The sequence below is a fragment of the Rhinichthys klamathensis genome, unplaced genomic scaffold (genome assembly GCF_029890125.1).
Source record: "Rhinichthys klamathensis goyatoka isolate OS25496 unplaced genomic scaffold, OSU_Roscu_1.1 h1tg000180l_1, whole genome shotgun sequence".
In the NCBI taxonomy this organism is placed as follows: Eukaryota; Metazoa; Chordata; class Actinopteri; order Cypriniformes; family Leuciscidae; genus Rhinichthys; species Rhinichthys klamathensis.
The window spans coordinates 3,323,550-3,384,386 of record NW_026606708.1 but is presented as its reverse complement, the minus strand read 5'-3'; the positions used below and the strand labels follow the sequence as shown (position 1 = coordinate 3,384,386).

General features: G+C 37.3%; 1 protein-coding gene and 1 non-coding gene across 4 annotated transcripts; one reads left to right on the top strand and one right to left on the bottom strand.

Moving 5' to 3' along the window:
* The first annotated feature begins 3,162 nt into the window (after positions 1 to 3,162).
* cacna1fb (calcium channel, voltage-dependent, L type, alpha 1F subunit) lies at positions 3,163 to 53,556 on the top strand. 3 transcript variants are annotated; one of them, XM_056261086.1, is made up of 48 exons: positions 3,163 to 3,672; positions 8,115 to 8,436; positions 8,592 to 8,697; positions 16,719 to 16,858; positions 18,792 to 18,937; positions 21,934 to 22,086; positions 22,174 to 22,370; positions 22,490 to 22,593; positions 23,823 to 23,974; positions 26,364 to 26,438; positions 26,747 to 26,828; positions 27,196 to 27,222; positions 27,830 to 27,990; positions 28,207 to 28,432; positions 28,835 to 29,042; positions 29,784 to 29,904; positions 30,293 to 30,362; positions 30,761 to 30,821; positions 30,901 to 30,991; positions 31,223 to 31,325; positions 32,395 to 32,524; positions 33,134 to 33,193; positions 33,323 to 33,429; positions 33,812 to 33,899; positions 34,775 to 34,882; positions 35,006 to 35,058; positions 35,241 to 35,387; positions 35,486 to 35,687; positions 39,546 to 39,704; positions 40,479 to 40,589; positions 40,789 to 40,872; positions 41,150 to 41,278; positions 41,404 to 41,469; positions 41,580 to 41,671; positions 41,844 to 42,003; positions 42,594 to 42,721; positions 42,808 to 42,904; positions 42,986 to 43,088; positions 43,346 to 43,447; positions 44,428 to 44,555; positions 47,758 to 47,877; positions 48,845 to 49,104; positions 49,197 to 49,220; positions 49,331 to 49,453; positions 50,357 to 50,514; positions 50,629 to 50,741; positions 51,821 to 52,168; positions 52,910 to 53,556. In XM_056261086.1, the coding sequence occupies exons 1-48, from the start codon at positions 3,651 to 3,653 to the stop codon at positions 53,174 to 53,176; spliced, it is 6,234 nt and encodes a 2,077-aa protein (XP_056117061.1). In that variant the 5' UTR covers positions 3,163 to 3,650; the 3' UTR covers positions 53,177 to 53,556. The 3 variants fall into 3 exon arrangements, with proteins under 3 accessions (XP_056117061.1, XP_056117063.1, XP_056117062.1); XM_056261088.1 differs by lacking the exon at positions 27,196 to 27,222; XM_056261087.1 differs by lacking the exon at positions 49,197 to 49,220.
* On the bottom strand, positions 48,393 to 48,465 carry trnar-ccg (transfer RNA arginine (anticodon CCG)). Its single transcript has one exon. It is a non-coding gene; the product is annotated as a tRNA-Arg (tRNA).
* Positions 53,557 to 60,837: the final 7,281 nt, after the last annotated feature.

The window sequence follows — 60,837 nt, the reverse complement described above, 5'->3', positions numbered from 1 at the left end:
TTTCTTTTTTTTTTCTTTTTTTTCTTTGATACTGGTTTTGACTACTCCCGTTCAAAGCTGTTCTTAACTTTGCTGTACTTTTCTATGATGTGCTGCTATGCATGGTATTACTGTCTTTTAATTCTATAGTTCTGTAAAGCACTTTGGTCAGTCAGTGGCTGCTATAAAACGTGCTATATAAATAAAATGAACTTGAACTTAATACAATAAAAGAGATTGGTTTAATAAATAGAAACTCAAAATATTATGTTATCTGAACCATATTAATTATCTAAGTTGAGAAAAGAATTTGAGAAAAGATAAAAAGTTGTGATAACAAATCATGAATATAATAAAATATAGTTTATTATTCACAATGTACTTTTTACTGTTAAAAATGAATGATTAGTATAGCCATATTTTGAAATCTGGATACAATAATTATGGTCGGGGACTCGGGGTCAAAGTGACCCTTATTGGATTCAATGCAATTCAACAAGAATCACAATATGAAAAGAAAATCTGGTAAAATCAGTAAGTCTTTTACAATAATACTTTTCGCACATTAAAAAAGTAAATATGCAAACATATGATTTTTAAAGCTGTATTAAACAGCAATTTTCTTAAACTTTTTTTTTCATAAACTGAAATTATAAACAGTATTTGTAATATAAATTTTTTTTACATTTCGAATATAAGTGTGGAAATGCACTATGTTTGTTTTCCTGAAGTTTAAACAGTAGAGCATGGCACTACTTCAAATTTCCAGCTAACTGAACATGCATGAAAAAGCCGCAAACATCATGGAAATTTTGTACGTACGAACATGTTGACACATTGCAGGCATGTTCAACCTGGTTAAACAGTATTTCCGACAACCCACATATCGAAAAACGAACCTGCAGCATAATATAAGGGCTAGGGGCTAGGGCAAGGTCAGGGAATCTATCCTAACTCTGTTCTGTTTTTACCCCTATCCAAACACATCAGATTTGCTGTTTGTGAAGAACATGTTAAAATAAGCAGGTGAAATCGGTGACATAAAAATGCAAAACCAAACCCCCTTGCCTTTTTTTCTTCTTCTTTTTTTTTTTTTTTTTACCAGAGTTACACACATTCATCTCTGCTAAGCTCTAATCTAACAGAGCACACCATGGCACTCACTGAAGAGAGAAAGAGAAAGTGAGGGAGAAATAAAAGAGAAAGAGAGAGAGCAAGAGAGAGGGAGGGCTGAGTGAAGACAGTGAGATAAATCAAAGTAATTCATCTCTCCAGAACAAGATAGCAGATAAATAGGCGAGAGCATGTGAAGGAGGGTTTCAAATGAGAGAGATGAGGAAAATAAAAAATTCATCACTTTCTTCAGTGTTATCATATATTATATGATATCACATGAGAATAAAAATCAGTAAAGATCTAAACCTCATTAAAACGAGGTGATTTGAGAGAATATTTTCTGAAAGCTGAATACATATTATAATTATAAGAATCTCTGCGTTTAAACGGTTCAATAGAAATATTTACTTTAGTTTAAAATGGCATTCCGCAGATAATGAGATAATCTTTCAAATGCCACATGCACTTTGTTTCATTAACATATTTTATGATGTCATCCTGCCGAGAACTGAGAGTGTAACCACTAGAGGGCAATAACTGTCCATTTTTATGTGCCCATTTTAACAAGCACTTGTTTAATGAATTCTATACAGCAGTCTATAGTGGACTGGGTTGTACCTCTGTTCATTTTAGTACTTTGTTTAATAGTAAGTATAGGCAAAATATAGTAAGAGCTAAGATCATTAAAAAAATTATGGAACAGCCACTTTCTCAACCATAATCAGACAGAGAAAGTTTGTTTTCCATTCAGGTGTATTTTGTTAGTGTTATGAAGGAGTGACCTTGACTAGCTGAATAAACATAAGACTTAAGTAATAAGATCATTTGCATTCGGACATCAATTGTAGTGAAGCAAAAAGGACATGGTGTGTTCAAAAGAGGGCATTGCCCTTAAGCAGTGCACTTAACCCACTGTCACTCCAGGGAGACTGTCTCTGCAATTACTGTACTGTACATCCCTCTGGGTGACCAGTGTCTGATGAAGGATGAATAAATGATAGCACTGTCTGAGATTTAGACCATCAGACAATAAGATGGAAAATATTCAAAACCATGGCTTCCTCTTTTTGTAATTTTAAACTGTATTGTGGTTGTTTGCATGCACAGTCACATGTATCGTGATTGTATAAGCTCCTCCTAAAAGGTGAGTTAGATGACACAACTCTATTTCTACAGGGATTTATGCACAATTATTCATTATGTTTGAAGTTAAGACCTCAGCACTTTTGAGTTCATTTTAACATGGCAGTATATGTCTTTCTTTTTTTTAAGGTGCATTAACTTTCATTGAATCAAAGTTCAAAGCAGTACATGCATGCAGGGATTACAGCGACTTAGACTAGAGTATGTCATGGGAATGTCAGGAGGAATTCATTTGCTGACAAAAGCTTCAAGCTGATTTTAAAGTACACAAGTGCAGGTAACCTCTTTCCTATAGGGATAAGGCTTGATAAGCTGACCTCTATTCCCACATGCCTTTTTAAAACATGCAGAAGGTTCTATAATCTTTTTACAGGTCCAATATGTGCTTAGGTTTAGTATTTCCAAATTCACAATTGAGAATTCTCAGTTTTAGTACAAAAGCTTATTAGTAATGTACATTGGATTGTTTTATGATGCATTTTATGTTATTTAGTTATTGTGGATTGTGATATATTTCAATGTCAGATTACAGAACAGAACTGTATAATATATAGTTGGCAAAATTCCATCCCATAGTGCTTGTAATCACTTTATTTTGTACAATGTAGCAACCACAGCTGCAGTTTGGGCTGAGAAGCTCAACATTGTTTTTTTCTAAAGAAATTTCTTTCTTTCTTTCTTTTAATTCCTCCCCAAATATTTTCTCTTGTATTATTAAGGTCGTTCCTCTCTGTAAACATTTAAATAAAAGAAAGATGGAAATAGTACAACTGAATTTCGATCAGCCATTCGCACATCCTAAATGCAACAGCGCACAAGAGCGCGAGGACACGCGCAGAGGCAGCGCGAGTGCGCTCACGCGCTCGTGTGTGTGTGTGTGTGTGTGTAGATTGATCCGTTGCGTTGGAAAATGAGCAAAGACTCGCCCACATTTTCTGTCGACGCTCCATAAAATCGTTTGCCCAATATCCCTGCCTTTAATAAGTTTCTAGGCTGCCTGTCCCTTTAAACGAGTCATTTTTTTCTTTAATCCTGAATTGATGGCTTAAATGCGGAGAATAGACTATAGATAACCGACTGTGCGCTACAATCATCAACGGCTATATTACTTTTTTTAATTTATTTTTGTCCCTAACGCTCTCAAAGTTAATTTTCTTAGAAGACGGTAAATAATTGAACGCTTCTGCTTTTTTTTAAACCATCTGATTCCAACTCCATAGATTCAAAATGAAAAGCCTTTAGAAGGTGACTGACAGCATCTTTGGACCACTCTAGGATTTTTACTACTGGAAAACTCGCCGCTTTTATAGAAAAAGCACATTTTTGGAAATATGTCTCATAAATGTGTGTGAAGGAACTGTCGTGAGGATCATGCATTCTGCTCCAATGAGGTCAAAGTGACAATCTCCGACATGTATGAGGAGAACCGAAAAAGTAAGTTTTGTTTTATCGTTTTCTATTTTTAGTTTAGTTTTTATAGGCCTATAGGCTACCCATATGTCGTGTAGTCGCTGTTTAAGCTGTCAAATGTCAACTTAATTTTCGAATCGCTGTTTAAATTTGTGTTCGTATTATACGAAATGTACTCAGCCATTTTATTTCAGTTCCGTTTAGATGTTGACGTATAGCTACAGTTCATCAAACTAGCCACCTCAATAAATTAGTCTTTGGTATATTATTATATAGGCTATATAACATCACAGTTTTACCCATACAAAAATAAAACACCTGACATGACACAAAAACAATTCAGTAGGCTAAACATGAACTAAACGACAGAAATTAATATAAAACACCAATTGATCATAACTAAACAAATAATAAGAAAATAAGTTTTTAAAAAAAAAAATCCAAACAAATATGATGGTTTATGCAGGGAATTTTGGGAATACCTCTTCTCAAACTAAATGTAAAAAGTATGTTTACTTTTGGATGGTATAACAACAAAGTTAAAAAACATAATTTAATAAAATTTTCTGTAAAGGTATTTCTTTTATATATATATATATATACATTTTTTTTTTTTTAAATTGTCTTTGAAAATATAATTTATGTTTTTTATATGGTAAGAAGGTAACTTACAGTTAACTAATTAACATGTTTTTATTGCTGTTTTGAATTTTAGTTCAAATTGCTTAGTTTAACAATGTGAAATACTTGAAATTAGGTAAGTGCATTTGTCAGGATAATTGACAATTGTATATGAACAAGAAATGTTCTACATGCTAATTATAATGAAAGATGAAGGTTTTGAGCCCTGAGCTCTGTTGCGATTAAATTATGAATTTATTTTTCCAATTTATTTTCTTGTTTGCAGCACCAGATGTTTAACTGCCACAGGGTTATATTCAGAGCACAACCTGCACATGCGCTTTATGATGAATTTCTGATTACAGGCAACCTGCATTTACAGATATCATTTGACTTCCATCATTGCCAAGTAACCCCAGCACTGCAGGTTAATGCACATAGAGTGTAATGAAGGCCTCTGGAGACAGCAAATGAATATTCTGCTGGTAATAAGTTTGATTAAATGGGCCTCTAATCTTTGATCCCTAACTAGCTCAAGAACCAAATCCTTCTGCTTTAGAAACAAGCCGGCACATGAGAGTAGTCGTATGTCTCTTTGCACAGGTTTGTACCCAGCTAACAAAAAAGATGTTCTAAGAACATTTTGCTAATGTAAAACATCATTACAGAATGTTCTTGCAAACGTTCAAAATTAAAAATGTTTTTTTTTTCTTGGTTATGCGAACGTTAAGCAAGCATTCCATTTTATCATTTTGCAAAAATTACTTTTGAATGTTCTCTGAACGTTCTGAAACAAGTAACATTTAAAAAAATGCTTGATCAATGTCCAAGTAAAACATATCAGGAAAAAAAAAATCCATGAACGATGTATAAATAATGTTCTTGTGCTGACATTTTGAGAACATTTTTAGAGACCAGATAACTTTAAACAAACATCCTATTAATGTTACTAAGAACGTTTGTTCAAAACTTTGACAGAACATTAGCCAAAGTTCTGAGAACATTCCTTGTTAGCTGGGTAGACCCCTTTAGGTCACTATCAAGGTAAATAAATCAACCTATAATATAGCAATATGCCTTAAACTGAAAAATAATGCCATACTGAAAGGCACTGATAATAATAAAGTTCTCTATTTATGCTTGTTTGATCGTCATCTATCAGTGAGAATCCAAACATTTTCTCAGTATCCACATTTGCAACTCACAGTCAGTATTATGCTAGTGAATTATGGATGCCATTAATGCAGTTATATTATGTACATTTCATACATTTAAATTTCAAACTCATTCCTTTGTGAAATTATGGACGCTCAATTAAATATGATACCATGACTGAAAACCAAATGAACTTGTCTTTAAAGTAGAAAAGTCACAGTGAGGGTTACACAGAGCAGTAGCCTAAACAATAACTTATTTTCCACAATACCTTATTTTAATGACGTGCTACATTGACCCCTCAATTTCTATTTGGAGCTTGTCTTTATCAGCGCAGTGCAGCAGTCATGATAGCTCATTTTACTAACCTCACACAGGAGTTTATTTCACTCTCCTGCCTCCCCATTTTAAATGTTCAATGAAAGTACTGATTGCTGTTATCTCTGACTGATAGGATTCCCTTCAGTCTCACTGAGGTCTTATGCATAAATTTAAGTTATAATTTGTTATCAGCGCAGTGTCCTCTCTCTCTCTCTCTCTCTCTCTCTCCCTCCCCCTACCCATGACTCTCTCTATTAGCTGTCAGCTAGCTGTGCTAGAGGCTAACATCATGAATCCACAGGTACTCGCATATGAAACCGCTGGCCCAGAATCCCGCTCTGCACCCCCTCTCACAGTGGGAAGTAGGTCACAGCTGTTACTGTGTGGTTCTCCTTACCTAGTGCAGAGCCCTCCTGTTCATCAGAGACTGTGGCAGATTAGAAAGCTTTGTCTTCCTTACCCTCTTTAATATGACCGGAGTAAGTTTCGTAGTTTTCAGTTGCTTCAGTCACTAGCACTCCATGCCTGTGTCCAGATGACCAGGAACACATGCTGTAGCAACTATTGATAAGATTAGGTGGTAAGACTTTAGAATAATGGTCTGTCATTAATAGGTAACTATGCAGGAAGAAATGCAGGACAAATGATTAGTGCTACATTAACACCTCATCTACTACTATTAACTAATATGGAAACAAGATTAGCTAATCAGTAAGTAATGGGAAATTTAGAACTGAGATAGTTTCTTATTAGGTAAATCAATAATTACTGAATGAGATTAGCCATATAAGAACTATTCATAGAAAGAATAACCAATGAATTACTAATCACAACATTACCTGTCTTGAGGCGTGAGCAATTGTCTTTTTTTACTCTGAACGTGGTCATAAAATGCAATGCATAGCATTTTAGCTTGTTATTGTTGCTTTTGGGTGCCTTAGCCTCCTGCTAATACATTAACATTCAAATGTGTGTGATTGGTAAGATTTTGTCATATTTTAAAATATGTAATGCTCACCAAGGCTGCATTTATTTTAAAGCTCCAGTCCGTAACATTTTTTGGGTTAAAAATTATCCAAAATACATTTTTGAGCAAGTACATAACCAGCCAGTGTTCAAAACTATCTGCTTGCCGTAGCTCGATTCAAAACGGTAAGCTTGTAATAATGTTTTTAATTCCAGTGGTACTGGTGGATTTCCACAGGAAATTCGAGCATGTCTTTGCGTCATTACGTCACATCTGTAAAACATAAACATAAAGAAGTCTATATTGCGAGTGAGGATGTTGGAGGTGGAGATTTATAGCCTTTTCTCACAGCACTTGATATAATTAAACTTATTAATTTGATGGCGGATCCAGAAAGGTTCAAATGACAATCACCAGTGACAACTGGAGACTCCGATGTAAAATGCAAAAGACTTTGGAGAGTTTGGAAAAAGAGACTGCAACCGGCCCATGTGAAAACAAGGATAAATATCTGAAGGGCTTTAAATGTAGTCACGCAATGCTGATGTTGTTAACATTAACAATTTGAGAACACAGTATAATTTGCACGGTTTGACGTGATATGATAAACGATCGTTAGGTTTAATCAGCGCGATTTACTGATTTTTTTCAGTTAGTTGGTCAGAAGAACAAAAGTGGATGTTACTTACCTGTTCAGATGACATTTTCCGGTGAAAATTCTTATGTTGGTCATACTTCCAAAAAGTAGAATCTGTGATTCTGAATGACAGTATCCACACCGGCGAGGTGACTGACAGCTGCTTCTCCTCAAAACATTGTGTTCATCCGCGCTGTGCCGTGTCGAGGGTGTCGAACTACAACTCACGTAAAGTTGATAATTCCGCGAATGACTGCAATTGCAGATTTCGAACAGAGATGGCGACAAAGAGGAAAAACTGCGGACTGCAGCTTTAATAAAAAATACAGTAAAGACTGTCATATTGTCAAATATTAGATTAAAATAACTTCTACAAATTAAATAAAAAAACTTCCTGTTTATTCCTGTGATGGAAAAGCTTTTTTGTTTATAAGAACATATTTAAAATGTGATGTTACAAATGTATTTTCTCCTTTACTTTTGATCAATTGAATGCATCCTTGTTTAATAAAAGTATTAATTTCTTTTTAAAAAATTAAAAAAGTCTTACTGACCCCAAGCTTTTGATCTGTCCAGTCTTTGACAGGTTTTCTCTGATGTCAAAAGAAACCAACAAAATGGCTTATGGTTTATTTTGATGTAACAACCTTATAAAAAGAGTGCCTGTGTCAACAAGCATTTGTTAATTTTAGTTCTTAGACTGGTGGTTTGCTGTGTCATCCACACAAATTACCCTTTATTAAGTGACTAAACCTCTCTTTTTAGGGAATGGGTACTCCAATGAGGAAGAGGAGGGTGGTGGCGAAGCGGAAGAGGAGGAGGAGGAGGAGGGGGGTGGAGGAGGAGAGGGCGATGAGTGCGACGAGGAAGAAAAGGAGGATTGGGAGGAGAACGGACGGCCTAAGATGAACCGTACGGAAACGCTCAACTCCACCTGCAGCTCCACTGGAACGCAGAAGAAGAGGAGTCAACATATGAAGAAGCAGGTCCAGGGCTCCAATCAGGTCCAGCGCGCCCCCAGAGCTCTTTACTGCCTTAAACTGAACAACCCCATCCGCAGGGCCGCCCTCCACCTTGTGGAATGGAAGTATCCATTTACAAGCTTAAACTTCTACTGATATTGATCAATGTAAAGCTTTCCAATCATTTACTGCTATAACAACTTCTAATTCACAAAAAACTGCCTGTTGAATGTAATGCCACTTCTAATAAGATCATGTTTACCTTAACATGTGACTCCAGACCATTTGATATCTTTATTCTCCTGGCCATCTTTGCTAACTGTGTTGCTTTGGGAGTCTCCAAGCCTTTTCCCGAAGATGACTCGAATGCCACCAACCATGACCTAGTAAGTACTGCTCTGTGTCTCTTGAGAGAGAGTGAGTGTGAAATTAGGGTGGTATGAATATAATTTCAGCTCAGAGAACTGAAAAAAGATTGAAGAACATGTATGGTTAACATTTATGGAACAAGCTTCTTGGTTGCAAACCTTAATGGTCAGTTACTGTAGTTGTAGTCCATCAATTCAAACTGGCTGTAATGTATTGGCTCTTAATTGAGATACAGTATGTATTGTAAAATTGTATGTTGTGGGGTAAACATGTGCAATAGCCACCAGAGAGCGCGAAAAGGTGTTTCCCTTCCCAGGTGTTGTTTCATAATCAGATGTATTGGGATGGTGCCTAAAACAGAGTGTTGACCGAATTCCTGCTGACCCATTTTGGAGGTTATAGATCAGGTGCAGTCAGAAGCATCCATGTGTTTATGTATTATGTAATATACATTCCTTTTCCTATGGCATATTCTATCAGGTCTTTTCTGGTTTCAGTCTGGAGCGTATTTTAGTTGCTAACTAGCTATATATATATAATTTAAACAGAAAGTGGAGATATTTCAAAGAAAGACATTTGTTGGCACTTGGACAGACAGAAATCATAAATCAAATCTATAACAATTTACAGTAATTTCCATGTTATTTAGAATATACTAAATATACAATTTTGAATAATTAATACTTTTGAATGTTTTTGAAATGTCTCTTATGCTCATCAACGCTGCATTTATTAAAAAATACAGTAAAAGTAAAATTATTACAATTTACAATTAAGGGCCTTGCACACTGTCCGAAATGCTCGTCCGAAATTTCGCACGTTAAAAAATAAATGACCTCACGTCAGGGTCCGAAATTAACACCCGCCAAGCGCCAAATGCGGGTAGATTTTCCGTTTGGCGAGTAAATCTCAAAAGGCTATCCGCCCCACTGGCGGGTGAATGTACATACCAAAATCGTAATGTAACGAGTTAACGTTAACGAGTCCTCTTATCGATGCTCCTGTTCCAAAGCTAATTTTTGTCCCGCCATAGTCTTAATTGATCTGTGAGTAATGTAGACGACAGTTAGTGCGTGTGACATAAACAGGGCGCAACTGAAGAACGAGCAGAGAGAGAGAGCGAGCTCCGGTCGCGCGCACGCACTCTTTCTCTTCGGAGCCAGGCGAAAGTATATAAACAAGGCTTTACCGTCTCCTAAGCGCTGTCTTGCTCTCTCTCCTTGTCACATATTAATCAAAATAAATCGATACGATAGTAAAAGGTCGGAAGACCATAGTTTCATGTGGAGCATTCGGATATATTTTTTCCTGATTTACCGCTGGGTGTGAATTGTGCTAAAATACCTTATCTTCTCTGAAGCGTTCCGCACATTCAGCTGACATAAACCACACTTTAAATAAACGAAAAAAACCTATCCAGTGATTAAATGTTTTCTGTGTTGACACAAATCTTGTGGGATGTCCTAGCTGCCGGCATAATCACACAACGCGAACACATCCGATAATGACACGTCCGATTCGCGAACTAATGACTCCTTTGAACCGATTCATTTTAATGAATGGTTAAAACAACTGATATTTCCAGTCCTTCAGTTACTGATCGGATCAGTCAGAGTGAATGGAGAAAAAAAAAAATAGGCAGAGTAAAACTAAATATTTTTTTTAAAATAATTATAATATATTAGGCTATTATTGCATATATTTTATTAAATATACAATTAATACATTTAATTTGTACAGAACTATTTTCATATAGGCACCACCACAAAAATATAATTTTAATGTGTGTAAATTGTGTAATATGTGTGTAAATAATAGACCAGAAATATGACAAAATGTTTAAATATAGCCTATATATAAATTAATGTAAATGTGACACAAAAGGCTGTTTTTGGCCGGTAAAAAATATGCTTGGCTGGTGGATTTTTTCATCTACCAGTCCCTGTGGCAGGTGAGCCAAAAAGTTCATTTCGGACCCTGCCTCACGTTGCGTCAATCATGTTTACACACTGCCTCCGAAACTTTTGTCCGTTCTGCGTTTTTCGCATCCGTAGCAAGCGTTTTGAGAGGTGTTTTGACAATTCAGATCCACCAAATGACGAATATGAAAATTTCGGACTCAGTGTGCAAGGACCTTAACTGTTTTCTATTCTAATATATTTTAAAATCTAGGTTATTCCTGCGATGGTAAAGCAGAAATGTCAGCAGCCATTACTCAATCTTACAACAATCTTCTCATTATTATCAATGTTGAAAACAGTTGTGCTGCTTAATTTTTTGGGGAAACTGTTATACATTTTTTTCTGATTTCTTTGAGATATGCAAATTTTAAGCATTTTAACATTTTTAATATCTTTACTGTCACTTTTGATCAATTTAATGCATCCTTGCTGATCAAATGAAAAATGAATTAAATCTTCCTGACCCCAAACTTTTAAACAGTAGTGTGCATCCCTCTGAAAATACACACAAATCCCAGAGAAACATAAAAGGGGCATTCGCCTCAAGCAAGAGAGTTTTGTCATGTGACTCAATTCAGCCACACTATTTCGAGTCCTACTGCTGTTCCAGTGTCAGAAATTTCTGGAAGCTTTGTACTTTGAACTTAACAATTTGAAAATCAGGTGCCATTTTGATGTGAAAATCCTTTTTTTTTTTTTGCTGTTTGATGATGCTATATCACTCTGTAATCCTCCTCATCTCCCACAACCTCTCATTGTAACCCATCAGAGAGCGTCACATTTGATCCACTCAGTAGCCATTCTTAAAGGAATAGTTCACCTAAAAAAGAAAATTCTGTCATTATTTACTCATGTCATTCCAAATCTGTATTACTTACTTTCTTCTATATTTTGAAAGAAACATTTTTTTTTTCTTGACAAGAGGATGAGTAAATGATGACATCATTTTCATTTTTGGGTCAACTTTCCCTTTAAACACTTTTACCAGCATCCTGCGTTACTGTGATGCTTATCTCGGCACCTGTGTCTGAGACTACAGGGCTTTAATTTGCTTGCAAGTTAGTGGCATTAAGGAAACAAATCTGCGTTTTTCTCCACGGCTGCAGTGAGGCATGCAACAATGCGAGGCTGCATGAGCTTGTGCACATTACAGCTTCACCTCGGCATGCAAAGGTCACTGAGATGAGAGAGAAATCATAAATGAAAGAGAAGCGCCGCTAGCTATTGTTTCTTAGTAGGGATTGGACCAAATAAAAACACCTTTCGTTTAAGTCCAGAAATCCTTTCTCCGCATCGCGGCACAACAGCACTTTCACTGGACTTTACCGAATTATCCATGTGAGCTTCATAGTTTGTCCCGCTGTCATCTCGAGTGTACAGGCGTGTGTGACTGTGCCCCATTCGTACTGAAATGCTCGACGTGTTGTGAAGTTCTGTAGTGGAGGGGATCTTCCCTAAGGCTTGTGTGAGAGAAACAGGAAGAGAAAGAGAGGAAATGAGAGAGAGGAGACCAAATGCGATCAGGACTCTAGACACGACCCCCCCTCGGGCACTGCCTCATGTCTGTCCCATCAGAGAATCACTTTCTTTTTATAGAGGAAGAATTTGCATTCAAATGTAAGAGAAGTGACACTGAAGTGACAAAAGGGGAACAACAGGGCAGAATGTGCAACCCGGATGAGAGATCACAGTGTAGCACGGACTAATTAACGAATGACAGTGTTTTCTTCCAGAGTCAGCCTTTTTTTTTGTGGGGTTGTAATATTCACTTGCTGGGTTGCATGCAGACTAGATTTGCATTTCCAGAGGAAAATACCAGTGCTTTCTAGGCAGCAAAATATTAGTGCTGATGTGTAAAGTAAGCTTTGGTTCTGTGTAAATGATATGGTGTGTTGTCGCCTTCATGTTTGCCAGTCATGACACTCACTATGCGCTTTAACTATCAAAGGAAACCTACAAATTAGACAAACTCTTTTGTGTTACTGTACTGAGGAAACATACACTTACGACACAAACTCAAAGCTGAACGACGAGAGAACGGCAGAGGTGAACATCAGAGCTGAAACATTTGAATTCTCCGCCGTAATGCTATCTCGTAAATAATAAAGAGCAGTGATTGATTGGATTAAAAGAGTTGATTCTCATGAATAATGTGGAGAAAAGCTCAGAAACTGATGATGTAGATACGCGTACTCTCTGTCTCTGGCCATGGCAGCCAATCACCACTCACCACAGCCAATTAACGCATGTACTGTACATCACGTTTCGTGAAATTGGTTCAAGAAATGATGAAAAAAAAACACTTTTCCTTTAATAATAAACATGAGTGCTATAGTTGTTTTCATTGCAACCTGTACATATTTGTTAACACCTCAAAAAATATTTTAGGCTTTCATGACCCTTTAGGGGCTTTATTAAGAGTTAATAAAGAGTTTATTCAGTGCCAGGGAAAATTACTTACCAACTTAAAAAAATAAAGTTGGCCTGTGCTTTTTAGTAACTTTATATAATAAGTAAAAAACAAAACAAAAAAAATTAGTCATTTTTGCATGCATTTATTTTGACAGCTCATATTTTGAAGTTAAAAGAAAAAACTGCATATTCCTGAGATCATAAATTTTGAGTGCAGTTGGCAAGGTTTAGTTTTTGCCTTGCCTTAGAACCATTTAGTTTAATGGATCAAAAACAAACCAACAAAGGGAACAATTTTAATTTTAACATAGGGAACAATAATGACCCTAATAGTGACTTAAAGATAACAAACAATTAAAAAATCAAATAAAACATCATAAAATCAATAAATAGAATCTTTTAATTCTAAATAATATGTCCTCATTAGTCCCATGACCAAACAAACAAACAAACATAATGAAATTATTCAAGTGCAAGGGCTTATGGGTATTCCCCCAGTCACAGTGCTTCTCAATGGGCATGCTCAGTAGCAGATGCAGTGATATGAAGTTTATAGTCCATTGCACTTATTATATTTGACGTTCCTTGATGGTTCAAGAAGGAAACATGACAGCTTACAGATGATACATGTATGCCCACTGTTGGACATTGTTATTGGACTAATCAACTGAACTAGTGAGTTTAAAGAGAAAAAGTGTGTTAAAAGTGTGTTCACAGGAATTTAAATGGATAGAAGAAAATTCTGTCATCATTTACTCATCTTCATTTTGTTCCAAATTTGTATGACTTTCTTCAGCGGAACAAAAAAGATGTTTTGAAGAATGTGTCCAAACAGCATTGACTTCCATCGTATAAACAAAACACTGAGACATTTCTCAAATTTTCTTTGTCTATGTTACACAGAAAAAAAGACAAGATGGTGAGTAAATTATGATATCATTTTCAAATTGGGGTGAACTTAAAGTTCACTGTACCAAAAGTGCCCACAGCAGAACCAAGCTTACAACGAAATTAGATAAAAGGATAATGCATAATGTGAATTTAATATTAAGCTCAGCCTTTTAAAGATGCTCTCACAATGCAAGCTCAATCAAATCCACCTGCACTGTCTTCTTAGGACAACAAGACAACAAAATGATGTGAAAGTGAAAGAGACAGGGAGGGTTCTAAAGACAGCGAGAGCAGAAAGAGTGGTGGTCAGGAGAGATTGTGGCTGCCTGTTCGTTTGGCTGCTCTAAATGCTCTTGGTCCTGATAAGCAGCTTACTCTTCCTCCCCTGTCTCTCATCACCCTTCCCCCATCACCCCATCCCTCTCTCTCTCTCTCTCTCTCTCTCTCTCTCTCTCTCTCTCTCTCTCTCTCTCTCTCTCTCTCTCTCTCTCTCTCTCTCTCTCTCTCTCTCTCTCTCTCTCTCTCTCTCTCTCTCTCTCTCTCTCTCTCTCTCTCTCTCTCTTTCGCTCTCCATCTTTGTTCTGATGCTTAAAGCCACATCCTGGATTCCAGGTGCAAAGGAGGGGGCATGTATTTAATGAGTGTGTGTGTTTGCTGTCAGTCTCTCTCAAAAAGCCGGTTGGTCTTTCCTATGCCATATTGTTTGTTATATTTTACTGTCCATCATCTTGGTTTCAGTTGTCTTCGGTTCATTACTCAAAGGCATTCAGCACTCTGAGCTTGCATGTCTAATAACTAGGGCTGACAGTTGATTGCAAATTTTAATTGAAATAATTACACGAGTTGCAGATGAATTAATTGCACTTATCAATATATGTTTAGAAAATCCCCTTGGGAAAGATAATTAAAAGATGTCAAACTATTGTGGGAGTCAAGTAAAGCATTGAATCAACAGAAAGTGACTTTAGAAGTCAAAATATAACTTATTTACATATCATTGACCAAAACCCTATCACTGGCCTTGTATACGGCAAGAAAAAGAAATGCATATTTGATCAAATATATAAATTAAAACTTGTTTTTAATATATATATATATAAATATAAACTACTAAAATTCTTTAAAATTATTATTACTATTATTATCATCACTGGCCTACAGAAATCCAAAAATATATATTTATATATATTATTATTATGATTATTATATATGCCAATTATTTGCATTTGTTTGCCTGGTATTCTTTTTTTTCATCTTAATTATACTATTACAAATGTTTTAATTCAGAGCCCTACTAATTTCATCCATCATTATTTTACAAAATTATGCAAAAGATATGTTTTGAATGTTGCCATGGTCTTTCTGCTCATCTAAGGGAATATGCAGTTGAGAGCTTTAGAAATAGTTCATGGACATTCTGTTCCTGTCAGTGTGCAAAAACCTTCTGCATACTTCCGACAGAGACATACGGTCCAGCAAATGGAAGTTTATGCTGTATGCCACTTTACATCAAATCAAGTACAGCAGTGTGTGCATGTGGGGTTATTATTCTCCATATGGTATTGTTCTTCCACCTCTGTCACAGTCTTACACAGATGGTGTGGTTTTTTTGTGGTTAGTTTGTTGTTTTGTCTGTATATGTTTGTTTAAATGGAGGGAGTGTGTATGCGCACAAGTGTGCCGCACAGTGCATAGACTGCCGGCAAAAGAGAGGGAGGAAGAGAAAGAGAGGCTGACAGATTAGTAATCTTTTTGAAACGCTTGCAGATTCCCCATTTTGAAGTCCAGCTCCAGCTCTAGACCGACCCTCTTTGTCTTTCTCGCTTACTGTATTGTGAACAGGGGTCATGGGGTCATACCAGTGCACACATTTACATACACCTAAATATACCGCCTAATTTTTTACTGTAAACAATTTAATATGATTGTTTATTATTTGCTTAGAATATTGATTTGATCATATGATTTGTGTGACTCAGGTTTTCTTGCAGGTTTGTGACCATTTTTGGACCAAAACTGTATATATATATATATATAGATATAGATATAGATAGATAGTTTTATTATAGTTATATCTATTATAGTATAGATAGTTTTTAGTTTAATTATAAAGTTTTTAAAACTATAATTTTTTATAAGACATTTTGTGTAAAAGTTTTTAAAACTGTATTAAAAGTTTTAATTTATATAAAGCTGTTTATATAAAGTTTTTTAAATATCTAACCAATGAAAATAACGATTTAACATCGTCTTTAATAACATGAGATTTTGGCCGAACGACAGAAAAAAACGGAGCGCCCACATTGCTACAGTAAACTGTATAACCTGTCAGTTGCTGAAACCATAATGTGATGCACTTAATGCTTCAGATGCAGCCATTCTAATGACGGACAAATTATGTATATCCGAAATTCGCTGGTCAGAAACCTTGTAAGTCCATTTGAGCTTGATTTTGGTCAAATGTTAATAACATAATGACACATGTGCGTGTCTGACCACATATAAAGCCACAATATTAACTTTGACAAAACAGTGTATTAATTATATTAAAAAAAATGCGTTTTTGGAGATTTGAGGTTTCTGCCCGATGGCGACAATAATCTAAATTATTGGTCAACTAATCATGCCAATATTATCCTGTAAAATTATTGTTTCCTATTATTGCTAATATCATTTCATTATTAGACTTTATCAAATTTTTCTATTCTAAGTTTAATATAAATATTCTATAATGTATCTATAAATGTATATCTCTTCCCTCTGTGTCTTCTCAGGAGCAAGTTGAATATGTGTTTCTGATCATCTTCACCATCGAGACATTTCTGAAGATCCTGGCGTACGGCCTCGTCATGCACCCGAGCTCCTACATCCGCAATGGTTGGAATTTGCTGGACTTTGTCATCGTCATTGTAGGGTACGGCACCATTTTCGCCACTCTACTCATCCATCCCACTTGTTTATTTACTGTCTTTTTCATTTAAAAATGAGTCATAATAACCCGGAGTGACATCACTGCCTTTCCTCCCATGATTCACTTGCATATTAATTTTCATGGCTGATTTTTATTCAGGTTGTGTTATGGCCAACAGCTCTCTTATTCACAATTCTCCTCTTGTCCTGCTGTTCTCTTTAACCCCTTTCCCCTCATTTCTCCTTTTTCTCAACCTCTCCCTTTTGCTCTCTCTCTCGGATTATCTGGTCAGATCTGGCTGTCAATCCTCTCTCCCGCTCGCTCTCTCTTTGTGTCTTAATCTGACCTACAGAGACTAGGCGCTACCCTTAATTTCACACACCAGGCTTTACGGCACTGTGGTGAATGTGTGTATGTGAAAAGAGTAAATACACATTTCATGCACTAAAAAAGAATCAATCTTTCATAGTATGCCACTGCTTAAACTCATTTTCTTCCTGTGCACATAGAGTGTATTTAAAGAGCGACAATCCCCAGAGCTCTGTCTGTCCTCCTAAAATGGGACTAAACAGCTGTTCTGGGGTCATTAATGGCCAGTTGGTCAGAGTGATGGTTAATTATCTAAAAGAAGATGACTGTCCCAGTCATTTAGCATCTTTTTGAGTATAATTTTGAGAGCTTTTTTTAGTATTGATTAGAGATTTCATTAAGCTCACAGGCAGAACCGCTAATGGGCAGGTGGATCTGTTCCAAGCACACAGTATTACACATCATATTATTTCTGCTTATAATACTGATGATGCCATCCTAAGAGTATTTGTGCGTACATGTGTATGCATGAAAGCACACATAGCTGGGATGGGTGCCACGAATGTTATGGCCCAGCCAGCTTCCACAACACTTCACTCCATTCGTTGGAGAATCAAATTACGCTAGTCATGCGGTATGTTTCCAATCCACTAAAAAGAACTTCACCAGCTCATAAGAGTCATTTGTTTGGGAATCGGGCTACAATGGTCACTCTGTATGTTTCTAAATCACTAAAAAGAACAAGCTCATAAGAGTCATTCATTTGGGAATCCGGCTACAGTGGTCATGCTGTATGTTTTGATTCGCTAACCAGAACCAGCTCATAAGAGTCATTCATACGGGAATCAGGCTTCACTCGTCATTGTTACTAGAAAAAACAGCTCATAAGTAATTTTTTGGGGAATCAGGCCTACTAAAAAGAACCAGCTCATAATTGTGGTTAGTTTGGGAATCAGGCTTTACTGGTCAATGTTTAAAAAAATAAAAAAATAAAAACCCAGCTCATAAGAGTCATTCGTTCGGGAATCGAGCTACACTGGTCTCGCTGTATGTTTTTGATTCACTAAAAAGAACAAGCTCAAAAGAATCATTCGTTCGGGAATCAGCCTATACTGATTCACTGGCTGTCATTTCAGAACTGGACTATGCTGATTACGCTGTATGTTTCATTTTAACATAAGCTCTAAGGCCAGTTCCAGTGTTCATCTTTACAGTTTTTATTTAGTTTTAGTCATAGTTGTTCTTTCTTCTGATAAGCGTTTCCTTTTTTTGTCAATAATTTGTCATGTCATAATCAATAGCTTAAGTCAGTTTTAGTACTTGACTAAATGCCATCTAATTTTGGTGTAAAGTGTAAAATTAAACCAAATATTCATACTCTACATATTAATTTAATAATGTAATGTATCAACATTTAACATATGACCTTGTTGTAAAAACCTGAATTCCTGTATTCAAATTAAGTTCAAATTTGAAAGTGACAACTCTAAAGATCATCATTTTAAATGTAATATTAATTGTTTAAAGTCAACTACACATTTTAGATTTTAGTATTTTAGAAATATTTATTCAACCACAATTATGTTGTTGTTTTTTGTTTTTTTTATGTTATTTTTTGTTGTTGTAGGTTGTTCAGTGTGGTATTAGAGACCGTTACTCATAAGTCTGGTGAAACAACATCCCATACGCCGGGGAAACCTGGAGGTCTAGATGTCAAAGCCCTCCGAGCCTTCAGAGTCCTACGACCCCTCAGACTGGTTTCAGGAGTGCCCAGTGAGTTTGTGTTTGTGATGGAAACAAGTTAGTAAAATCTGGTGTAAATTGCTATGAACTATTCAGCAGTGGTGTATCACCCATACAAGAGTGTTACTGACTGTGCTATTGTAATGTGTTCTGAGAGAGAAAACAGTCTCTATGGATCTTTGTATGGAGTGGTGTTTTGTGCAGTTATGATATTTGTACAGCGATCATCATGGGGGCTGGTGTAGCTTGACCTCTCTAATGTCATGAAAATTTAGGCCTCACCAGATGAGCTTGACTCATCGTTGCACCCAGAGGCTGTTCTGTTTCGAGTAATTTCAAAATCAGATCCACGGCTACACACCCCTGAATCACTGACCATCTAACCAAAGGGCCATTATTGATTGTGTCTTTACAATACTAAGATGATAAGAGGACAGTTTCAAAGAACACTGTCCGTGGTGCTGAAAACACAATTCCATTAGCTACTTTACTGGTGAGGATAGCAGAAAACAGGGTTGTGTATCCTGGAACATGGAATGGTCAATGACTTATTCCACCACAGTACTTTTAGAAGCTCTGATGTGGAACTTTCCTGCCTACCGGCATGTACGATGGTATCTCCCCCTCATGTGCTCACCCCCACAGTTATCCTGGCAGGTCTCCCAGTGAGGCAAGATGACATTGAATGAGGACACTTTTACCCATTACATTTACAGGAAAACACACATAAAAAATTCCTCACTGTGTGCAGTGTGCACCTGTAATGCTATTAGGTGGCACGGCGACTCAGTGGGTAGCACTGTCGCCTCACAGCAAGAAGGTCCCTGGTTCGAGCCCCAGCTGAGCCAGGAGTCATTTCTGTGTGTAGTTTTTATTTTCTCCCCATGTCAGCGTGGATTTCATCTGGGTGCTCCGGTTTCCGGAGACTTTAATACGGAACACAACCACATTGAATAAGGCAATAACTGACAAAGGACTAAACAGAACAGGGAGTATATATGCAGGGGATAGTCAGGAACTAAGATACAGCTTTGGATAATTAACCACGGAAACAAACAAGACTTAAACCGAAACTAAACAGAGTAGGGAAAGAGGAATTAAAGGAAACAGAACAGAGTATAAAAATAAGAGTCCATAACTGTGACAAAATGAACATGATTTAACAAAATTTTGACTAATTTAAAGGTACACTATGTAAGTCCCCCCCCCCCCAAAAAAAATTTACAAAATTTTAATAACGAGTCAATACGTCATCAATCCATCTTCCAAAACGTATAAGTGTTTATATTTTTTCACAGAAAATTGCATACATACGTCACTCACCCTTTAGTGTCTTGTCATAGCCGTAAATAGAGAAAAGATGCTCTAGATACTTTGACGCGTGTATGATGTGGGAGTGGCATAGGTTAATTGTCACAACGAGCAATAAAGTTTGACATTGAGCACTCTAAATCTTGAACCTCCAGGGAATGACCCATTTTAAAGGGATAGTTCGGCCAAAAATGATATTTAACACATGCATTACTCACCCTCAAGCCGTTCGAGATGCATATGTCAATCTTGTTTCAGACGAACACATTTTCAGTTATTTTAGAAAATGTCTTAGACCCTTCAGTGGATAGAATGTGAAGCAATGGGGTCCACCTCTTTCAAGTCCCAAAATGTGCATACATCCTTCACAAAAGTAATCCATCCGGCTCCAGGGGCATAAACGAAGGCCTTCTGAGGGTAATCCGTGCGGTTTTGTCGTAAAAATATACATATTTAAAACTTTATAAATTAAAATATCTCACTTCCGGCAACTATCGACGCGCGTTCACGGGTGATGGAAGTCGGCATACGAGGTAGGACGTAGCGTAGGAACCGTCGTGACGTAGAACGAACGCGCCCGCGCAGCCAGAGAGCAGAGCAAAACAACGTCTACGTCACGACGGTTCCTACGCTACGTCCTACCTCGTACGCCGACTTCCAACACCCGTGAACGCGCGTCGATCGTTGCCGGAAGTCAGATATTTTCATTTATAAAATTTTAAATGTGTATATTTTTACGACAAAACCGCACGGATTACCCTCAGAAGGACTTCGTTTATCCCCCTGGAGCCGGATGGATAACTTTTGTGAAGGATGTATGCACATTTTTGGACTTGAAGGAGGTGGACCCCATTGCTTCACATTATATCCACTGAAGGGTCTAAGACATTTTCTAAAATAACTGAAAATGTGTTCGTCTGAAACAAGATTGACATATGCATCTCGAACGGCTTGAGGGTGAGTAATGCATGTGTTAAATATCATTTTTGGCCGAACTATCCCTTTAAATAAACGTAGAATTGAGTAGAGTCTGCTGGCAAAAAGAGAACACGATAGAGAATCAAACAAGAATCAAAATTGGCTTGGCTTTTCAGAGATGGCAAGAACTGAGGGATTTGAAATGTTGAAAAAGTGACACAGAGATGGTGGTTTTATTACTCAACAGATGAGTAATGTATTTTATTATACAGATAAATTGTATATGTATTGCATATGTAGCTCTCTAACAGAGTTCATTGTAAAGCATTTACAATCGTGAAGGGCCATTTCATTAAAGTTGTTGTGCTGTGCTGGAATTTATTTTTAAGGAAGTACCGTGTCTTATTAATAGCTAGGGTATAGCTAGAGTAACTTCTTCAGCTAGTCAGCCTGAGATCCTTTCCATCTAAACTAGTTATATCTCTTAAGCCTAGTAGATAATGTTTTATGAGCAGTAAGATAACCATATTCATCTGCAGTCACACAGAGCCGAAGCACAACCAAAACAATGTTCTTCTGCAAAATGCATGCAGTTTTGTTGTTTAACCGCTAGAGGGCCAAAACTTACATAGTGTACATTTAAATTACTTTTTTGCCAAAAGACCAAATACTAAATTGATATAATGGACATAAACAGACAGAATGGGAATTCTTTTCTTATGCACAAAATATAGGTTTCGGGTTGCAGATTGTACTGTGAAGGCTATGATCTCTCTGCTCTGTGTGTGCGTGTGCAGGCCTGCAGATTGTGTTAAACTCCATCATGAAGGCAATGGTTCCCCTGTTGCACATCTCTCTGCTTGTCCTCTTTGTCATCATCATTTACGCCATCATTGGACTGGAGCTCTTCATCGGACGAATGCATCGCACCTGCTTTTATATAGGCGCAGGTATCCACACATACTCACATAAAATATTTATGAGCATTTTCTGTCACTCTCTGTCTTCCTCCATCTGTCTCTCTCTTATTTTTTCAGAAAATTATGCAGATGATGAACCACTCCCATGTGCGTTTGCGGGTCATGGACGCCAGTGCACTGTCAATGGCTCTGAGTGCAGGGGAAAGTGGGAAGGACCTAACGGTGGCATCACAAACTTTGATAACTTCTTCTTTGCCATGTTAACAGTTTTTCAGTGCATCACAATGGAAGGCTGGACAGACGTCCTGTACTGGGTAACTAAGCCATATGCATTGTCTTCAGCTTGACTGTAATGTGTCATAGATATATTTTAAGCAAGTGATTGTGTATGACATTAATATTGTTGCTTTTGCTTGCCTGTTCATCTCTGTAGATGAATGATGCTATTGGGTTTGAGCTGCCGTGGGTTTACTTTGTTAGCCTGGTCATCTTTGGATCCTTCTTTGTTCTCAACCTTGTGTTGGGTGTGTTGAGCGGGTGAGTTTATAGGACAGATAATTACGTGAATGTTTGGGGGCAAGTGTCTATGGGTGATTTTGCCATGGCTGATTTTGTCCCTATCACTTCATTTAATATCCAAAGCATTGATTCAGAATATACAATTTAGCAGTTTATGCATTTTCTGGCCAAACTCACGTCCTTTGGCGTTGCCACTGTCATGCTCTTCTGTTTGAGCTACAGGAGCAGTTTTACCACTGCTGATATATCAAGGGTTATGGTTGGGATTCTAACCAGGAACCCTTTGTACTCAAAGTGAAAATGTTCCAGCTAAACTATTGCATCATCATACTTGACACATACACTATTGTTCAAAAGATTGGGAGCAACAATATTTTTTTAATGTTTTTAAAGAATTTTTTTTGCTACTCAATTTATTTGATCAAAAATATGGTAGAAGCAGTAATGATATATTATTACAATTAAAAAAAATGTTTTCTATTTTAATATATAAATGTAATTTATTCCTGTGATGGCAAAGCTGAATTTTCAGCAGTCGTTACTTCAGTCTTTAGTGTCACATGATCCTTCTGAAATAATTGTAAATCATTTGGTTCTCAAGAAAAATATTGAATTATGTTGAAAACAGCTGTGTTGCATAATATTTTTGTGGAAACCATGATACATTTTCTTCTGGAATTTTTCATGAATAGATGCATAGCATCGGTATGCAGTTGTTTTTTTGTTTTGTTTTTACATATGTTTAATAATAATGTTTCTACATTTCAATTTTGACTTTGGAAACAGCAAATACTTTTACCTTATCTCTGGATCAATACATCACATGTGACAATTTAATGATTAAAACAGTTTGTCCGTATCCCAATTAATTCATGTGCTAAGCCTTCATCATTTCATGACATCATACCATCATACCTGTGCATCATAACCTGTTTGCATGTCTGTGTGAGTGATTATTTAACAGAGGACCGCACGAGATGAGCAGATATCAGATGTTAATGTTTTTACTCACCTGAATGGAACAATCCCCAGATGCTGAGAGCAGCAGATTTGCGGAGTCTGATTTCCTGCAGACTGTTCCAAAGTGCACAGAATTCCCCAAAGATTCCGCCTCGTGCAGCTTCCCCTTCGTTAAACAGAGTGTGAAAGTCCACAGTGTGTTTTTGCCTCTGCATAGTGTGTTTTTGTGTGTGTGTGTGTGTGTGTGTGTTTGTTTTGCTTGTCTAACAAGCCATACTTGTGTGTAGAGAATTCTCTAAGGAGAGAGAGAAGGCGAAAGCTCGCGGAGATTTTCAGAAGCTCCGTGAGAAACAGCAGATGGAGGAGGATCTGTCTGGATATATGGACTGGATCACTCAGGCTGAGGACATAGATGAGTTTGACGAAGACGGAAACAGACGTGAGATCTCTTCCTCTGTTCCACCCTCTAGAACCCTTTGTCCTCGATATCAATTGTTCATTGTAGAAACATGATTGATATACACACTCAAGCACATTTAAAGATGAATTGTGTAATGTATGTATTTTTATATGATAATAGTTTTCCCTATCCCAGTTTACCATACAGAGACAATTTTAAGTCAAGTAAGACAGGGTTTTTTCAAACTTCTTGATCCCAAGGGCCCCAAATATTTTTATCCCTTTGTGAGAGCCCCCTACATAAAATATAATCGCAGCTATATAATTTAATGTATGAAGATTAATTAACATGGAATGAGAGACATAGTAAGCATAATATAATACAGACTAAGGCCAAAGTAATATATATACTATTAATGTTAGATGTATTTTTTTTTCTTTCTGTTTAAAATTATGGTTGTCAATAGAATATTGAAAAAAGAAGAAGTGCTAAAACACTTTTAATTCAAATCTTAAGTAAAAATGTTAACTCTGACTTCCCTTCAAAAATACATTTGATATTTTTAGCATCCGTAAACACCCGCTTATGGCCCCATGGGGTCCTTGGACCAGTGTTGTTTTTTGTTAAAATATATATTAAATGAAACTTGACAACTAACTGTAAATTAAATAAGTAAATTAGTTAAAGTAGTACTAAATTACCCAAAGTAAAACTGAAATTAAAATAAATGATATCCATATAGAATAAAAAAAAACTTAAACTAAAATTAAAATGAAAACCAGAAAATATACAAATAAAATCTATTTCAAAATATTAAAGCTGCAGTCTGCAGTTTTTCTCGCCATCTCTGTTCGAAATCTGCAATTGCAGTCATTCGCGGAATTATCAACTTTACGTGAGTTGCACTTCGACACCGCACAGCGCGGATGAACACAATGTTTTAAGGAGAGTGTGCAGCTGTCAGTCGCCGTGCGTTGTGGATACTGTCATTCAGAATCACAGATTATTATTTTTGGAAGTATGACCAACATAATAATTTTCACTGGAAAATGTCATCTGAACAAGTAAGTAACATCCACTTTTGTTCTGGTTCTGACATTGCAGTAAATCGCGCTGATTAAATCTAACAATCGCTTATCGTATCACGTAAAACCGTGCAAATTATACTTTGTTCTCAAATTGTTAATGTTAACAACGTCGGCATTGCGTGACTACATTTAATGCCCTTCCGATATTTATTCTTGTTTTCGCATGGGTCCGGATGTAGTCTCTTTTTTTTTCTGTAGCCACTCCGAAGTCCGAACGAAGTCTTTTGCATTTTACACCGGGTGAATCTCTGTCACTGGTGATTGTCGTTTGAACCTTTCTGGATCCGCCATCAAATTGATAAGTTTAATTATATCAAGTGCTGTGAGGAAAGGCTATAAATCTCCACCTCCAACATCCTCACACGCAATATAGTCTACTAGCCGAGACTCCTTCTTGATGTGTGTGTACAGATGTGACGTAATGACGCAAAGACATGCTCGAATCTCCCGCGGAAATCCACCAGTACCACTGGAATTAAAAACATTATTACAAGCTTATTTTGAATCGAGCTACGGCAAGCAGATAGTTTTGAACACTGGCTGGTTATGTATTTTCTCAAAAATGTATTTTGGATCATTTTTAACCCCAAAAAAGCTACGGACTGCAGCTTTAATAAATACTATAATTATCAGGGTTACGTCTAAGTCTGTTTAGTTTCATTGTGTTTTGATTTTGTTTTCCCTGTTCCCGTTTTGACTGTGTTCCTGGTCGTTATTAGTTTCTAATTTATCACGCACCTGTTTCTGTTCCAGTTAATAACCTCACTCTGTGTATTTAAGCACTTAGTTCCTCTAAGTTCTACCAGAAAGACTCGGGAGACAAGAGAACGTATGAGTACAATTTTTATTTATCAGTTTGAATGCAAAATGAAATGTTAAAGTTCTGTGGCGTAGGCCCCGTCCGTAATCCAAATCCGGAGGGTAGAAGACACTTGCAGTTCCTGCCTGAAGATGAAGGCCTACCCCCGATGGATGGACAGGGACCTTGTTGATTTTCTCCTGGTTTTTTAAAAAGACTTAATTCAGATTTTCGTGCGTGTTCATCTACACATTACAATAATAGTACTTGAATAATACTAAAATATCACTGCCCTGGACCCCATTCATACTCAAAAGTATGAATCATTATTCTTGCAGATCAGTTTAGAGTCACTATTGCCAGAAATAACACATTTCACCTTTTAAATGAGTTCCCGATATACTGTTAATGAATTAAACATTTCATCTCACCATTGATGTTTGAGGTAAAAATTTTCCCCTCCCCACCTGCCACACTTTTGCCATTTTTCCATGTCTCTCACTCTTTTCTCTCTCTCTCTCGATCTTTCAATCTCCCTCAGGTGTGACCTTGCGTGACCTAGCTGATAAGAAAAGGGGGAAATTTGGCTGGTTCAGCCACTCAAACGAAACCCACGGTACGGCCAATCAGAATGAGACGCATGACCTCTTCACTGTTCACTGCCCCCCTGTGCTATATATAGCCCCCCTCAACTTTGTCTGGTCTAATTGTATGATTTACATCTGGGGCTAGAAATCACATCTCTCGGTTGGACCCATATTAAGTGCTTTGACCCTATTTCAGAGAGATTGCTTTTCTCCAAAACTGTGCCAATGTGTGGCCGACATTATTTTTTCTCTTTGTCTCTCTTATACCTCTCTTTTTTACGGTCCTTTTCTGTCTCTGTGTATCTTTCACTTTCTTCCTGTTTTTCATTCGCTATAGCAAGTCTTCCAGCCAGTGAAACAGCTTCCGAAAACACTGAAAACATAGATGAGGAACACACAGATTGTTGTGCTGCTTGCTGGTAATGCATATATACTCACACATACATACCCATTATAATTAGAAACAACATGACACATTGAAACTACATTTGTCATTGTGTTGTCACGCTGGCTTGCTAATGGAAGTTGTTATCAGCCATAATGGAGTGTCATCTCTAAATTTCTCAATTGAGGCTCATTATGTTCTCTTTTCTTTGTATTCTTTGTGCTCTTGCAAGTCAGTTCATTACTGTGGGCTTCTTCGGCTGTCTTTGATTCAGTATCTGAACTGGATCCTTGTTAAACGCAATGCATCAGTGTTTATATTTTTCCAATTGCTCTGTGTTGTGATTGTCTGTGATCTCATTGTCGTTTCATTTTGTTTTGTCCACTGTTTTTTGACTTCAGTGCTCGCATTATGAAGATACCCTGCTGGTGAGTCGTTGTGAGGACAAACTCGTGGTTCAGTGTTTACCTACTAGATGTATAGTAAACTTTACTTTGGAAATACACTAGCAGAGAGTTTTTATTTCTTAGTTACAGCATAAATTATCTCAATTTAGTGAGATTTATGCTCAAAACAAGAAGAAACGGTTTATCAATGGGGGGAAAAGTATTTTCATGATTTGTTATTTGAACCTTTTTTCTTTTGTCAAATCAACTTGAATGTGGTTCAGATAACGTAATATTTTGAGTTTATATTTATTAAACCAATCTCCTTCATTGTATTAACTTCAATGAACTCAAAATTTTAAGGCAACAAGGTAACTTACTTTTTAAAGTTAAACCAACTATACTTTTGTATAATTATTACATGCCCTCTAAAACTGCTCAGATCACATGGTTCATGACTTATTGTTATGATTTACATAAAATCCAAACAATATGTATATGTTGGTAAAATAATAAACATGTATATCATAATATGCATATATATATATATGCATATTATGATATATATCATAATATGCATATTTTTTATATAATAAAAAATGTATATAGTGATTATATCCACATGCATTTTTTGTGTGTGTTCGCTTAGTCGTGCCCTGCGCCGCTGGAACCGCTGCATTCGGAGAAACTGTCGTACAGCAGTGAAATCTGTGACATTCTATTGGGTGGTGCTGATCCTGGTCTTCCTCAACACAGCTCTCAGTGCCTCAGAACATTATAACCAACCAGAGTGGCTCACTGAAATTCAGGGTATGTAGCTGTTGCCAAACATCACCTTGCTGACATAACGTGTACTGTCCCACAGCACTAGCCACACTTTTATTCGTAGACTTCTATTAGCAGATGTTTTTTTTTGTTGCTGAGTCTGGTGTTACCAATGAATGAACTTACATGTTGACAAAAATGATTGAGCTGAGATCACATCTAATTTATCCGCCTCTCTTTCTTTTTGTGTCTCTCTCATAGACATTGCCAATAAGGTTCTCCTGTCATTGTTCACAGTGGAGATGTTGTTGAAAATGTACAGTCTGGGGTTGCGGGTATATTTTGTGGCATTTTTCAACCGTTTTGACTGTTTTGTCGTGTGCGGTGGGATTCTGGAGACAGTTCTGGTGGAGCTGGAGATCATGCCACCTCTCGGCATCTCAGTGTTGCGCTGCGTCCGCCTGCTTCGGATCTTCAAAGTCACACGGTACTCAGGCCTCTTAAACTTGCTTCTTACATGAATGGGTACAAAATAGGAAACACTTTTAAAATACTTTTTTTAAAGAAACTATTTTATATGAGGTTTCTAATGTTTGTCACTGTCACTCAAATTCGGAACATGTCTAAAAACAATTTGTTATTTATGTTATTTTCTAAAAATTACATAGACAACTTTAACGTCGAATTTTAAAAATGACAAAAAAACAAAAACGTTTATTGGATTTCTTTTAATAATTTCAAAATCGTGCTGGTTGGCCTCCAAGTGTATTCTCTGTCCCCTGCAAATTCTTTGTTTTCTCAGTCTGGTCCTTTCTGTTTCTCCTCATGTTTCTGTCTTTCCTCATCACATTTCTACCCTGTTAATTCTTGCCCCACTTGTCCTCTTCAGCCATTGGACGGCTCTGTCCAATCTGGTGGCCTCGCTACTGAATTCAATGAAGTCCATTGCCTCCCTGCTGCTGTTGCTCTTCCTCTTCCTCATCATCTTCGCTCTGCTTGGCATGCAGCTATTCGGAGGGAAGTTCAACTTTGATGAGACGCAGACCAAAAGGAGCACCTTTGATGCCTTCCCTCAGGCCATGCTCACCTGCTTTCAGGTAATAAACTCTCGTACAACAATGAAAACATAATGTTAGGTTACTCAACTCTTTCCCCGCTTTTGACGGAATTTTACGGCAATCCATGTTTTCAGTGTTACGGCAGGGGTCGCTATAACGTGACTTCTGAAAGAGTATTGAATCTCCGGATCAAAACATAGGCTAAGAAGAAGCAGAAACAAGTGATAGAAGCATTGCTTATGTTATGCACATGTAAAATAACATGATCATCAAACATTAAACTGTCTATAAATCAAAAATGTCTAACATTACCAAATGAAATGGTCTCGATTTACTCCATCTACCTTTTTTGATCATATTTCTGAATCCAATGTAGGTTTAGTCAAAAATGCAATTTTCTCAGGTTTTTGTTCAAAATATTGCTTTTTTATTAAACATCCACATTCAAGTGTTGATTAAAAAAATGTATGAAGCTAGAATAAGTTGTGTGTGTGTGGGGGGTTTCAGAGTTTTTATAAAAAAATATTTTTGTTTTGTGAAAAAATGCACCCGCTGGCTGGCAACTTTTTCAAAAACGCTGGCAGGGAAAGAGTTAATAAGCAGAAATTCTCGTTTTCACTAAATATTCATCAATAAAGAAAAACAGTACACAGATAAAAACAGACATTATTGTTAAAGAAACACAATGGTTTTAAAGTATAAAATAAAGTTAGTCAATGTTTCAATTTTTTGATATCTGAGGTATTTTTGTGTTACATTTAGTTTCCCCCCCCTCTACAGATATTAACAGGTGAAGACTGGAATGTAGTGATGTATGATGGTATCATGGCGTACGGCGGCCCGGTTTTCCCTGGAATGATCGTCTGTCTTTACTTTGTGATTTTGTTCATCTGTGGTAACTGTATCCTTTCCCTCTAAAACCAGTTTCACTGGCTTATTTATTATGCATTAAGTCTGTGTATGTGATCACTTTACAGCAAAAGTTTAAATCATTTACATTTATGCATTGTAAATACTTTGATCCAAAGCGTCATAAGTTGCATTGTATGTATACATGCTTTCCCTGGGATTTGAACCTATGTCCTTTGCATTGCTAATGCCATACACTACTGTTTGAGTTACAGTAATGCAGTTATTTCCAACCAGTAACAGATGTCATTGCTCACTGATTAAAAACGAACCATATCTCACCATCCTTCAGAAATCCTCATTTCTGTGTTTTGTTGTTGCTGTTGGATGTGGTTTGTCATATTTTTGTGTTTGTTGGGTCTTGACCTCTGCTCTCTCAGATATCTTGCTGAACGTCTTCTTGGCCATCGCTGTCGACAACTTAGCAGGAGGCGATGGAGACAAGAAGGAGTGCGTTTTTAAATCATCTCAGATCATATAATCTCAACTAATCTCTCTCTTTCTAACTGCCATAAATATTACATCATTAATGAATACATTTACCGTTCTTTAACATGTACTGTGGGGTTCAAAAGTCCACATTGAAAGTATGGGATTGAAATTTAAGCCTGAAAACAAAAAGTAAAACATTCTGATGAATAAGAAAGATTTAAAAATCTTTCATTAAAGCAAAATTGAGACAAAGCAAATACAAAGACATTCTTTGTGTTATTTTTTTAAATCAACGTTTTACTATAATTGTTATTTTCAAATTGTTAAATTAGAAAAAAAATGCAAAATAGACATTTGGGACCCTACTGTATATGCAAAAACAAAGATTGTGATATGTGATCTATTGATCCTGACAGAGAAATAAAAGAGGGAGAGGGAGAAAAGGTTGATGGTGAAGGAGAGAATGGAGAGGTTAAGGTATGGAAATCCAACTCTTCTGCCGTTGTTGTTGAATAATCATCACATTGAGGTCAATCTTTCATTTTGTTTTCAACAGGTGGACGTGGATGATGAAAACGAGCAGGAGGAGGAGGAGGAGGAGGAAGAAGAAGAGGAGGAGGAGGAGCACGTGGAGGGAGATGATGAAGGTGAAGTCCATGAATGCTAGATGCCATATTGCGTTTGAATAGATTGTTAATTCTAAAAAAATGTGTAGTTATTTAGCAGACGTTTGTGACCGTAATTACTCATCCTAGGATGCACTAAGAGTCCCTCTGGAGTGTCCTGAGGTTTAGTGTTGGCTGCTGCTAGATTGTGATCTCATTAACTCAGTTTCTTTCTGTCTATATCTCTTTCCTTCTGTCCTTCTCCGCTGGAAGAAGGGAAAGCTCAGCTCAATGTTGCTGACTTTGCTCCTCCTAAAGAGAAAGTTCTACCAATCCCAGAGGGCAGTGCGTTCTTCTGCCTCAGCAAGACCAACCCGTGAGTGTGCAGTTTTAATCACAAACTCAATGCTTGACCATTTAAAGAGATAGTTCACTCCAAAAATGAAATTCTTTCATTATGTACGCATGTTATTCGAACGTGTACTGTATGAATTTCTTTCTTCTGTGGAACAAAAAAGAAGAGAAATTTCTCAGTGTTTTTGTTTTTGTTCATGCTGTCTGGTTACCAACATTCTTCAAAATATCTTCTTTTGTGTTCTGCAAAAAAAAAAAAAATTAGTCATGCAGGTTCGGAATGACATGAGGGTGAATAAATGATGACAAAATTTAAATTTGTAACTATCCCTTTAAAATTAGAAATGTATTTATATAAATATTTTCATTGTGTAATTTTTTTTCATATATAAACAATTTCTTTCTTTTTTTTTACAGCATGACAGTCAAATGTAGACAACCATGGTCCAAAATACTAGCCATATTTATATATTTTATTTATTTTTAGATGGCTTAACACCGTGAATGTGTCAGTTCTGGAGGTGTTCGTCAATAAAATAAAACATTTGGCTTCCTAGATTCTTATAGTTCTTATAGTAAAGTTCTTCTAGTGCATTTTCCTCAGAAGTAACAGTCAGTCATCTTGTCTTCAGTAAATGATTATAATCTCTTTGGCTTTATTAAGATAAACAGCAAAAATCATATTTGACCTTAAATATGTTTTTTTTTTATTGTTAACAGCAAAAACAAGTCAAAATCCAGTGTTTACGAACACAATCACATTTTTGGAATGTCAAATCAGATTTCAAGTAGTTTTTATTGTCATTTGAGATGCATTACATATTTAACATCATGCAAAATGCACAATATTGTCTGGAAATGCATCCAAATGCAGTCATTTTCACTCACTCAGATAGTGAACTATGTGACACTCATTATGTATTGAATAGTGAATGAGTAGTTTCAAACAAGCATATTCATGACCATATAAATGCCTCTGTTTTCTCAAGCAGCGTGGCAAATAAATTTAATTAAAATAAAGTCATATTGAATTTTGGACCATGTAGAGACAACACATAGTTGACCACATTTCTCTTTGTGTCTCTCTCCAGGATAAGAGTGGGCTGCCATATCCTGATCCATCACCACATCTTCACTAATCTCATCCTGCTTTTCATCATTCTCAGCAGCATTTCTCTGGCTGCGGAGGATCCTATCAGAGCTCACTCCTTCAGGAACAATGTGAGATTCCTGCTTGCTTGCACACACATGCAGGATCATTAATAGTTATTTGCTGCAGCTGACCTTATTGGCATGTTGGACAAGCTCTTCAGTCCCAGCTGAGGAATGGCATCCTTCAATCAGCTGACCATCAAACACACACACACACACACACACACACACACACACACACACACACACACACACACACACACACACACACACACACACACACACACACACACACACACACACACACACACACACGCACACGCATAGCTTAACATGATTTAGCTAAGTAGGACATGTTCCTGGATCAGAATCCTTGTTAGCTCTGGAACAACATTTGGTATCAACCAATCAGATTTGAGGTTTGGGGTCAAGACTGGAGTCAAAGGCTCGAACAACATGCTTATCAACCTATTATTTCCCTGAGGGTTTCGGAAAACATTATGGTGAGGGCTCGGATTGTTTGTTGGAAATCTTCAAGAACAAAGGATGTTGATCCAGGACTGTGTCCTACTTGTCTAAATCATGTATACTGTACACAAATAAACATGTCACATACGTCCTACTGTACATACAGTACCATCATTTTTCATATTAGGAGAACTGAATTTCTCTCTACAGGTTCTGGGTTATGCTGACTATGCTTTCACTTCCATATTCACTGTGGAGATCTTACTGAAGGTACCGGTCAATCAATCAATCAATCAATCAATAGTTTTTGTTATGATTTCAAACCAATAAGATAACAGCAACAGAAGTGTTGCTACACTGAAATGCCCTCATCTTTTTTGTTCCGTTATCTCTCTGTAGATGACAGTGCACGGCGCATTCCTCCATCAGGGTTCCTTCTGTAGAAACTGGTTTAATCTGTTGGATCTTTTGGTGGTCAGTGTGTCTCTGGTCTCCTTCTTTTTACAGTAAGTCCATAACACTCATACAGACATCAAAAGTTTCCTGTTCATAATTTGTGTAAACAGGTGAGCTGTGATATCTGATGAATGCATCAATGTATGTATCGCCCTCTGGTGGAAAAAAGTGCTTTATCACGCTTTGAATGCAAATGTAAAAAAAGAAAGGGGAAAAAAAAGAAATTTTAGAGACAATGAAGAAAAAGTCCACATATAAAGTTAAACCTCTCACCTCTCTCGCTCTCTCTCTCTCTCTCTCTCTCTCTCTCTCTCTCTCTCTCTCTCTCTCTCTCTCTCTCTCTCTCTCTCTCTCTCTCTCTCTCTCTCTCTCTCTCTCTCTCTCTCTCTCTCTCTCTCTCTCTCTCTCTCTCTCTCTCTCTCTCTCTCATAGTTCAAGTGCCATCTCTGTAGTGAAGATCCTAAGGGTGCTCAGAGTACTAAGGCCTCTTCGAGCAATCAACAGAGCCAAAGGACTCAAGGTACAGCTTTTAGTGTTTTTGTGTGTATGCCCTGTGGTGAAAATCAAGTTTTTAATGTTGTGTATTATGTCTATGTTGTGTTTTTAATATGCTTTAAGACAAACCATGTGAAAATGCATGTCAACACCAATGCTGAGTATTTTCTCCTTAAAACTGAAGTGAACCAAAGACAGTCTCAAAAACGCAGGTTTAAACTGTTTCCTACTGTCACAAACAAGTAACCAATCAAAGTTCTTGGCAAAAGTCTCAGAGGAATTTTTATGTGTAATTCCAATGACCAATTTTGACAATATTTCTGTTAATTATAACCTTCCTCATTCTTTCCAGGAACCCTCATCTTCCCGAATAACCTCCTTTCTCTTCATATTTACATCCTCTAAGCTTTTAAGATTTTAAGTATATACAAAAGTTTGGGGTCCGTATGATTTTTTAAATGTTGAAAGAAGTCTCTTACAAAGAGAAATATTGTAAAATACTATTTTAATTTTATTTTAAAATGCAATTTATTTCTGTGATGTCAAAGCTGAATTTTCAGTCTTCAGTGTCACATGATCCTTCAGAAATCATTTTAATATGATGATTTTCTGAACAAGATACATCACTTATTATTATCAATGTTGTGCTGCTTATTATTTTTGTGGAAAACATGATGAATTTTATTTCAGGATGCTATGATGAACAGAAATAAATTTCATTCATAATGTAATCAAGTAAAACTGTCAAATTTGATCAATCCATCCTTGCTGAATAAAAGTAACTCACGCTAGTGCTGACCCCAAGTTTTTGAATGCCCATGTAATTAATTTTCATTTTCAACGTCAGTGTTATGGTGTTAAGTCCATTTCTCTGATGACTGTGTGTTTGTGTGTGTGTAGCATGTGGTACAGTGCGTGTTTGTGGCTATAAAGACCATCGGGAACATCATGATCGTCACCACTCTACTTCAGTTCATGTTTGCCTGCATTGGTGTTCAGCTTTTCAAGGTAAAACACACACACACACACACAAAAGGCTGTGTACCTCCTGTGCTCTCAGAAATTTAACATCAGCATAAATATTATGTGTGAATGTACTTTTTAATGCGTCATTACTGATGTATTTTGTAGGGTAAATTTTATCGTTGCACAGATGAAGCTAAAAACACTCCAGAACAGTGCAAGTATGTCATTACATTTTAATTCTGTTCTTACGTTAACCACATGTGTGTGCCTTTGGGCAACATGCATGCTTATGTGTCATGAGTGTTTGTGCATCCATTTGTGCCTACAAATTGTTTATGTGTGTGTGTGTGTGTGTGTGTGTGTGTGTGTGTGTGTGTGTGTGTGTGTGTGTGACACACAGGGGCACATTTGTGGTGTATAAAGACGGAGATGTGAGTCATCCAATGGTGAAAGAGAGGATCTGGCTTAACAGCGACTTCAACTTCGATAATGTACTGATGGGAATGATGGCCCTGTTCACGGTCTCCACTTTCGAGGGCTGGCCAGCGTGAGTCTGCCCCTCTGTCATCTTCCTCCATATGTCACTGAAGGTCACCATAGCCATGTTTATACAATATGCTCCACATCCTGTTTTTCCTCGTTCAGGCTGCTCTACAAAGCCATTGATGCCAACGCAGAGAATCACGGCCCCATTTACAACTACCGCGTGGAGATCTCTATATTCTTCATCATCTACATCATCATCATCGCCTTCTTTATGATGAACATCTTTGTGGGTTTTGTCATCATCACTTTCCGTGAACAGGGAGAGGCTGAGTTCAAGAACTGCGAGCTGGACAAAAATCAGGTTTGAAGAAAGCATTACTGAGAGAAAATTCACAACCAATTTTACTTCCGTAATGTAAAATACACCATTGTTCAAAAACCTGGGCTAAGTAAGAATTTTAGGATTGAATACTTGTATTCATTAAAGGAGAACTCCGGCGAAAAATTAACCTTTGGTCTAATTACACATTGTTACCTAGTCAACCGTTATCTGAGATTTGTTTTCATGATTATCGAATGTAAATAGTTTTATCTCTAAAAACAGTTTAGCCTATAAAGCTAGTATAACGCTAGTATATTGGGCATCGAGTAATGACAAATAAAAATCGCTTGTTAATACCACTAACAAGGCTCAAAATAGCCCCACACTAACACGGTAGCATAATGAGGGTCCCTACCTTCAAACCGAAGCATTGAGAACTTTGTCAGTGTCCAGACAGTTTAATAAGAAGATATTTAATACATACAGTCAACTTCGCGTATACAGGCAGGAGCCATCTTTGAAAAGCAGTCTCTACCAGTCGATCTACGAACGCCGATCCAAGTGCGCTGGTGAGATGTGAACGAGCTATAAGTTGTGATAAGGTGAGCGCGAACAGCAGGCTTGGATCGGCGTTCGTAGATCGACTGGTAAAGACTGCTTTTCAAAGATGGCTTCTGCCTGTATACGCGAAGTTGACTGTATGTATTAAATATCTTCTTATTAAACTGTCTGGACACTGACAAAGTTCTCAATGCTTCGGTTTGAAGGTAGGGACCCTCATTATGCTACCGTGTTAGTGTGGGGCTATTTTGAGCCTTGTTAGTGGTATTAACAAGCGATTTTTATTTGTCATTACTCGATGCCCAATATACTAGCGTTATACTAGCTTTATAGGCTAAACTGTTTTTAGAGATAAAACTATTTACATTCGATAATCATGAAAACAAATCTCAGATAACGGTTGACTAGGTAACAATGTGTAATTAGACCAAAGGTTTATTTTGCGCCGGAGTTCTCCTTTAATTTGATCTTGAACTTTCTTTTCTTTAAATAATCCTAATATATATATATATATATATATATATATATGGCTGACCAAATGTCCTCTTTTGCCCGGACATGTCCACTTTTTATGTACTCTCGGGGTCCGGGGGGGGTTTATAAATTCATGAAAATGTCCGGTTTTCACTGTTTTTCATGGCTCCATTAAGCGTGTACTTTAAATTGACTGGTGCTTGCCTTTGCACACAAAACATATGAAACCGGCTTCGGCTTCGCCCCGTCTTGTTATAATCAGCGCGTTCCTCAATCCGCAGCGGTTCCAAGCAGAGAGCACGTCAGAATGAAAACAGAGGCCTCTGTGTGTGTGTGTGTGTGTGTGTGTGTGTGTGTTCATTTCAGCCTCATTGGTCTGTCACTGCTCGTCAATGTCAGAATATTTTAAATGACCAATCAAATCAAAGTAGGCGGACTTTATGTTCACAGAATTTTAGCAGCGTGACTCGACGCTTCAGTTTACGGTCAAGTGCGAGATAAGATGAAAGTAGCTAACAGCGTTAAAAAAAAAAAGCCCAAATGTAAATTCACAGATGATTTACAGAGAAAATTCCCGTGTTTTCGTTTCGGTCGAGATCCGTGTAAAGCAGAATGCATGACCTGCAAAGCTGGCACGTACGTGTCAGTGTCAAATAAAGGTGCTAGCGACCTAGAAGCCCACATAATGAAAGTATAGGCTACAAGAGAACATCAGGAGGATTGAAACGTTTTTTTACTGAAATAGTGTAGTAGATTTTTTTATTTTATTTTAACCTATGGCCATGAAAAGAAATAGCATCATGTAAAAGGTGTTTAAAGCTAAACTTTTTTTTTTTTTTGTTAAATATTATTCTATTGTTGCGGGCCAAACGTTGAATGGGAAGGGTGTATTACTTTATGTATTAAAGTACAATAACATAGTTGCAAGGTTGTGAATGCATTTGTCAAGTATTTTTTGATGCATTCACCCCCCAACCACGCCTCCACCCCTTAACCATGCCTCCCCAAACCACGCCCCCACCCATCAACCACGCCCCCGTCCTCTTTTCTGAAAACTAAAATATGGTCACCCTAATATATATACACAGTACATATATATATATATATATATATATATATATATATATACAGTATATACACTCACCGGCCACTTTATTAGGTACCCCATGCTAGTAACGGGTTGGACCCCCTTTTGCCTTCAGAACTGCCTCAATTCTTCGTGGCATAGATTCAACAAGGTGCTGGAAGCATTCCTCAGGGAGTTTGGTCCATATTGACATGATGGCATCACACAGTTGCCGCAGATTTGTCGGCTGCACATCCATGATGCGAATCTCCCGTTCCACCACATCCCAAAGATGCTCTATTGGGTTGAGATCTGGTGACTGTGGAGGCCATTTTAGTACAGTGAACTCATTGTCATGTTCAAGAAACCAATTTGAAATGATTAGAGCTTTGTGACATGGTGGAAGTAGCCATCAGAGGATGGGTACATGGTGGCCATAAAGGGATGGACATGGTCAGAAACAATGCTCAGGTAGGCCGTGGCATTTAAACGATGCCCAATTGGCACTAAGGGGCCTAAAGTGTGCCAGGAAAACATCCCCCACACCATTACACCACCACCACCAGCCTGCACAGTGGTAACAAGGCATGATGGTTCCATGTTCTCATTCTGTTTACGCCAAATTCTGACTCTAACATCTGAATGTCTCAACAGAAATCGAGACTCATCAGACCAGGCAACATTTTTCCAGTCTTCAACTGTTCAATTTTGGTGAGCTCTTGCAAATTGTAGCCTCTTTTTCCTATTTGTAGTGGAGATGAGTGGTACCCGGTGGAGTCTTCTGCTGTTGTAGCCCATCCGCCTCAAGGTTGTGCGTGTTGTGGCTTCACAAATGCTTTGCTGCATACCTCGGTTGTAACGAGTGGTTATTTCAGTCACTGTTGCCCTTCTATCAGCTCGAACCAGTCTGGCCATTCTCCTCTGACCTCTGGCATCAACAAGGCATTTCCGCCCACAGAACTGCCGCTCACTGGATGTTTTTTCTTTTTCGGACCATTCTCTGTAAACCCTAGAGATGGTTGTGCGTGAAAATCCCAGTAGATTAGCAGTTTCTGAAATACTCAGACCAGCCCTTCTGGCACCAACAATCATGCCACGTTCAAAGTCACTCAAATCAACTTTCTTCCCCATACTGATGCTCGGTTTGAACTGCAGGAGATTGTCTTGACCATGTCTACATGCCTAAATGCACTGAGTTGCCGCCATGTGATTGGCTGCTTAGAAGTTAAGTGTTAACGAGCAGTTGGACAGGTGTACCTAATAAAGTGGCCGGTGAGTGTATATATATGAAGCAGCACAACTGTTTTCAACATTGATGATAATAAGAATGATTTCTGAAGGATCATGTGACACTGAAGACTGGAGTAATGATGCTGAAAATTCAGCTTTGCCATTACAGGAATAAATTACATTTTATATAATTACATTTTAAATATATTAAAATAGAAATAAACTTATAATATTGCACAATATTACTGTATTTTTATCAAATAAATGCAGCCTTGGTGAGCAAAAGAGACTCCTTTAAAAAAAAATTGAAAATTCTACCAACCCCAAATTTTTGAATGGTAGTGTATGTCCTAGCGAAATAGGGTATTTAAATAAGTAAACATATTGTTTTCTTTGGATTTACATGCACAGAAAAGTTGTTTATAATAAAAACTGAAACGTGTATTAAGAGTAAGTATACATGTTCATGTTCACATCTCATTTTGAATAATAGCCCATTTGAGTTGAGTTGTGCACCAGTCCAGTGTATATTTTCTCACACTATGTCTCCTTTTTGTCATTTGCAGAGACAGTGTGTGGAATACGCCCTGAAGGCCCAGCCGTTGAAGCTGTACATCCCCAAAAACCCAGTGCAGTACAAGTTCTGGTCTATAATCAACTCCACAGGGTTTGAGTACATCATGTTTGTGCTGATTCTCCTCAACACTGTTACTCTGGCTGTGCAGGTAAACAGCTGAGTCTGACGACTCTTACAAAAGCTGTATAATCAGCATGTAGAACCATACAAAGACATCTATTTTTGGTATTGTGAATCTGAGCTTATATGAGGTTTCTTGAAATCCAACATGAACCTTTAGGCCAGTGCTGAAATAGTATTGAGGAATTGACGTTCTGTGTGATAGGATTATGGTGCTTTCATGTCATATCAGAATTACCAATTGACTAATTAAACAAAAGGCCTGCTCACACCTAGGATGCTAAATAATAAAGATTTACATTACATTTTAAATGTAAAAGAATAACAGAGTCCACAAAATCAACAATAACAATAACGGAACAGAAGTTGGAATCACTTTTAGAATGATTGTTTTGCCAGCTGATGAACAATAAAAACATTGGCAGCCAATCAGAATCCATCCTGCATGAGCATTTATAGAGACTGCATATAATAAACAGAATGATCATGCGCTGATGTGGACGCTAATATAGTTATCATTATAGTTATCTTCATAGTTATTCTTGGGGTGAACTATATGAATTATTTGAAGTCAGTGAACTGATTGTTTCTTAATAATATAGGATAGTTAAAATGTCTAAAAATGGCATAATACCATCAACATGTGAAGACAGAAGTCAGTGGCACTGATTCATTTGAAAAAGGCATTTCTATACTGACATAAATCTATAAATGTACAAGTCAATGAAGTAAAAAAAATGAAGGACGAATGATTTGAGGCTGATATTGAGTCGAATGCTAACGTTTCTGGATGCTTCCACAGCACTATAACCAGTCAAAGTTCTTTAGTCACGTGATGGACATCCTCAATATGGTTTTCACCGGTCTTTTCACCGTGGAGATGATCATTAAACTGATGGCTCTCAGACTCCGGGTCAGTCCTTTCACTCATTTGCAGATATGATATGTGTTGTTAAAAGCTACTGTCGATAAAGTTACTGATTTATTTTCTTAAAACCAATTAAACCCTTTTCAAACCATTCATTCTGAAGCTTAAGTTAGTCTTGAACTTTTCAAGTGTGCTGTTCTTAATATCTGGTTGATATTTAATGACCCCCCCCCCCATTTCGCAGCATTACTTTATTGACGCATGGAATTCCTTTGATGCCCTGATTGTTGTGGGAAGTGTGGTGGACATTGTAGTTACAGAGTTCAGCGTGAGTTTCTCTTTTTCTTTATTTAATCAAATAATAGATATCAAAATGGTAAAGATTACTTGGCATATTGTGCAGTTTTAGTTAAATTCAGGGATAATTTGTTTAAAATATTTTTTTGTCACAACCATCTTTTGAGCCTTATATTCTAATGATGATCATAATTGTCTTTAATCCAGACATTAGCTCACTCACAGTATAGATGATGCACAAACTAAAATCACATTGTATGTTTCCTGTTTGGCACATATGTGAATCTTTCTCCCATTTTTCTCCTTAGAGCTCAGAGGACAGTTCTCGTGTATCCATTACTTTCTTCCGCCTGTTTCGTGTAATGCGATTGGTTAAGCTACTCAGCAAGGGGGAGGGCATTCGTACACTGCTCTGGACGTTTGTGAAATCACTCCAGGTCAGAAGACAATGATTACAAAAACTATGATTTTTGTAATCAAAAACTATAATTACAAAAAATATATATATATATTTTGAGCAAGTGATTTAGGTTAAATTTGTACTATTCTTTTTGTCCCTCAGGCCCTGCCGTACGTTGCTCTTCTGATCGCAATGATCTTCTTCATCTATGCTGTGATTGGAATGCAGGTAATTTTATTATAATTTTCGTTTATATCATTTTGATTATTTTTTAAAATAAACAGACGAACAACTGTTGAACAATTTAAAAAATAATGAATGATTTCTCTCTTCGTCAGACATTCGGAAAGATTGCCATGCAGGACCACACGCAAATCAACAGGAATAACAACTTTCAGACCTTTCCGCAGGCTGTGCTGCTTCTATTCAGGTGAGAGAGTGTTTTTTTGTGTGGCTCAAACAGTAGAGCATGGCGTTAGCAATGTAAAGTACCCAGGAAATACATGAACTGATAAAAATCTATACCTTGAATGCAATGCAAGTTGTTTTGGATAAAAGCATCTGCATACAGTACATGTAATGCATGTGCTCTTCATGTGCAGGTGTGCAACGGGTGAAGCGTGGCAGGAGATCATGTTGTCCAGTCTTCCAGGGAAACGTTGTGACCCAGAGGCAGACTATGAGCCCGGTGAAGAATTCACCTGTGGGAGCAACTTTGCCATTGTCTACTTCATCAGTTTCTTTATGCTCTGCGCCTTCTTGGTAATTGCACCGAATGTTGTTGTTGTTGGTTGAATTAACTCTATTCTTGATAACTTTGCAGTTACATTATAGCTGTATAATTTCCCAGCTTCTCTTTTCATTTTTTTTAGGACAAAAATATATATATATCGTGGCCACGAATTAAGAATTATCTCATTTTAGTAAATCCTGGTCACGAATTAAGAATTCATTCCCTTTAAGTTTTAGTAAATAGTTGGCATGTTGAACTAATTTAATTCAATCAAAATGAGGGAACGAATTCTTGTAACACGGCAACAATTTAGTAAAACAAGGGAACGAATTATTATATTGTGTGCACGATTTATTTACAAATTAGTAAAACATGCTGAGGTATTAGTAAGTAATTGTAAATCCGTGGCCACGAATCCCACAATACACTTACAAAACATTTACATTTACTGAAAAATCTTTCTTTCTGACAAATGTATGTCCCTATAAATAAAAAAATTTGTACAGAAATTATTATTGTTGAGCTCTTCATAGTAATTATTATGCAGTACATAGTAGCCTTTCGTTGGAAATAAAATTATTTCAATGTGATTTACTTAGTCTTTGTTGTGTATTTTCAGATTATTAATCTGTTTGTTGCCGTCATTATGGACAATTTCGACTATCTGACCCGTGATTGGTCAATTCTTGGACCACATCACCTGGATGAGTTCAAAAGAATCTGGTCAGAGTATGACCCTGAAGCCAAGTAAGACTATCAGTCTCTCTCTAATGCCTTTTATATTTAAACAAAAAAACTGCTTAAAGACAGATAAAATGTGGGTTTTTTTTCAGGGGTCGTATTAAGCACTTGGATGTTGTGGCTTTGCTCAGGAGGATCCAGCCACCACTTGGATTTGGGAAACTCTGCCCTCATCGTGTGGCCTGCAAGGTAAAGACACGTGCACAAAATCCATCTTGTGTGTTCTCTTACCTGATCATGTCTGTCTTTGTCTCTCTCTCTTTTTGGCAGAGGCTGGTTGCAATGAACATGCCCCTGAACAGTGATGGTACAGTGACCTTCAACGCCACCCTGTTCGCCCTGGTCAGAACTGCCCTCAAAATCAAAACTGACGGTCTGTACAGGGGTACACACAAATGCATACTCATACACTTCATCTTTCTGTTACAGAGCTACAGATTATTCTTATGAAGGTGTGCTTTGCATATAAATCCATAAGCCCTTCTGTCATTGTCTAAATTTAACCACATGCAATAATATAGGTTACCAGATAGAATATTAATAGACAGTAAAGCTTTTTGTATAAGCACAGAAGCATGATGTTCTTAGGTAGCTCTGTAAGCTCATGTGGCTGTGATGTGTTGTTCTCAGGGAACCCTGATCAAGGGAATGAAGAGTTGAGAATCATCATTAAGAAGATCTGGAAGAGAATAAAACCCAAAATCCTGGATGAGGTTATTCCACCCCCTGCTGGTGAGTTTGACAAATGACCACATGGCACCAGGGTTTTTTTATTTATTAATTGACTCCCTTTCTAAATTCTAAATTTGAATTTGAATGACAGTAAGCGGAATTTAATGAATTGCAAAACGGTCACACAACAGCAAAATGCACAAGAGCATATAAATCAGGTATCTGTAATTGTAAATCTACTTCATGCTGTTTGGATTTATTATCAAAACTTTGTGGTAAATCATTCTGGCAGTTTTCTGGGAAATTAGATGTTCTTCCATCATGGTCCATAAAATGGAAGTTAATTTAAGTAGACATTTTTGTTGATGGAATATCATACAGTGATTATTATTATCTATATATTTTTAATTTGACTTTACATTTTTTGAACGGTTGACTTTACATTACATTTTTGCCTCCAGTTTGATTTAATTGGCATTTAAAGGGACTATATATAACTTTTTCCCCAAAATAAACGTAACAATAGCCTTTTTATTTTACCATTTATGACTCAAACATCTCCTGTTGAGCATACTGACATTTTGTCCGCTCACAGTGGGTGCACCTATAAGCCTGTATCCTATTTTTCCTATTTTCTGTCGGGTCGGATTTTTCCCGCGCTGTCGGCGGATGTGACGTCAAGCGCGTTCATGTTAAACGTTTCAGATCACTCTGCCACCACTGCTTGTCAGCACTTATCTCAAACAATATATGTATTTGACTGTTCTTACCTCTGTAAACATAATGTTGACCTCCTTGCAGCAGATGACTTGTGAACTGTGCACGTAAGAGAGCGAGCAGAAAGGAAGAGCAGTTCTGTTTTTTGGCCACAGGTGTCAGTCGCGAGTTTAAATTTCAGAAAAACGCATATAGCCTCTTTAAACCACATCCTCAGTTCAGTTCTCAATGCTGCACAAACCTAATACTCATACAAACATAAGAAATGACAATTTTCAACTGTGCTGTTTTATTTACATCATTCAATGTTGCTTCTGTTACAGATGAGGAAGTGACTGTGGGTAAATTCTACGCTACGTTCCTGATCCAGGACTATTTCAGGAAGTTCCGTAAAAGGAAGGAAAAAGTGGGTCTGGAAGATTCAGAGAATGATAACCCTTCAGCTCTACAGGTAGATCTCTATCACAGATTCTACATATTATTTGATCTAGGCACATACCTTACATAAATTGGCTAAATCACACATTTTATGCAAATGCCCCACATTTGTCTCCACATGTAATGGGTTCATACAAATCCCACATTGAGAGATGATCCAATGAAGCAGAGTAAACCAACAAAAGTCTTCACTATAGAGCTGTGACCCTGGCAGTCTTCATGCCCAAGATCACTTTACACAGTTTCTGATTATTATTCTCTGTGGGTGTGCTATCACTGGAAGGTTGAGGTTGCATGTGTGGGTTTTGTGTCCATGCTGCATGCATTTCATCATTCTTACAGACCATTTCATCGGTGATATGGTGGCCCAGGTTGCTTTTCAACAATCTGCCAATCTTAGAGTAAAAATGTTGCTGCACGCATTTAATCCTGGACAAAGAGTTATTGCTCACGACTCAGGTGGGACTTGAACCCACAATCCCCAGCTCCGGAGGCTGATGCTTTATCCTTTCGGCCACTGGGCCTTGTTTCAGCATTAGCAATGTAGTCTTAGTCAGTAATGCTAAGTATAAACCACAGCTTTAGGCATGTAGTCTCCAGTGGTGGACAGCAACAAATTATTTTTAATTTGTTACTATACTTAAAGCAGCACTAAGTAGGAATTCCATTTTTGTCAAACAGCGACCCCTAGAGTCGCTGTGGAGTACTTGTACTGTCGTGAATAGCACTCACGCAGAGATGGCTCGCACTCACGGCCGGATCCCCTCCCCCTGTGCACCGGTACCTGTTCAGTAGGATTGACGCTGTAACGAGTGGACATATCGCCAGCCCAAAGTTGCAAGGGTGGTTTTGCGGCTCACAGGCACCAGGGGGGTGCGAGACAACCACCATTCAACACGAAATCAGTAATATAAACATTACAATGACTCCAAAGCTGTTCGGTTAAGGTAAAAAAGTTACTTAGTTCACCTTTAAAAGTGCAGTGTGTAAATTTTAGCGGCACCTTGTGGTGAGGTTGCGAATTGCAACCAACAGAAGTTACGGTGGCCGACTGGAAAAGATGTCATCGTCTGAGACAGCAGAGAGTAGCCAGTTAAGCAATGAGGTTTATTTACAAAGATAAATTAGGAAATTGTTTACTTAATTATTCAGTAAAATTATGTTATTGCGAATATTATTGTTACTTGTTCATCATTGTGTCAGTGTTATATTCGCTGACTTTTCAATGTAAGGGGACCCGCGGTGTATGTAGAAAGAAATGGCTCATTCTATGGTGATAAAAATATAACGGTTCATTATGTAAGGTCTTTTATACACCACTGAAAACATAGTAGTTATGTATATGATTTAGCATTTCTGTCAACAGATCCTCCTAAACATTACACAATGCACCTTTAAGTACATTTTTCAAGTTTCATTTTCGGGAACATTTACTTTTACTTCACTACATTCCACAGTATAATATTTGTTCTTTTTACTCCACTAAAATCATTCCTTGCTATTTTGAACTGTAGAAATCGTCACCTGCTTCAAGACGCAATAGTGGTGTCCAATTCGTGAACAAGCTGATTCATTTGAATTAACCCATTTAATTGGTTCCCAAATCGCACTGAAGGATTCATTCGTGAATTGGACTGATCCGATTGCATCTGTTCTTGAGTCAACAACTCAAAGATTCAAATGATCCGATCAGAGCGAGTGTCCAGTTAACAATTCACTGAATTCACAAGTCTGACTCAAAAGGAGCCAATAATGGGAGATCCTTGGAGCTTGAGTGTCACAGAGGCTGCTCACTGCAGAGCCATGGGTGGAGTGTGAAGTCCGGCGTAATGGGTGGAGCTAGAATGTCCAACCACACCCTAACCCTACCCATTACTCTATCCCTCCACCCATAACTCTATCCCTCCACCCATTAGATCCACAGAAGTGGAGCTGGACTAGGTCAAGCTCAACTCATGACGTCCAGAAAGGTGGAGCTGGATGTCATTTGGCTCTGCAGTAAGCAACACTTTGAGCAACTGATGGAGCAAAAAGTAAGTTACTAATGGCGAGTTTTAGGATTTCTAAATGAAAATCATATTTAGGTGACAACTGTGAGTTGTTTGTGAACTAAATCTGCTGTAAAATGGTGAGTTGTTTAAGCACATTGTATAAAATTCTTAAATGTGGACATGTCTACATTTGTGTATTATCGTCTGAACAGGGTAGGTTTTAGTTAAACATAATGTTAAAATAACCCAAACGAATGCCCATGCATCTTCCCCACTGCTGTAGCAGTTTCAAATGATATAAAACTAGTGTGTTTGCATAGCGTTCTTAAAATGTTAACACATTTTGTTATTTTCAATTGTTTGCATACTTGAATGATACGTATATATGATACGTTTTTGTAATACAATAAAATGTTTTCTTACTTGCGGATCAATACATATTAAGTGTCTGCATAATCTACCTTATTGACTACTGCTGGCTTGGAAATTCATAATTATTACTAATGATGTCAGACTGAGCTGTATTTATGCTCTATCTGTGTGTCATTAAAATCAAGTAAAATTGAAAAGGATTAATTTTACTGGAGTAATATTTTAATAGGATATCTGTACTTTTACTCAAGTACTTGTTTTGTGTACTTCATCCACCACTGGTTGTCTCAGTTAGTAATATTAAGTATAAGCCATGCCAACACAACAGTAATGTTATTTAATCTTCTAGCCCTACTTGGTTTTAAATGATTATTGTTATGTTTGCAACCTCAGTCCGTATACTTTGATCTCAGCAAATTCATCGAGCAGGACTCACTTCAGTTTCGTCATTCTAACAGACATGATATCTTTGATCTAAGTGGCTGATAGCTTTTCTACAATTTTAACTTGAATCTGTAGGATTGTAGGTTTGGCAACACAAATGTATGGAATTTGACCCAAATGGGACTCAAACCTACAATTCCCATCTCCAGAGGCTGCTATCAGGCCACTAGGCCTCTGTCCTTTTTACAGCAAAATTTTTTTAGAACCCGTTTGAAAGCATGCCAAATATGAAAAAAAAACCTTATCTGTTAAGCTGCTGGGCCACCATTTAGCAGCCGGTTTCTGAGTTTTTTTTTGTGTACTAATTTTGGTGTCTGGAGCCTGATTGCATGTGTTGTATAACTCGGCTGTATGGTGAGCTGCATATATACTGTGGTATCTCTCTCTTTCCGCGTGCATCTGTGTCAGGCAGGGCTGCGAACTCTGCAGGACTTGGGGCCAGAAATGAGACTGGCCTTGAACGAGGATCTGGAGGAGGATGAGGATGGTTTGGAGGAGGAGCAAGAAGAGGATGATGCTCATTATAAGGTGCGTATCACTTAAACCACCAAGATTCTTTTGGAGCACTTTTTTGAAAATTTAGTCTGTTTTTTAATCAATTAACTGAATTTGTTTTGCACAATGAGTTTATCTTATTGAATCACTAAATTGAAAATATTACATTATAACCAGATAGTGAGAGACAGAAGAATTAGAACATTATTCAGAATAATGAGGTACATGGTCTAATGAGACGGATGGTAATTTGAGTACCAGATTTACTCTGACAGGAGCAGACATCAGGTAATGAATAGAGGTTTGGGCTGAGGATTTGTTGGTGTAGGTGTAGATGTTGTGGCTTGGTTGGCCAAATGAAATGTATATGAAATAAAATGCATATGAAATAAAATGAGTCATTGCCTTGACGTCAAGCAAACAGTGTATGGTTGATAATAGTTTGCTTTCTTTAAAGTACACCACATGTATGGTAAGTTGAATAATTTTTGGCAGCACACTTTTAAAGTGCTCTCAGTGTTTGCATTGTTAGCCACACAAAACGCTTACGACCCAGGTGGGACTTGAACCCACAATCCCCAGCTCCGGAGGCTGATGCCTTATCCATTAGGCCACCGGGCCTCTGTTTAGTTCTACTTTTGTTTAGCTTCAGTAATAATCAAATTTTAAAAATTAAAATTGATGTGTCACATGATCCTCCAGAAATCACTAAAATATGCTGATCTGTTGCTCAAGAAACATTACTATCAGTGTTGCAAACTTTCTTTGATGAATAGAAAGTTAAAATCTTTTGTAACATTATAAATGTCTTTGTCACTTTTGATCAATCTAATAAATTGAATAAAAGTTTGGATTTCTTTCAAAAACAAATCGCACTGATTGCAAACGTTTGAACAGTAGTGTAAATATAAATAATTAAAAAAAATGGTCATACTTTGTAATATTTTATTTTAATATAACATTTTGGTGATTTTTTTCATTCACATTGCTGTCCTCTTAGAATGAAAATGGCTATGCGGGCCACACTGAGCCCTCAAACAGAAGCCGGCGCTCCTCTTTGGCCACTTCTCCCAGCGTCTCTCCTGTTCCTGTCCCAGGAGATGGCATCTTGAATGGGGGACTGGGACGTAGGAGCTCCCTTGCAAAAACACAGAATGGGAACGGTGCTCTGGAGCACGAGAACTTTAGGAGAAGAGACAGCATGCGCTCCTCCCTTCATTACCAACACAAGAATGGTGTGATCGACCAGCTGCCCAAGAGGTAAATCTAGTTGGTTGTATTGCATTTATTCATATTATACCTCATATTATGTCATTTGTATTTTTATATACTGTTTTTTGTTTTTTTGATAGACCATCATACTACAAATACCCAAGGTAAGCATTCAGCAGATAGTGTGTAGCGCCTCCCAGCAGGACCTTTCTCTGTTCTGTCTCCTGTTCTCTCAGTCTCTTGCTGACTGCTGGTTTCCTCTTTTCTCCCTCAGGAGGGAGTCCAGAGACAGGTTCTCTTCTCCGCTGTCTCGGAGAGAGGAAGGTGGTGAATACCCTGGAGAGCAGCGCTTCTATGGAAAAGATGAGGACAGCGAGAGTGTCATCTCTAGAGAAAGGTACTCATAAAGTCTAACCTTTGCCTAAATGAATGAATTCATATTTTGTTGACGATTCAGCTTATGTAACTTTAAAACATTTTTTTTATTAAATAATCATACTGAATAAAGTCAATACATCATCTTACCCTGATTCACTTTGGTAAGCCTATCGTAAGTGTTTATATTTTAGACCTGATGGGATGGTTTGTTGTAAATGTTGTAAAAGCGATGCGGAGATGGTGAGTAAGGTATTTTATTGAAAATAAAAAATTGCCATATGTAGCTCTCATATTGTAAAGACATCTAAGCTCTCTAACATTGTAAAGCATCATCTTTTAAGGGTCATTTCGTTATGGTTGTTGAAGCGCTGGGCTGGAATTTATTTTCAAGGAAGTAGCTACCGTGGTTATTAATAGGTATAGCTACTGTAATTTCTTCAGCTAGTCAGCCTGAGATCCTTTTCATCTAAACTAGTTATATCTCTTAAAGGGATGGATTACCCAAAAATGAAAATTCTGTTGTCATTTACTCACCCTCAAATTGTTATAAACCTGATTACATTTCTTTGTTCTGTTGAACACAAAGGAAGATATTTTGAAGAATGTTTGTAACCAAACAGTTGTGGGGCACCACTGCCTTCCATAGTATGAAAAAATATACTATGGAAGTCTATGGTGCCCCACAACTGTTTGAAGAAATGCATACATGTTTGGAGCAACAACTGAAGTAAAGGGTAAGTAAATGATGACAGAATTAAATTTTTTGGGTGAACTATCCCTTTAAGCCTAGTAGTGAATGTTTTATGAGCAGTAAGATAACCATACTCATGCAGAGCCGAAGCACAACCAACACAATGTTCTTTTGCAAAATGCATACATTTAAGCAGTATTATAAAATAAATAACATGTTTTTCGTCTTCAGGCATGGTTATCCAGAGGACAGCACAATGTTCTCAGGACATAGAGACGTGTATGATGGCCACTCTATGAGACACCCTGTCTACGGTAATCATCATGGAAACAGTTATGAAGAAGGCAGGAGGACAGCACGGAGACGCCTGCTGCCAGCAACACCTACTGGTAAAATGATCTAATTATTTCATAATTATCAATTATAATGTTGTTTGGAGGTAATTAAGGATTGTGCCTAAAGTTAATCTGTATATTTCATTCTATTGTTTGTCCATTTCTCAGGGAGAAAGACTTCATTTAACATACAGTGTTTAAGAAGGCAAGGTAGCAACGATGACCTGCCCATCCCAGGAACGTACCATCAGAACTCCCCACCCTGCAGAGTGCGTTCACAGGTAATGTTATTATATAGGCTACTATAAACGTTCATTTTCATGAAATTTATTATTTTAGTATTCACGTGGATTTTTATTTGTTTATTCATTTTATTTATATTTTATTCAATGAGTAAGGTGGCTTGGATAATAATAAAATGACTTAAAAATCCTGCCACTTATTTGATGCTTTTCAAATGCCTTTTATTTATTTTGTTGTTTTATACTTTTCTCAGATCTTCAATGGAATAATAATTATTTTGACAACTATGAAAACAAACAAATAGTGACATGAATGTACACATTTTAATATTTATTGTGTGAAAATTATTTTTATATATTAAATTATGCTTCACATATCAATCTCAAGTATGCGCTTCACTAACGCTGCTGTCTGTTTGGTAAAAACATTTGGGAAAATAAAGTGTATTAGGGGCAAAATTGTTGGTCCCTACAGCTGTACAAATATGTACAAAATATAACAATTTTGTGTCAAAATATTTTAATTATATGTAGGCTATTTAGGGTACATTAAAATGCTACTTGTGAATGTAGTCTAAGTAGCAAAATTAAACAAGCCTGAAAGTGTTCTACCAGATTTTATTTTCCAAAAGCCCTCAGGGTCTAAAAATGCCTGTAGTTAAAGAAACACCTTATGTTCACACAGTTCCTGCTTGTCAACTGCTTTTTGCAACTGAAATGACTCCCTTGAATATTTACGTGTTACAACATTACTTTTGAAGCCTTCAGTACGAGTTGAAGTCCCGCTTGATCCCACATTCAACACAAAGCTGTGTGTGGAACGCAGATGAAACACCATTCATGCATTTCTGCAGACATTTTTTTTTTCCTTGAAAAATGTTTCATTCAAGAGGAATCGTGTTGTTACTGTCTCAATATGAAACAGATCACTGCGATAAGGATTATAATGACAGCAACAACATCATCATCACGATCAGAAACCAAAGCCTGGCCTTTCAGGTGCAGATGTTGTAAATGATCAGAGCATCACCGCAGATGTTTCGTGGTGAGCTGAAATTAAGTTTTTGAACATAACCTATGTTACTCAGTCTTTCTTTGTTTCTTTCTCTCGCTCTCAGGGATACGGCAGTTACGATTCTCGTCGCAGCAGTGCAAGATCGTCCACGGGTTCAACAGCATCCTGGGCGAACACCGGCCCTCGGCGGGGTCGTCTCCTCTACGCTCCCCTTATCTTGGTAGAGGAGGAGGGAGCAGCAGGGGCTGGTAGTGTGGGCATCTGGGACAAAAAGGATAGTTCGGTTGGAGTGCCTGCGTCGGTTCGGCACCCCGGTTCGGGATGGTACTCGGGACCCTCTGCTGGTGGAGGGGGGCAGCCGTATAGAGCCTACACCACCCTTAGAGTCCCTACCCAACTCAGTCCTCACTACAGCGAGAAGAGAGGCAGCGCTGACAGTCTGGTGGAAGCGGTATGAGTGGAGAAACACTAGAGCATGAGAGCAACATTACAGTAACAACTAAATACCATTACAGACACATTACAGCTTGACTACATCAATATTACAGTAACATTATAACATGTTACAGCTAAAACATCATTAAAGCAACCTCAAGGGAACATTTCAAAAGTAGCACAGCAACACTGAAGCAAACACTGGAGCTCTTTATAAAATTAGTAATGCTGCTGTGATGGATATATAATATAATATCTATCTATCTATCTATCTTTAATGTAATATATTTAATAGAATAATTTATAAATATAAAAAATAATACAATAATATTTATATTACATTTTTGTTTATTCCTGTGATGGCAAAGCTGAATTTTCACCTGTCATTATGGAGTAACATCACATGATTTTTCAGAAATCGTTCTAATATGCTGATTTAGTGCTCAAGAAGCATTTCTTATTATTATCAATGTTGAAAACAGTTGTTCTGCCTAATATTTTTGTGGAAACTGATACTTTTTTTTTCAGGATTCTCTGATGAATAGAAAGTTCAAAAGAACAGCATTTATTAGAAATATAAATCTTTTGTAACACTATAAATGTCTTTACTGTGACTTTTGATCAATTTAATGCATCCTTGCGGAATAAATGTGTTAATTTCTTTAAAAACAATCTTACAGACCCCAATCTTTTGCACAGTCATTTGGACAAGGACATGTATAATGCCATCACTCTCAGTCATTTTTCTCATCCACAGGTCTTGATCTCTGAAGGTTTGGGGTTGTATGCCAAGGACCCAAAATTTGTAGCCTTTGCCAAGCGTGAGATTGCAGATGCCTGTCACATGACCATAGATGAGATGGAAAGTGCTGCAAGTGATCTCCTAAGCCGTGGGGGCTCTGGGGAAACCCAAGGCTTTCGGAACCACGCAGATATGGGACCCATATACAGTGACGAGGAGCCAATCAGGAGCCATGAGGAAGAGGAGCTGGCTGATGAGATGACTTGTGTTACATCTTTCTGAATAACAAAAAAAGTCAATCCGGACATCAGTGGGTGGAGCATCAGAATCCTGACTGACCAATGACATTGTTCATGCTGCTCTGAGTCAGAGAAAGACTCTGGTGAGAAAAAGGAGGTTTTGCTCAAAAATATTGTGAGCGGATCACACTCAGTCTGTGAAAGAGACCAGCTCCGGTTTACCCTGTCTACATGGCAGTTTTAAATTCTTTAAATACAAATCTCTGAGAAGACTCTTTTTATATAAACTGATTATCATGTTGAACATGTTTTATATGTAAATGTTTTTACTCCATCATTCTTGTTTGTCTGTCTGTCTATTTTTAAACGTCATTTACAGAGGGATACTCCTACCTAAAATATAAAAATACAATAATTTTAAGTATTTAAATAAATCATTTAATATTTTGATTTAAAAAATAACAACAATAACAACATCAACACTTATAATGGGGTTTTTTTTTTCAGGTTTGTCTTGCATTTTGTGTGTATGTGTGTATTTTTTTTCCAGTTGTCCATAATAGGCTCCAGTGCTTGATCGTTTTTGTATGTGGGTTGATTCTTTAAGTGGTGTTTACTCCAATTCTGACTTGAAATTCAATTTTAAAATAAAAATATCAGCTTGGAACAAAAAGCACACTGTTTAGGAGCAACAAATCCTACTTGTGTCATATTGTCCAGAGCCTGGCCGGAATTTTAAGGACATTTTTTAGGACAGTGAACAGTTGTTGTGGTTTTTTTTTCTTCTTTTTTATTATTATTTTTATTATTAATAATAATATAATAATAATAATTATTATTATTCAGTTTCTACTGTTTCATACATGTGGATGATTTTGAAATATTGTTTCATGGGGCTCATTCAATAAAAATGGAAATTACTGAACATTTGCTAAAAATAAAATGACCACACATTGCAGATGTGAACTTATCTGTCATAGATGTAATCCCCAGCATTTGCTCCCTTCCACAACAATTTAACTACTTTAGTGTAAATATACAGAACGTTATTAATAAAACCACTTCATGATAATAACTAAAGATTTATATGTGTGATTGAATGAGAGTTTATTTATAAAATATATATAAAACATATAAAGTGATGTTTGTAAACCAATATAAAGAGGAAGTGTTTCCACACTTTTTGCAATCTGTCTTTTTTATATTGTCTGGGGTATCAAGGCCTGTTGGTCAGTCATTTTATTGACTTACTTTACCAAATGTATAAATTAGTAATTAATCATTTTTTAAATATGAAAACATGGCAATCCAACTTATAGCATTTTGTGGGAAAGCCATTTTGTAATTGCAAACGTTTTCTGATTGCATAAAGGCCCAGTGACCTAATGGATAAGTCATCAGCCTCCGGAGCTGGGGATTGTGGGATCAAGTCCTGGGTTGCTTTTTACTGTGTGTTTATTAGACGTGTGCCCCAATTGATTGTCTGATTGGTCGTGGCGGCGGTGTTGCAACAATCTATTGAGATATTCTTAATGTTACTCTGAAAACAGGACACAAGTTTTAATATATTTAAAGTGCTTGTGCTAAATGTACTTTCAGCAAAAAAACTCTTGCTTTGGCTACCGTGTTTAGACCTCCAGGGCCCTATGTTGACTTCCTTAAAGAATTTGCTGATTTTCTCTCAGACCTATTGGTCAACGTCAATAAATCATTAATTGTTGGAGATTTTAACATTCACGTAGAAAATAAAATGATGTGTTAGGGGTTGTATTTACAGATTTACTAAACTCCTTTGGGGTCGAACAAAACGTCACTAGACCAACTCATCATTTTAATCACTTCAATTATATCGCATGGAACCAATCCTACTGATATAGATATTGTCACTGATCACTACCTTGTTACATGCATACTGCTGATATTTGCCATATTGTGCCGCTTTATCGACCAGGTAGAACAATTGTCCAAACCACTATGGATTCACAAATAATCTGCCTGATCTGTCTCAGCTGCTCAGTGTACCCAAACACACAAATGAACTTGAGGAAATGAATAGCAGTATGGGCACCATTTTTTCTAGTACATTAGAAACTGTTGCACCCATCAGATTAAAAAAGGTAAGAGTGAAAAGTACTGCGCCATTGTGGAACAGTATTACCCACGCTATCAAGAGAGAAACTCGCATTTAAAGGTCTTTAGAATCGCGTGGAAAGACAGTAAAATGCTCTTAAAGCAGACAGGGCTGAGCATCTCCGCAAACTCATAGAAAATAACCAAAACAATCCAAGGTTTTTGTTTAGTACAGTGGCTAGATTAAAAAAAAAAAACAGACATCACCTGAACTGAATATTCCATTACAGTTTAGTAGTAATGACTATGAATTTCTTCACTGAGAAAATCGAACGCATCAGAAATACAATGGGCTATATGCACGCATAACTTCCGCGTTTGACGCAAGGATGCTGTTGCTTTTCCGGTTGGGGAGATTTAAAGCGGAGGAAAACCGAGGAAAACGGGATTATGGCAGAGTCTTCAAAATTTACTGTCCTCTCGTCTTTGAAACGAAACTTTAATACGTTTAGATGTAATTTTATATATAGTTATGTTTATTTAATATAATAAACAAAGAAGCCTAAACAAAAATGAGGGGTGTCTGTTTTGTCTGTTTTTGTGACTAACGTTTCTTTAGTATAGCAATAGAGTATAAAAACCAATATAAATTCTCAGGTATAGCATTGGACTCTACGATCGGCGGAAGTAATCCAGCATCCTTAGACCTTCACCGGAAATACCGCCGTGCATAGAGCCCATTGTAAATGTGTAATGGAAGCCAGCTAGTAAGAGCTGTCCAGGAAACCTCACTCCCCTGATCTCAAGAGGTGCTCTAGCAACTGCAGCGGTCTTTAGTCTCCTTGTTAGAGCGCCCGCTTCCTACGCCGGGAGCCCGCACAGAGCGGGGTGAGTAGGACCAGTGGGGTTACAAATGTACAACATTTGACAGCGTTCTATGATTCAGCCTCAATAATCACCCCTCAAGAACAATTGCAGTGATTTACAACTATAGGACAGGAAGAGCTAAATAAACGTATCATTGTATCTAAACCAACAACATGTTTAGTAGATTCAAAACCCACTGAACTGTTGAAAGAGTTGTTACCTGTAGCAGAAGAGCCTCTTCACAATATTATTAACTCATCCGTTTAATTATTAACCCAAGACCGTTCAAGCTGGCAGTTATTAAGCCTCTCATTAAGAAACCATAACTAGATCCAAATGAATTAGCAAATTACAGACCCATTTCAAATCTTCCACTTAAGTCTAAAATAGGCTACTAGAAAAAGTTGGGTCCGCTCAATTGTGCTCATTCCTGCAAAAAAAAAAAAGAAAGACATCTATGTTTTTAAGTCCATATTCAGGCCCCATTATAGCACAAAAACATAGTACAAAAGACTTACTTCTAGCTCCTGACCAAGGCTGTATCTCAATGCTAGTTAGGGGCCAAGCACCGAAGGTGCGGAGGCACCTATTGTATCTGTTCTGGTTCTTCTTATTTCTTCCATTTCTTCTTCTTCCGACTGGGCGTCTATGGCAGCCCATAGAACCGTTTGCGGGAAAGTTGTTTTGGTTTGACATTCTGATAGAGGACAGTCCCAACATTAAATACACCAATTTTGGTGTCTCTAACTCATTGCCTCTAGTGCCACCACCTGTCCAAAGTTTAACTCAAATTATGCTAATAACTTTTGGACCGTCAGGGCTATCAACAAAATTATTTTTTCCTCTGATTCCTGAGCTCATGACGATTCGATCGCACCCTATGACGTCATTTCCGTCATAAAAATATGTCCGCCATTTTGAATTGTCCAAAAAACCTACTTTTGCGAACTTGTCCTAGATGGTTTGTCCGATTTTCACCAAAATTGCACCAGATCATCTCCAGGCAGTACCGACAAAAAGTTATGGAATTCAAGTTGATTCGCTTAACCGTTTTCGATAAACGCACAAACTAATTTTACGTAGCCCTTGCAAAAACAGACGTAAGGCTGTATCTCCGCAACGCTTAATCGTATTCAGACCAAACTTGGTACATGTCATCACAAGCATGACCTGCTGAGGCTACATGCTGCGTTTTGGCGCAGCGCCACCTACTGGTCCGTAAATATGAAAAATGGCTATTTTTGCTCATAACTTCTGAACGATTTGTCCAAAAATCATAAAAGTGGTCTCGTTAGATTCAGGGCCTCATGCCGAGTTGACTGATATCCAATTTTCCCAGATCGGCCATTTTGTCTGTCAGACATTTTGAATTATGTGCTAAAATGATGTATTTTTTGAACGCATGAACGAATTGTTACGAAACTCGGTATGGGTCATCAGTACGATGCCCTGAAGGAGCCTGAGAAGTTTCGAAACAGCGCCACCTAGTGGTAAAATTTTATTTTCAAATGCTTATAACTCTTGGTGTGGTTGACTTATTTTCACGGGAGTCATCTCGTTGGGTTCATGAATCCTTGCCGAGTCCACAGATACCAAACATGCTAAGTTTAGTCTTACGGTTTGTGTAGCGTTGTGATTTAGAGCGTAAAAAACATTTCAAGACGAAACCACCGTCAGAAGTTTGGAAACATAGGTCGCTGTCTAAACGCCAATGCCCAGATGCCAAAATATTGATAGTAACTAAGGGGTAGTAAAATTCAATCAAAGTTGATTTCAATGCAGTTTTGTGATGTAAAATGCTATACTTAACAAATGCATTGCTGTAATATTATGAAACTCAGAATTTGCCACCAGCACCATCCCCTGAAGGTATTCAAAAGATTTCGAGACAGCGCCACCTGTTGGTCAAAAGTTAAAATTAAATTTCCAAAAATGCTAATAACTTTTGAAAAAATATGCCTATTGTAATGACACTGGTCTTAATAGATTCCTTGGGTCATGCCGAGAACATAGATACCAAGTTTGACGTATTTGGACGAACGTCCTGTCCGCCATATTTATTTACTTTCAAAACCTTCTTTTTCGAATTTCTCCTAGACCATTCGTCCGATTTTCACCAAAATCGAATCATATCATCTCCAGACCATGCCGACTAAATGTTATGGATTTCGTGACGATAGACGATACCGTTTTCATATACCGCAGCAGCAAAGTTGAGGCATGCTGCCAAAATGGCTATTAAGTCTTTATCTCTGCAATGCCTTCAAATTTTGACACCAGACTTTGTATGTGTCATTGTCACCTCACCTATTGGTTGAAAGTGTTAATCCATTAAATCATACTTTAGTTAATGTATGATTTTTCAGCCATTTTACCAAAATTCTCTTAAAAATGTATTTAATTGCTCCTTGCTGCAGTTGATCTGCCACTCCAACCCATGATGGCATCTGTTGCCGCTTCTTGCTCTTGGCCCCGGTAATGGCTGCTTGCAGCTATATTTTTATTTGATCTTAGTGCTGCGTTTGACACAAAAGATCATAAAATACTCTTAGATCGACTACAAAATGACACTGGTATTCAGGGATAGGCATTAAGGTCTTACCTATCAGACCGCTACAATTTTGTCTGTTTAAATGGGGAAAATCTAAGATATCGTCAGTAAACTATGGAGTGCCGCAAGGATCTGTGTTAGGCCCTCTGCTATTTTCAATATGCTGCCCCTTGGTAATATTATAAGAAAACATGGAATTAGTTTCCACTATTATGCCGATGATACTTATTGATAGTTATGCCGATGATAGTTATATATTTCATCATGACCAGATGACATATCTAAATTGTTGTAAGTTGACATAGTGTGTTAAGGATATAACATATTGGATGACCTGTAATCTTCTATTAAATTTAGATAAGACTGAGGTATTACTTATTGGACCAAAAACCTGTACACAGAATCTCTAAAAATACAATTTGCATTTAGAAGGATGTACTACTTCATACAGTAATAGACCTGGGTGTTATATTAGACAGCAACTTGTCTTTCTTACACCTCAGAAATATCGCCAAGCTACAGAACATGCTATCTGTTTCTGATGCAGAAAAGCTAGTTTATGCATTCATGACCTCTAGACTAGATTACTGTAATGCATGGTGGTTGTCCTGCATCCTCAATAAACAAATTTCTAAAACAATTTGTTGAGTTCTTAACAGGTCAAGAAAATATAATCATACAACACCAATTTTATTATCTTTACACTGGTATATTAAGTTCCATATTGATTACAAAGTATTGCTACTGACCTACAAGACCCTAAATTATTTAGATCCTGTGAATTTAACCAAACTTATATCGCTCTACAATCCATCACGCTCTTAAGGTCACAAAACTCTGGACTCTTGGTAGTGCATATATCTAAGTCCACTAAAGGAGGGAGAGTGTTTTCACATTTGGCCCCTGAACTCTGGAATAGCCTTCCTTTTACGTTCCCCTCCCACTTTGATAATGTTTGGGTCTCAGACTCACTCTCCCAGTTCATAGACTAAAGGCACATCTCTTTAGCCAAGCATTCACATAATACTGTACATTTCAAAACCTTGTACTAAAGTTATATCAGATAAAATGTACATGATTATCTTTGCTTAATGTTATGAAAAGCAGCTATATGCTTGATTTGCTTTTGTTTTATCTCGGGATGCCCATCCAGAGGTAACTAGAGAGTACGTCAGCTCCAGTTTGGATCCAGCCTCTTAGGAAGACTTCAGATGCCCCAACACCTGTGAAGAGACGACTCCAACTCCTGCGAGGACTTTTTTCTATATATTGTAATCATTATGTTCACAACTTGTAATAATTACTTTAATGTGCTCATTGTTTATGCAGTAAATTAATACATTGTTAGCCAACTGCGGAACTTGTACATTTCAGAAATTCATTAGTTGGATATCACCTCCGATAACAGATCACTCTAAATTGTAATGTATAGTCACATGCATTTTCTGTAAAGTTGCTTTGAAACGATATTGTGAAAAGCGCTACACAAATAAATGTGAATTGAATTGTCCAGAGGAAAAAAATGGCCAATATTAAGCAGGCTGTTCTCTCAACTCAATCAAGGAAATGTAGAAAAGGTTTAAGACAGCCATGTCTCTCAACAAATCTTGTAAGGTACATACATATTCATGATTAGGATTCATAAACTTCAGTTCATAAACCATGACTTATGGGGGACAGTTTGTGTGAAGGAAAGAGCTGAATCATAAGCTGTACTGATGCATTGTACGCTGATGCGTTACTGGAAATCTTCGACACTGATTTGAGGCCAGACTGTTTTGCGTTTCAATTATAATAGTGCATTGTGGGGGAGGGCACATTGTTTAGCCCTACTGGCCCTCGAGCACAACTGTTCCACTCCTTCTTCCAGACGGATCTATAACAAAAATGTTCTGCATCATTATTTACTTCTTTATCAAAGTTCAGCATTTCTCAGCCTCATTTACAATGAGGGAAATTAAAGCACATGAGTTTTGCCATTAAGACGCTCTCATAACATGCAAGCCTCTAATGAGTGTTTCCTTAGCAGTGAGAACAAGACAGCTGCGGTGCTTTGGGCTTCAAAAGGAGGAAGCAGAAAGTGAGGAATAAATGTATGTACTTTTATTATGATGCTGCCTTTTGTGCTGTCCTAAGAATCTAAAGAGGACATTTCACCATTATTTATCACACCAAAAAACAATTTTATGGATAATATAGCCTAATACATTACGGAT

Bases quoted from the DNA above. Each gene is read 5' to 3' on its own strand.
- cacna1fb (XM_056261086.1), top strand. From the start codon at position 3,651: ATGTATGAGGAGAACCGAAAAA. The intron at 28,433-28,834 runs GTACTCAGGCCT...TGTCCTCTTCAG, and splicing joins CGGATCTTCAAAGTCACACG to CCATTGGACGGCTCTGTCCA. The intron at 32,525-33,133 runs GTGAGATTCCTG...TTCTCTCTACAG, and splicing joins CTCACTCCTTCAGGAACAAT to GTTCTGGGTTATGCTGACTA.